This window comes from Phyllobates terribilis, unplaced genomic scaffold (assembly GCF_046119375.1).
Source record: "Phyllobates terribilis strain yellow unplaced genomic scaffold, ASM4611937v1 Scaffold_9__5_contigs__length_417890890, whole genome shotgun sequence".
NCBI classification, from domain to species: Eukaryota; Metazoa; Chordata; class Amphibia; order Anura; family Dendrobatidae; genus Phyllobates; species Phyllobates terribilis.
The window spans coordinates 385,858,987-385,920,663 of NW_027362769.1; the positions used below are offsets into that span (position 1 = coordinate 385,858,987).

At 46.3% G+C, this 61,677-nt stretch overlaps 1 protein-coding gene across 1 annotated transcript; it reads right to left on the minus strand.

Annotated features, from left to right (window-relative positions):
- Positions 1-17,598: 17,598 nt before the first annotated feature.
- On the minus strand, positions 17,599-26,334 carry LOC141161418 (uncharacterized). Its single transcript, XM_073646229.1, has 3 exons — positions 24,742-26,334; positions 22,130-22,218; positions 17,599-19,518 (listed from the first exon to the last, which is right to left on the minus strand). The coding sequence occupies exons 1-3, from the start codon at positions 26,305-26,307 to the stop codon at positions 17,904-17,906; spliced, it is 3,270 nt and encodes a 1,089-aa protein (XP_073502330.1). The 5' UTR covers positions 26,308-26,334; the 3' UTR covers positions 17,599-17,903.
- Positions 26,335-61,677: the final 35,343 nt, after the last annotated feature.

Below are 61,677 nucleotides of genomic sequence, written 5' to 3' on the forward strand. Positions count from 1 at the left end.
TTTTCCAGTCTCCTCTATCTACTGGTCACTGAAGGTCCATTTCTTTTGCTTGTTCTCCAGTCTCCTCTATCTACTGGTCACTGAAGGTCCATTTCTTTTGCTTGTTTTCCAGTCTCCTCTATCTACTGGTCACTGAAGGTCCATTTCTTTTGCTTGTTCTCCAGTCTCCTCTATCTACTGGTCACTGAAGGTCCATTTCTTTTGCTTGTTCTCCAGTCTCCTCTATCTACTGGTCACTGAAGGTCCATTTCTTTTGCTTGTTCTCCAGTCTCCTCTATCTACTGGTCACTGAAGGTTAATTTCTTTTGCTTGTTCTCCAGTCTCCTCTATCTACTGGCCACTGAAGGTCCATTTCTTTTGCTTGTTCTCCAGTCTCCTCTATCTACTGGTCACTGAAGGTCCATTTCTTTTGCTTGTTCTCCAGTCTCCTCCATCTACTGGTCACTGAAGGTCCATTTCTTTTGCTTGTTCTCCAGTCTCCTCCATCTACTGGTCACTGAAGGTCCATTTCTTTTGCTTGTTCTCCAGTCTCCTCCATCTACTGGTCACTGAAGGTCCATTTCTTTTGCTTGTTCTCCAGTCTCCTCTATCTACTGGCCACTGAAGGTCCATTTCTTTTGCTTGTTCTCCAGTCTCCTCTATCTACTGGTTACTGAAGGTCCATTTCTTTTGCTTGTTCTCCAGTCTCCTCTATCTACTGGTCACTGAAGGTCCATTTATTTTGCTTGTTTTCCAGTCTCCTCTATCTACTGGTCACTGAAGGTCCATTTCTTTTGCTTGTTCTCCAGTCTCCTCTATCTACTGGTCACTGAAGGTCCATTTCTTTTGCTTGTTCTCCAGTCTCCTCTATCTACTGGTCACTGAAGGTCCATTTCTTTTGCTTGTTCTCCAGTCTCCTCTATCTACTGGTCACTGAAGGTCCATTTCTTTTGCTTGTTTTCCAGTCTCCTCTATCTACTGGTCACTGAAGGTCCATTTCTTTTGCTTGTTCTCCAGTCTCCTCTATCTACTGGGCACTGAAGGTCCATTTCTTTTGCTTGTTCTCCAGTCTCCTCTATCTACTGGGCACTGAAGGTCCATTTCCTTTGCTTGTTCTCCAGTCTCCTCTATCTACTGGTCACTGAAGGTCCATTTCTTTTGCTTGTTCTCCAGTCTCCTCTATCTACTGGTCACTGAAGGTCCATTTCTTTTGCTTGTTGTCCAGTCTCCTCTATCTACTGGTCACTGAAGGTCCATTTCTTTTACTTGTTTTCCAGTCTCCTCTATCTACTGGTCACTGAAGGTCCATTTCTTTTGCTTGTTTTCCAGTCTCCTCTATCTACTGGTCACTGAAGGTCCATTTCTTTTGCTTGTTGTCCAGTCTCCTCTATCTACTGGTCACTGAAGGTCCATTTCTTTTGCTTGTTTTCCAGTCTCCTCTATCTACTGGTCACTGAAGGTCCATTTCTTTTGCTTGTTCTCCAGTCTCCTCTATCTACTGGTCACTGAAGTCCATTTCTTTTGCTTGTTTTCCAGTCTCCTCTATCTACTGGTCACTGAAGGTCCATTTCTTTTGCTTGTTTTCCAGTCTCCTCTATCTACTGGTCACTGAAGGTCCATTTATTTTGCTTGTTCTCCAGTCTCCTCTATCTACTGGTCACTGAAGGTCCATTTCTTTTGCTTGTTTTCCAGTCTCCTCTATCTACTGGTCACTGAAGGTCCATTTCTTTTGCTTGTTCTCCAGTCTCCTCTATCTACTGGTCACTGAAGGTCCATTTCTTTTGCTTGTTCTCCAGTCTCCTCTATCTACTGGTCACTGAAGGTCCATTTCTTTTGCTTGTTCTCCAGTCTCCTCTATCTACTGGTCACTGAAGGTTAATTTCTTTTGCTTGTTCTCCAGTCTCCTCTATCTACTGGCCACTGAAGGTCCATTTCTTTTGCTTGTTCTCCAGTCTCCTCTATCTACTGGTCACTGAAGGTCCATTTCTTTTGCTTGTTCTCCAGTCTCCTCCATCTACTGGTCACTGAAGGTCCATTTCCTTTGCTTGTTCTCCAGTCTCCTCTATCTACTGGTCACTGAAGGTCCATTTCTTTTGCTTGTTCTCTAGTCTCCTCTATCTACTGGTCACTGAAGGTCCATTTATTTTGCTTGTTCTCCAGTCTCCTCTATCTACTGGTCACTGAAGGTCAATTTCTTTTGCTTGTTTTCCAGTCTCCTCTATCTACTGATCACTGAAGGTTCATTTCTTTTGCTTGTTCTCCAGTCTCCTCTATCTACTGGTCACTGAAGGTCCATTTCTTTTGCTTGTTTTCCAGTCTCCTCTATCTACTGGTCACTGAAGGTCCATTTCTTTTTCTTGTTCTCCAGTCTCCTCTATCTACTGGCCACTGAAGGTCCATTTCTTTTGCTTGTTCTCCAGTCTCCTCCATCTACTGGACACTGAAGGTCCATTTCTTTGGCTTGTTCTCCATTCTCCTCCATCTACTGGACACTGAAGGTCCATTTCTTTGGCTTGTTCTCCATTCTCCTCTATCTACTGGTCACTGAAGGTCCATTTATTTTGCTTGTTTTCCAGTCTCCTCTATCTACTGGTCACTGAAGGTCCATTTATTTTGCTTGTTTTCCAGTCTCCTCTATCTACTGGTCACTTAAGGTCCATTTCTTTTGCTTGTTCTCCAGTCTCCTCTATCTACTGGTCACTGAAGGTCCATTTCTTTTGCTTGTTTTCCAGTCTCATCTATCTACTGGTCACTGAAGGTCCATTTCTTTTGCTTGTTCTCCAGTCTCCTCTATCTACTGGTCACTGAAGGTCCATTTCTGTTGCTTGTTTTCCAGTCTCCTCTATCTACTGGTCACTGAAGGTCCATTTCTTTTGCTTGTTCTCCAGTCTCCTCTATCTACTGGTCACTGAAGGTCCATTTATTTTGCTTGTTCTCCAGTCTCCTCTATCTACTGGTCACTGAAGGTCCATTTATTTTGCTTGTTCTCCAGTCTCCTCTATCTACTGGTCACTGAAGGTCCATTTATTTTGCTTGTTCTCCAGTCTCCTCTATCTACTGGTCACTGAAGGTCCATTTATTTTGCTTGTTTTCCAGTCTCCTCTATCTACTGGTCACTGAAGGTCCATTTCTTTTGCTTGTTTTCCAGTCTCCTCTATCTACTGGTCACTGAAGGTCCATTTCTTTTGCTTGTTCTCCAGTCTCCTCTATCTACTGGTCACTGAAGGTCCATTTCTTTTGCTTGTTCTCTAGTCTCCTCTATCTACTGGTCACTGAAGATCCATTTATTTTGCTTGTTTTCCAGTCTCCTCTATCTACTGGTCACCGAAGGTCCATTTCTTTTGCTTGTTCTCCAGTCTCCTCCATCTACTGGACACTGAAGGTCCATTTCTTTGGCTTGTTCTCCATTCTCCTCCATCTACTGGACACTGAAGGTCCATTTCTTTGGCTTGTTCTCCATTCTCCTCTATCTACTGGTCACTGAAGGTTCATTTATTTTGCTTGTTTTCCAGTCTCCTCTATCTACTGGTCACTGAAGGTCCATTTATTTTGCTTGTTTTCCAGTCTCCTCTATCTACTGGTCACTGAAGGTCCATTTCTTTTGCTTGTTCTCCAGTCTCCTCTATCTACTGGTCACTGAAGGTCCATTTCTTTTGCTTGTTTTCCAGTCTCATCTATCTACTGGTCACTGAAGGTCCATTTCTTTTGCTTGTTCTCCAGTCTCCTCTATCTACTGGTCACTGAAGGTCCATTTCTGTTGCTTGTTTTCCAGTCTCCTCTATCTACTGGTCACTGAAGGTCCATTTCTTTTGCTTGTTCTCCAGTCTCCTCTATCTACTGGTCACTTAAGGTCCATTTCTTTTGCTTGTTCTCCAGTCTCCTCTATCTACTGGTCACTGAAGGTCCATTTCTTTTGCTTGTTTTCCAGTCTCATCTATCTACTGGTCACTGAAGGTCCATTTCTTTTGCTTGTTCTCCAGTCTCCTCTATCTACTGGTCACTGAAGGTCCATTTCTGTTGCTTGTTTTCCAGTCTCCTCTATCTACTGGTCACTGAAGGTCCATTTCTTTTGCTTGTTCTCCAGTCTCCTCTATCTACTGGTCACTGAAGGTCCATTTATTTTGCTTGTTCTCCAGTCTCCTCTATCTACTGGTCACTGAAGGTCCATTTATTTTGCTTGTTCTCCAGTCTCCTCTATCTACTGGTCACTGAAGGTCCATTTATTTTGCTTGTTCTCCAGTCTCCTCTATCTACTGGTCACTGAAGGTCCATTTATTTTGCTTGTTTTCCAGTCTCCTCTATCTACTGGTCACTGAAGGTCCATTTCTTTTGCTTGTTCTCCAGTCTCCTCTATCTACTGGTCACTGAAGGTCCATTTCTTTTGCTTGTTTTCCAGTCTCCTCTATCTACTGGTCACTGAAGGTCCATTTCTTTTGCTTGTTCTCCAGTCTCCTCTATCTACTGGTCACTGAAGGTCCATTTCTTTTGCTTGTTCTCTAGTCTCCTCTATCTACTGGTCACTGAAGATCCATTTATTTTGCTTGTTTTCCAGTCTCCTCTATCTACTGGTCACCGAAGGTCCATTTCTTTTGCTTGTTCTCCAGTCTCCTCCATCTACTGGACACTGAAGGTCCATTTCTTTGGCTTGTTCTCCATTCTCCTCCATCTACTGGACACTGAAGGTCCATTTCTTTGGCTTGTTCTCCATTCTCCTCTATCTACTGGTCACTGAAGGTCCATTTATTTTGCTTGTTTTCCAGTCTCCTCTATCTACTGGTCACTGAAGGTCCATTTATTTTGCTTGTTTTCCAGTCTCCTCTATCTACTGGTCACTGAAGGTCCATTTCTTTTGCTTGTTCTCCAGTCTCCTCTATCTACTGGTCACTGAAGGTCCATTTCTTTTGCTTGTTTTCCAGTCTCATCTATCTACTGGTCACTGAAGGTCCATTTCTTTTGCTTGTTCTCCAGTCTCCTCTATCTACTGGTCACTGAAGGTCCATTTCTGTTGCTTGTTTTCCAGTCTCCTCTATCTACTGGTCACTGAAGGTCCATTTCTTTTGCTTGTTCTCCAGTCTCCTCTATCTACTGGTCACTGAAGGTCCATTTCTTTTGCTTGTTCTCCAGTCTCCTCTATCTACTGGTCACTGAAGGTCCATTTAATTTGCTTGTTCTCCAGTCTCCTCTATCTACTGGTCACTGAAGGTCCATTTATTTTGCTTGTTCTCCAGTCTCCTCTATCTACTGGTCACTGAAGGTCCATTTATTTTGCTTGTTCTCCAGTCTCCTCTATCTACTGGTCACTGAAGGTCCATTTATTTTGCTTGTTTTCCAGTCTCCTCTATCTACTGGTCACTGAAGGTCCATTTCTTTTGCTTGTTCTCCAGTCTCCTCTATCTACTGGTCACTGAAGGTCCATTTCTTTTGCTTGTTTTCCAGTCTCCTCTATCTACTGGTCACTGAAGGTCCATTTCTTTTGCTTGTTCTCCAGTCTCCTCTATCTACTGGTCACTGAAGGTCCATTTCTTTTGCTTGTTCTCTAGTCTCCTCTATCTACTGGTCACTGAAGATCCATTTATTTTGCTTGTTTTCCAGTCTCCTCTATCTACTGGTCACCGAAGGTCCATTTCTTTTGCTTGTTCTCCAGTCTCCTCTATCTACTGGTCACCGAAGGTCCATTTCTTTTGCTTGTTTTCCAGTCTCCTCTATCTACTGGTCACTGAAGGTCCATTTCTTTTGCTTGTTCTCCAGTCTCCTCTATCTACTGGTCACTGAAGGTCCATTTCTTTTGCTTGTTTTCCAGTCTCCTCTATCTACTGGGCACTGAAGGTCCATTTCTTTTGCTTGTTCTCCAGTCTCCTCTATCTACTGGGCACTGAAGGTCCATTTCTTTGGCTTGTTCTCTAGTCTCCTCTATCTACTGGGCACTGAAGGTCCATTTCTTTTGCTTGTTCTCCAGTCTCCTCTCTCTACTGGTCACTGAAGGTCCATTTCTTTTGCTTGTTCTCTAGTCTCCTCTATCTACTGGTCACTGAAGGTCCATTTCTTTTGCTTGTTTTCCAGTCTCTTCTATCTACTGGTCACTGAAGGTCCATTTCTTTTGCTTGTTTTCCAGTCTCCTCTATCTACTGGTCACTGAAGGTCCATTTCTTTTGCTTGTTCTCCAGTCTCCTCTATCTACTGGTCACTGAAGGTCTATTTCTTTTGCTTGTTCTCCAGTCTCCTCTATCTACTGGTCACTGAAGGTCCATTTCTTTTGCTTGTTCTCCAGTCTCCTCTATCTACTGGTCACTGAAGGTCCATTTCTTTTGCTTGTTCTCCAGTCTCCTCTATCTACTGGTCACTGCAGGTCCATTTCTTTTGCTTGTTCTCCAGTCTCCTCTATCTACTGGTCACTGAAGGTCCATTTCTTTTGCTTGTTTTCCAGTCTACTCTATCTACTGGTCACTGAAGGTCCATTTCTTTTGCTTGTTCTCCAGTCTCCTCTATCTACTGGTCAATGAAGGTCCACTTCTTTTGCTTGTTCTCCAGTCTCCTCTATCTACTGGTCACTGAAGGTCAATTTCTTTTGCTTGTTCTCCAGTCTCCTCTATCTACTGGTCACTGAAGGTCCATTTCTTTTGCTTGTTCTCTAGTCTCCTCTATCTACTGGTCACTGAAGGTACATTTCTTTTGCTTGTTCTCCAATCTCCTCTATCTACTGGTCACTGAAGGTCCATTTCTTTTGCTTGTTTCCAGTCTCCTCTATCTACTGGTCACTGAAGGTCCATTTCTTTTGCTTGTTCTCCAGTCTCCTTTATCTACTGGTCACTGAAGGTCCATTTCTTTTGCTTGTTCTCCAGTCTTCTCTATCTACTGGTCACTGAAGGTCCATTTCGTTTGCTTGTTCTCCAGTCTCCTCTATCTACTGGTCACTGAAGGTCCATTTCTTTTGCTTGTTCTCCAGTCTCCTTTATCTACTGGTCACTGAAGGTCCATTTCTTTTGCTTGTTCTCCAGTCTTCTCTATCTACTGGTCACTGAAGGTCCATTTCGTTTGCTTGTTCTCCAGTCTCCTCTATCTACTGGTCACTGAAGGTCCATTTCTTTTGCTTGTTCTCCAGTCTCCTCTATCTACTGGTCACTGAAGGTCCATTTCTTTTGCTTGTTTTCCAGTCTACTCTATCTACTGGTCACTGAAGGTCCATTTCTTTTGCTTGTTCTCCAGTCTCCTCTATCTACTGGTCACTGAAGGTTCACTTCTTTTGCTTGTTCTCCAGTCTCCTCTATCTACTGGTCACTGAAGGTCAATTTCTTTTGCTTGTTCTCCAGTCTCCTCTATCTACTGGTCACTGAAGGTCCATTTCTTTTGCTTGTTCTCCAGTCTTCTCTATCTACTGGTCACTGAAGGTCCATTTCTTTTGCTTGTTTTCCAGTCTACTCTATCTACTGGTCACTGAAGGTCCATTTCTTTTGCTTGTTCTCCAGTCTCCTCTATCTACTGGTCACTGAAGGTCCACTTCTTTTGCTTGTTCTCCAGTCTCCTCTATCTACTGGTCACTGAAGGTCAATTTCTTTTGCTTGTTCTCCAGTCTCCTCTATCTACTGGTCACTGAAGGTCCATTTCTTTTGCATGTTCTCCAGTCTTCTCTATCTACTGGTCACTGAAGGTCCATTTCGTTTGCTTGTTCTCCAGTCTCCTCTATCTACTGGTCACTGAAGGTCCATTTCTTTTGCTTGTTCTCCAGTCTCCTCTATCTACTGGTCACTGAAGGTCCATTTCTTTTGCTTGTTTTCCAGTCTACTCTATCTACTGGTCACTGAAGGTCCATTTCTTTTGCTTGTTCTCCAGTCTCCTCTATCTACTGGTCACTGAAGGTCCACTTCTTTTGCTTGTTCTCCAGTCTCCTCTATCTACTGGTCACTGAAGGTCAATTTCTTTTGCTTGTTCTCCAGTCTCCTCTATCTACTGGTCACTGAAGGTCCATTTCTTTTGCTTGTTCTCCAGTCTCCTCTATCTACTGGTCACTGAAGGTCCATTTCTTTTGCTTGTTCTCCAGTCTCCTCTATCTACTGGTCACTGAAGGTCCATGTCTTTTGCTTGTTCTCCAGTCTCCTCTATCTACTGGTCACTGAAGGTCCATTTCTTTTGCTTGTTCTCCAGTAATCTCTAGATGTTACCGCACTCTTACCATATGTTACTTCTGGAATGAATAGTAGTTTCACATCAGGTCATAAAGTCATTTTAGCGATTGGATCTCATTAATCGTCTCCAGAAACTGTCCCGACAATATCAGCAGGACTATTTTATTTGAAGCGAGCAATAATGTAACAATCCAATAATACAAGATGGATAAAATGAGGATGACGCTCCCCAACCCCCATTGTGATCCATCGGCCGTACATTGACAGTAAACTTTCTTTAATCCTACATCAATGATAATCTCAATTATCACAAAAAAAAAATCCATAAAACTCATCAGTTTTGTAATCAGAGAAAGTTTCTTGCTGGTTTCAGATCTTCCGCTCTACATTTTATTTCAGTTCTGAGTTTGAGCCAAGTGCTGGATTATTAACATTTCTGGGCTTGTAGTGTTTAATATTAAAGCCTATTTCCACCTTTGAAACAAATTTTTTAATTAACCAATTCGTCCAAAAAAAAAAAAAAAGTTTACAATTAGTCTTAATTTACAAAAAAATCCTTTTACGATTTTTTTTTTGTTTTGCGTACAGCTCATATGAGAACCTAAATATCTCCATGGTAACAGACAACTAACCTCGTGTAGTCAGATTCTGCGCTCATCCTCCCATCCGTCTTCTACTTCTTTCTGTTCTTCATGTAGTAAATCAGAAAGAAGAGACAGATCAAAGGAAATGTGACTGCAGAATCAGACTACGCATGCTATGTAGTCTGTTACCATGGAGACACCTAGGTCTGTATAGGAACTGTAAACACAAAAAATGAGTAAATTTTCACTCCAGATTGTTTAAAACCGTGTTTCATTTTTTTTTTAGATGCATTGGGAATAGAAGAAAAAAAAATGGTTGTGGAGATGGACAAATGATTTGGCAATTAAAAGATGTCACCACCCAAAGAATAGTGAAGAGGACAAATTCTGTGCGTATTAAGCTTATAATCTGCAGTATCTATAGCTCTGCTCCTCTGATTACAATACAACAGTCACCTATCAGACATCAATAGGAAATCAGTAGAATACATATGAAGGTGACGTGTACAATAAAGTCCAGTACAATATATCCAGGGGTGTATTCAGATGTCATAGGGCCACAGAGCAAAACTTATTATAGGCCCCCATAAGTATTCTCATATATTAATTTAAAGGGATTTTCACACGAACAAAAGTTACATTTTAATCAATAGATCTTGGAATAATAATAATTTCCACAATTGGATGTGTTTAAATAAAATGTCCCTGTGCGGAGATAATCTTATAAATGTGCCCCTGCTGTGTACTGTGTAATGGCTGTGTCTGACCGTACAGGGACACAGTCTGATCATACCACAGCTCCTGGGCAGGGGAGGAAGCAAAAGAGTATACAGACAATTCAGCATAGGTCACAGCTGATTCTTTCTTTGGAGTAAAACATTGTTTAAAAACAGGCAGTGAAATATTTTAGCTCACAAAAAGAATCAGCTGTGATCCTGTGCTGTAATGTCTGTATACTCTTTTTCTTCCTCCCCTGCCCAGGAGATGTGGTATGATCAGACCATGTCCCTGCACGGTCAGACACGGCCATTACACAGTACACAGCAGGGGCACATTTATAAGATTATCTCCGCACAGGAACATTTTATTTCAACACATCCAATTGTGGAAGTTATTATGATTTCAAGATCTACTCATTAAAATTATTAGTTTTTTTTTTTCATGAGAAAACCCCTTTAATGATGGTGGCTGCAGGTAGCCTGAATATTATCTTTTACCACCTTTAAAGCGGTTCTCAAGAAATAGAAAAAAATAAATAATGAAAGGAAATGTCATTATAAATAAATTCCTAAATTCATTAAATTACCAAATTGCTGGTGTTTTGTCCTGTTGGCTAATCAACATAGAATTAAAATTTCCATAAGGTTGCCATGACAGACACAGACCTAAAATATTAGGACAGGTGCCTATGAGCATGTGCAGTAGGAAGCTTCACCACCCTCCCTTCATGTATAGGAAGCTATGCTCCCAGTGGATTTACTGTTCTATTACTGGAGGTAACAGGGGTGCAGAGGTAATAAGAGGCTGCTCACACTGCTGTACACCCTGTCTATCTAATCTATTACTGGAGATACGAGGGGTGCAGATGTAAGAGGCTGCTCACACTGCTGTACACCCTGTCTATCTAATCTATTACTGGAGATACGAGGGGTGCAGAGGTAAGAGGCTGCTCACACTGCTGTACACCCTGTCTATCTAATCTATTACTGGAGATACGAGGGGTGCAGAGGTAAGAGGCTGCTCACACTGCTGTACACCCTGTCTATCTAATCTATTACTGGAGATACGAGGGGTGCAGATGTAAGAGGCTGCTCACACTGCTGTACACCCTGTCTATCTAATCTATTACTGGAGATACGAGGGGTGCAGAGGTAAGAGGCTGCTCACACTGCTGTACACCTTGTCTATCTAATCTATTACTGGAGATACGAGGGGTGCAGAGGTAAGAGGCTGCTCACACTGCTGTACACCCTGTCTATCTAATCTATTACTGGAGATACGAGGGGTGCAGATGTAAGAGGCTGCTCACACTGCTGTACACCCTGTCTATCTAATCTATTACTGGAGATACGAGGGGTGCAGAGGAAAGAGGTTCTCACACTGCTGTACACCCTGTCTATCTAATCTATTACTGGAGATACGAGGGGTGCAGAGGTAAGAGGCTGCTCACACTGCTGTACACCCTGTCTATCTAATCTATTACTGGAGATACGAGGGGTGCAGAGGTAAGAGGCTGCTCACACTGCTGTACACCCTGTCTATCTAATCTATTACTGGAGATACGAGGGGTGCAGAGGTAAGAGGCTGCTCACACTGCTGTACACCCTGTCTATCTAATCTATTACTGGAGATACGAGGGGTGCAGATGTAAGAGGCTGCTCACACTGCTGTACACCCTGTCTATCTAATCTATTACTGGAGATACGAGGGGTGCAGAGGTAAGAGGCTGCTCACACTGCTGTACACCCTGTCTATCTAATCTATTACTGGAGATACGAGGGGTGCAGAGGTAAGAGGCTGCTCACACTGCTGTACACCCTGTCTATCTAATCTATTACTGGAGATACGAGGGGTGCAGATGTAAGAGGCTGCTCACACTGCTGTACACCCTGTCTATCTAATCTATTACTGGAGATACGAGGGGTGCAGAGGTAAGAGGTTCTCACACTGCTGTACACCCTGTCTATCTAATCTATTACTGGAGATACGAGGGGTGCAGAGGTAAGAGGCTGCTCACACTGCTGTACACCCTGTCTATCTAATCTATTACTGGAGATACGAGGGGTGCAGAGGTAAGAGGCTGCTCACACTGCTGTACACCCTGTCTATCTAATCTATTACTGGAGATACGAGGGGTGCAGAGGTAAGAGGCTGCTCACACTGCTGTACACCCTGTCTATCTAATCTATTACTGGAGATACGAGGGGTGCAGATGTAAGAGGCTGCTCACACTGCTGTACACCCTGTCTATCTAATCTATTACTGGAGATACAAGGGGTGCAGAGGTAAGAGGCTGCTCACACTGCTGTACACCCTGTCTATCTAATCTATTACTGGAGATACGAGGGGTGCAGAGGTAAGAGGCTGCTCACACTGCTGTACACCCTGTCTATCTAATCTATTACTGGAGATACGAGGGGTGCAGATGTAAGAGGCTGCTCACACTGCTGTACACCCTGTCTATCTAATCTATTACTGGAGATACGAGGGGTGCAGAGGTAAGAGGCTGCTCACACTGCTGTACACCCTGTCTATCTAATCTATTACTGGAGATACGAGGGGTGCAGAGGTAAGAGGCTGCTCACACTGCTGTACACCCTGTCTATCTAATCTATTACTGGAGATACGAGGGGTGCAGAGGTAAGAGGCTGCTCACACTGCTGTACACCCTGTCTATCTAATCTATTACTGGAGATACGAGGGGTGCAGATGTAAGAGGCTGCTCACACTGCTGTACACCCTGTCTATCTAATCTATTACTGGAGATACGAGGGGTGCAGAGGTAAGAGGCTGCTCACACTGCTGTACACCCTGTCTATCTAATCTATTACTGGAGATACGAGGGGTGCAGAGGTAAGAGGCTGCTCACACTGCTGTACACCCTGTCTATCTAATCTATTACTGGAGATACGAGGGGTGCAGAGGTAAGAGGCTGCTCACACTGCTGTACACCCTGTCTATCTAATCTATTACTGGAGATACGAGGGGTGCAGATGTAAGAGGCTGCTCACACTGCTGTACACCCTGTCTATCTAATCTATTACTGGAGATACGAGGGGTGCAGAGGTAAGAGGTTCTCACACTGCTGTACACCCTGTCTATCTAATCTATTACTGGAGATACGAGGGGTGCAGAGGTAAGAGGCTGCTCACACTGCTGTACACCCTGTCTATCTAATCTATTACCGGAGATACGAGGGGTGCAGAGGTAAGAGGCTGCTCACACTGCTGTACACCCTACCTATCTAATGTATTACTGGAGATACGAGGGGTGCAGAGGTAAGAGGCTGCTCACACTGCTGTACACCCTGTCTATCTAATCTATTACTGGAGATACGAGGGGTGCAGAGGTAAGAGGCTGCTCACACTGCTGTACACCCTGTCTATCTAATCTATTACTGGAGATACGAGGGGTGCAGAGGTAAGAGGTTCTCACACTGCTGTACACCCTGTCTATCTAATCTATTACTGGAGATACGAGGGGTGCAGAGGTAAGAGGCTGCTCACACTGCTGTACACCCTGTCTATCTAATCTATTACTGGAGATACGAGGGGTGCAGAGGTAAGAGGCTGCTCACACTGCTGTACACCCTGTCTATCTAATCTATTACTGGAGATACGAGGGGTGCAGAGGTAAGAGGCTGCTCACACTGCTGTACACCCTGTCTATCTAATCTATTACTGGAGATACGAGGGGTGCAGAGGTAAGAGGCTGCTCACACTGCTGTACACCCTGTCTATCTAATCTATTACTGGAGATACGAGGGGTGCAGAGGTAAGAGGCTGCTCACACTGCTGTACACCCTGTCTATCTAATCTATTACTGGAGATACGAGGGGTGCAGATGTAAGAGGCTGCTCACACTGCTGTACACCCTGTCTATCTAATCTATTACTGGAGATACGAGGGGTGCAGAGGTAAGAGGCTGCTCACACTGCTGTACACCCTGTCTATCTAATCTATTACTGGAGATACGAGAGGTGCAGAGGTAAGAGGTTCTCACACTGCTGTACACCCTGTCTATCTAATCTATTACTGGAGATACGAGGGGTGCAGAGGTAAGAGGCTGCTCACACTGCTGTACACCCTATCTAATCTATTACTGGAGATACGAGGGGTGCAGAGGTAAGAGGCTGCTCACACTGCTGTACACCCTGTCTATCTAATCTATTACTGGAGATACGAGGGGTGCAGAGGTAAGAGGCTGCTCACACTGCTGTACACCCTGTCTATCTAATCTATTACTGGAGATACGAGGGGTGCAGAGGTAAGAGGCTGCTCACACTGCTGTACACCCTGTCTATCTAATCTATTACTGGAGATACGAGGGGTGCAGAGGTAAGAGGCTGCTCACACTGCTGTACACCCTGTCTATCTAATCTATTACTGGAGATATGAGGGGTGCAGAGGTAAGAGGCTGCTCACACTGCTGTACACCCTGTCTATCTAATCTATTACTGGATATACGAGGGGTGCAGAGGTAAGAGGCTGCTCACACTGCTGTACACCCTGTCTATCTAATCTATTACTGGATATACGAGGGGTGCAGAGGTAAGAGGTTGCTCACACTGCTGTACACCCTGTCTATCTAATCTATTACTGGATATACGAGGGGTGCAGAGGTAAGAGGCTGCTCACACTGCTGTACACCCTGTCTATCTAATCTATTACTGGATATACGAGGGGTGCAGAGGTAAGAGGCTGCTCACACTGCTGTACACCCTGTCTATCTAATCAATTACTGGAGATACGAGGGGTGCAGAGGTAAGAGGCTGCTCACACTGCTGTACACCCTGTCTATCTAATCTATTACTGGAGATAGGAGGGGTGCAGAGGTAAGAAGCTGCTCACACTGCTGTACACCCTGTCTATCTAATCTATTACTGGAGATACGAGGGGTGCAGAGGTAAGAGGCTGCTCACACTGCTGTACACCCTGTCTATCTAATCTATTACTGAAGATAGGAGGGGTGCAGAGGTAAGAAGCTGCTCACACTGCTGTACACCCTGTCTATCTAATCTATTACTGGAGATACGAGGGGTGCAGAGGTAAGAGGCTGCTCACACTGCTGTACACCCTGTCTATCTAATCTATTACTGGAGATACAAGGGGTGCAGAGGTAAGAGGCTGCTCACACTACTGTACACCCTGTCTATCTAATCTATTACTGGACATACGAGGGGTGCAGAGGTAAGAGGCTGCTCACACTGCTGTACACCCTGTCTATCTAATCTATTACTGGAGATACGAGGGGTGCAGAGGTAAGAGGCTGCTCACACTGCTGTACACCCTGTCTATCTAATCTATTACTGGAGATACGAGGGGTGCAGAGGTAAGAGGCTGCTCACACTGCTGTACACCCTGTCTATCTAATCTATTACTGGAGATACGAGGGGTGCAGAGGTAAGAGGTTCTCACACTGCTGTACACCCTGTCTATCTAATCTATTACTGGAGATACGAGGGGTGCAGAGGTAAGAGGCTGCTCACACTGCTGTACACCCTGTCTATCTAATCTATTACTGGAGATACGAGGGGTGCAGAGGTAAGAAGCTGCTCACAGTGTTGTACACCCTGTCTATCTAATCTATTACTGGAGATACGAGGGGTGCAGAGGTAAGAGGCTGCTCACATTGCTGTACACCCTGTCTATCTAATCTATTACTGGAGATACGAGGGGTGCAGAGGTAAGAGGCTGCGCAACACTGCTGTACACCCTGTCTATCTAATCTATTACTGGAGATACGAGGGGGCAGAGGTAAGAAGCTGCTCACACTGCTGTACACCCTGTCTATCTAATCTATTACTGGAGATACGAGGGGTGCAGAGGTAAGAGGCTGCTCACACTGCTGTACACCCTGTCTATCTAATCTATTACTGGAGATACGAGGGGTGCAGAGGTAAGAGGCTGCTCACACTGCTGTACACCCTGTCTATCTAATCTATTACTGGAGATACGAGGGGTGCAGAGGTAAGAGGTTCTCACACTGCTGTACACCCTGTCTATCTAATCTATTACTGGAGATACGAGGGGTGCAGAGGTAAGAGGCTGCTCACACTGCTGTACACCCTGTCTATCTAATCTATTACTGGAGATACGAGGGGTGCAGAGGTAAGAAGCTGCTCACAGTGTTGTACACCCTGTCTATCTAATCTATTACTGGAGATACGAGGGGTGCAGAGGTAAGAGGCTGCTCACATTGCTGTACACCCTGTCTATCTAATCTATTACTGGAGATACGAGGGGTGCAGAGGTAAGAGGCTGCGCAACACTGCTGTACACCCTGTCTATCTAATCTATTACTGGAGATACGAGGGGGCAGAGGTAAGAAGCTGCTCACACTGCTGTACACCCTGTCTATCTAATCTATTACTGGAGATACGAGGGGTGCAGAGGTAAGAGGCTGCTCACACTGCTGTACACCCTGTCTATCTAATCTATTACTGGAGATACGAGGGGTGCAGAGGTAAGAGGCTGCTCACACTGCTGTACACCCTGTCTATCTAATCTATTACTGGATATACGAGGGGTGCAGAGGTAAGAGGCTGCTCACACTGCTGTACACCCTGTCTATCTAATCTATTACTGGAGATACGAGGGGTGCAGAGGTAAGAGGTTCTCACACTGCTGTACACCCTGTCTATCTAATCTATTACTGGAGATACGAGGGGTGCAGAGGTAAGAGGCTGCTCACACTGCTGTACACCCTGTCTATCTAATCTATTACCGGAGATACGAGGGGTGCAGAGGTAAGAGGCTGCTCACACTGCTGTACACCCTGTCTATCTAATCTATTACTGGAGATACGAGGGGTGCAGAGGTAAGAGGCTGCTCACACTGCTGTACACCCTGTCTATCTAATCTATTACTGGAGATACGAGGGGTGCAGAGGTAAGAGGCTGCTCACACTGCTGTACACCCTGTCTATCTAATCTATTACTGGAGATACGAGGGGTGCAGAGGTAAGAGGCTGCTCACACTGCAGTACACCCTGTCTATCTAATCTATTACTGGAGATACGAGGGATGCAGAGGTAAGATGCTGCTCACACTGCAGTACACCCTGTCTATCTAATCTATTACTGGAGATACGAGGGATGCAGAGGTAAGAGGCTACTCACACTGCTGTACACCCTATGTATCTTATCTAATACTGGAGATACAAAGGATGCAAAGGTAAGAAGAGGCTGCTCACACTGCAGTCTGTCATGTCTATCTTATCTCATACTGGAGATACTTGAGGTGCTGATGTAAGAGAAGGCCGCTCACACTGCTGTTCATCCTGCCTATCTGATCTAATACTGGACATACAAGGTTGCTCACATTGCTGTTCACCCTGTCTATCTTATCTAATACTAGAGATACAAGTAGTACTAAGATAAAAAGAGGTTGCTCACACTGCTGTCCACCCTGTCTATCTGATCTAATATTGAAGAAACAAGGGGTGCGGAGGTAAGAAGAGGCTGCTCAGACTGCTGTCCCCCATGTCTATCTGATCTAATACTGGAGATGCAAGGCTGCTCACATTGCTGTGCACCCTGTCTATCTTATCTAATACTGGAGATACAAGTAGTACTGAGGTAAGAAGATGCTGCTCACACTGCTGTCCATCTGATTTAATACAGGGGGTGCAGAGGTAAGAATAGTCTGCTCACACTGCTGTACATCCTGTCTATCATATCTAATATTGGATATACCAGGAGTGCAGAGTTAAGAAGAGGCTGTTCATACTGCTGTCCACCATGTCTATCTGATCTAATACTTGTGATATCAGGAATGTTGAGGTAAGAAGAAGCTGCTGTTGACCCTGTCTTTCTGAATGACAATACATGGTATATGTATCTCCAGCTCACAGCTGTGGAGCTCTTTACTTCTCATGCTGCACCTGTTTTAATACTCTAGGACAAGTTTCAATGTAGCAAGACAGTGGCCATTTTTATTCTATAGTGAATACGAAACTATGGTGATTTGCTCATTAGAGTATTTACAAAAATTTGCAAACTTATTTATATTTCCTTTACTTCTATATTTTTTTCTATTTACAGAGAACCCCCTTAAATACTAAATCACGTTTTAGACTTAAAAGCATCACATTTTTGTTGTAATTTTTATTGTTAGTTCTCTACTTGAAGTCGATATGAATTTCCAATCATATTTAATCTACTTTTTAAAGAGACAGAATGGACAAAAACACACATTTTGATTAAACAATATGTATATTTTATCGTATGGTTTGTTATGGATATTGTAATACCAATTATGTTTCTTTTTTCCTGTTTGCATTATATACAATAAAGGGTTTTATACAGTAAAAATATGATTTTTGCTTTTATTTGTCAAAAAAAAAAAAAATCACCTTCAATTATTCTTTTTTTGTCTCAGTGGGGCACTTGAAGATCCTCTGATCACTGACATAATAGCACAGAAGGTTGGATCTAAAAATGGAAGTCTGACAGGAGGTGAAGGTTGACTTTGTGCGTTACATTTGCCATTTAGTTGTAATTATTTTATGATTCTGATGGCGCAATTATCATACAGATGTAAAGCGGCATAGAGCGGCTCGGAGAAGGAGGCGGTGAAGGTGTGCAAGTGATGGATAGGGTCACACAGCTCATAGAAGGACAGACGCCCGGCCTCATAATCCAGATAGATCCCCACAGCCCGCACAGGAGACAATAATACCAGTTGATTATGGATATTGTTATGACTTGCAAATAGGTTTTTCTCACACTTGATGGCCCAGGATTTCTCATTAAAACCAATATAAGATTCATTGATCTTCCTTTCCAGACTTTCCCCGGCCACCCCTATCATCCAGCTCCTCGCCTGACTCACGTCCACCTCCCAGTAATGTCTCCCGGAGGAGAAGCTGCAGGAACTTAATACCTGACGGGACTTGAACCTCTTGGGCCCATCGGGTCTGTTCTGTGATGTAGCAGTATGAGAAGCAGATCTGAGATCCTGAGATATACTAATGTTATTATTAGCCGTGTCTATATCCAGTAATATGTCCGATTTCTCCATCACTGAGAAATTTCTCTTTATCTTCATATCAATCAGATCATCGGCAAAGTGTAAGAATTCTCTGTGTAATTCCAGCGAAATTATGTCTTTATCAAAACAATAAGCACTTCTTACATCAGTGAGGAAATCACAGCTCCATTCTCTTATGTCAACACTTTTTAAATCTTGGTGCAGGACGGTCAGTGGATCAGAGTTATCACATAATCTCTCCAGTTGATTAATGTTCTTGGTCAGCTCGTCTAAGTGAAGATCCACCATTCCGATCAGGAAAGAAACTGAGAATGACACCAGATTCTGCTGTCTGGAGATCGCTCCCCTGATTCTGTTTTCTAGATGATCCAGCTTCTTCCTGAGATCAGTAAACAGACCAGAGACTCTATCAGCGAGTCCGGCTGACTTCTCTTCCTCTTTTGTCTCATGATTCATTAGATTTTGGATTCTCTTTTTGACTTCTTTTCTTTCGGATTTCAGTTTGTCAAAGACAAATCTTATTTTCTCCTTCTTCTTCTCAGAGGCCACATCCAGTAGCTCCACGTCATGTCCCTTGTGGTCTCCGGCCACCCAGCAGGACACACAGATACAGGCCTCGTCCTCAGGACAGTAGTATTTCAGCATCTCCTTGTGTGTGGAGCATTTTCTTTCCTCCAGAGTAACAGTGGGGTCAACTAAGGTATGTTCTGATGACTTACTGTGTCTGGTCAGGTGCTTTTCACAAAAAGACGCCTCACAATGAAGACATGTCCTTACAGCCGGTACAGGAGAATCACAGTAAGTACAGAAGATTCTGTACTCCTCCATATCAGGCTGAGTAGATGAGAAACGCTCCACTATGTTCCTCAGCTTCCGGTTCTTCTCCAGGGCCGGACGCCCCGGATATTCTGCTCTGCAGTCAGGACAGGAATACCCTCCAGCCGCCTCCTGGGCATCCAGCACACTCACAATACACGAGCGGCAGAAGTTGTGTCCACATCTCAGGGATACGGGATCTGTATAGAGGCTCAGGCAGATGGAGCAGTTCAGCTCGTCCCTCAGCTCAGCAGACGCCATTGTAGAAAGCTGAAATGCTTCTTCACGCGAGCAGGGCGGAGAGTTTCTTTAACCCTTGGAGTTCTGGAAGCCATAGTCACACTATGTGTTCAGTGATATTTCTCAGTTGCTGCAGAACCTCAGAAGGGATGTGCCCAGCCTGCAGCCTCGTAATTTTATACAATCATGGAGTTTCTTGGTTACTTATAATATTTTATTATTATATTAAGAATAAGGAGGCATCACTAGCGGGGACAATAACATCGTACAAACAACAAACCAGAAGAACAACCAGTGAACTCGTCACACCATTTTCTTCTCCTTGTAAAGAAACATTCAAATCATTGAGAAATTGCCAATATTGTTATAATTTACATAGGCTTGTGAGTGACATATTGTTATTATGGAGGACAAGCCTAAGTTGTACCCATTATTTAGCACATTTCCCCAAAAAATATGAAGAATTCCTTTGCAAATAAATCCTTTTTCGTTTTCCTATAAAAATGGGTGACAACCTATATGACCAGAGTTTGTTTTCATGCTGCTTGCCAACTCAAACATACAACCGTTTACATACTGCAGTGAGCTGACACTTTGCTTGTACTTTTGACGGTCTGCTGGCAAACACTTCAGCAGCACCTCCATCACTCGCAGTCTTTTTGTTCTGTCACAATACACAACAGCACACATCTACAGTGCTAGTCACAGCCTTCCTCAAAGTCACTTCTCATGTCCACTAGTGCACTGCAGTAGCTCTTCTCTGCATTTTGCGTGCAGCTTACTTTGTAGTTACTATGTATCAGCCCCTTAAACATAGGCAGCAGTATGCAGTAATCTCTGGAATTGCAATTGTCTTCACACTCAAACATCAGTATTCAGAATTTTATGGTGTAACAGTTCTCACAGTCAGGAATAAAATTATATACTCCATTAGCAAATTCTCGAATTTATGGCAGCTAAGCTTCGCCATCCATGTCAATAGATACTGTACTTTATTAACTCACAGGAATAATCCTCTATTCTCCACTTTATTGTGGCAATCTTTGCAATCTCTCATAAATGGCAGCACTCTCATGCATGTGGACTGGTCCAAATGGTTGTCACACATAAATATGTTTGTACTACATTATGGTTTTAGAATGATATGCTGTTGTATATTCTGCATATACTGGAATGAGAGAATGAAATGTGAACAAAAATCTCAGATGAACATCATACAGTACTGTGCCTCAGAAGCTGTAAAACCTCAGAATGCCGACTTTAGCTGCTGCAGATGTGTGTTGTATAACTAGAGCAAACCACACTGCCTGCAGTACAGGCTGAAGCTTTTTCTGTGTTCACCTTTGGCCCTAATTAGTTCTCTGGGTTGACTGATCAATTGGTAAGTGTTACAGTAAGGGTGAGTTGCCTGCATGTTGGTAAGATGTATGGGCCCTTGTAGCATTCTAGATCCTATAATGACATGCGTGTCTGCCCCATCTAATAATGTCCCCCATCCTGGCTGTTTCCTGTAATAACTTCCCCCATTGTAGTCCCCATCCTGTAATAAAGTCTCTCATCCTATGCCCCTTCCAGGTATAATGTCCCCCATCCTGTGCCCCTTCCTGTTATAATATTTCCAGTCCTGGGCCTCTTCCTGGTATAATGTCCCCCCATCCTGAGCCCCTTCCAGTAATAATGTCCCCTGTCCTTGGTCCCTTACTGTAATAATGTGCCCCATCCTGGCCCCTTCCTGTAACAATGCTTCCCATCCTGGAATAATATCCTCCATCATTGGTCCCTTTCTGGTATAACGTCCCCATCTTATAACAATGTCCCCTGTCCTGGTCCCCTTCCTGGTATAATGTCCACCATCATTTAACAATGACCTCCATCCTGGTATACTGTGCCCCATCCAGGGCCCCTGCCTGATATACTGTCCCCCATCCTGGGCCCCTTCCTGGTATAATGTCCCCCCATCCTGAGCCCCTTCCAGTAATAATGTTCCCTGTCCAGGGCCCCTAACTGTAATAATGTCCCCCATCCTGGAATAATATCCCCCATCATTGGCTCCTTTCTGGTATAACGTCCTCATCTTATAACAATGTCCCCTTACTGGTATATTGTCCCCCATCATTTAACAATGACCTCCATCCTGGTATACTGCACCACATCCTGGTCCCCTGCCTGATATACTGTCCCCCATCCTGGGCCCCTTCCCGGTATAATGCTCCCCATCCTGGGCCCATTCCTTGTATAATGCTCCCCATCCTGGGTCCATTCCTTGTATAATGCCCCCCATCCTGGGCCCCTTCCCGGTATAATGATCCCTATCCTGGGCCCCTTCCCGGTATAATGATCCCTATCCTGGGCCCCTTCCTGGTATAATGACCCCCCATCCTGGACCCCTTCCTTGTATAATGCCACCATTCTGAGCCTCTTCCTGGTATAATGCTCCCCATCCTGGGCCCATTCCTTGTATAATGCTCCCCATCCTGGGTCCATTCCTTGTATAATGCCCCCTATCCTGGGCCCATTCCTGTTATAAGGCTCCGCAATCCTGGACCTATCCCTTGTATAATGCTCCCCATCCTGGCCCCTCCCTTGTATTATGCTCCCCTTCTTGGGCCCTTCCCTGGTATAATGTTCTGCCGTTCTTTTCCAATACAATAAATAAAAAAATAAACTATTCTTCTTACCTTCCTTTGCTCCCACGACGTGCGGCCTCCTCTTCTGTAACTGATTTCAGTGTGCTCGTGACTGACGGTGTGACGTCAGCTGCCGGCCTCTAATTGACCAAAAGCGTATATTGCAGTGAAGGGACTCGCTAGGTCCCTGCACAGCAATACAATTCAGCTGCATATGCTTCCTCGGATGCACATTCACCTAAAATAGGCATCGGCGGACCCCACTCCCGAATTGGCCCCGTCGCGGTCGCAACCTCTGTGACCGCGATTGTTACACCCCTTCTGGTCGCTATTAAATAAGAATATCCAGGGAGTCCAGAGTATTTTTAGATTATTTGCAGTTTTATTCTCAGCGCATTTCAAAGTATCTATAACTTCTTCATCAGGACAAACCGCAGAAAAGTTTCTACTTTTCTGTAGTTTCTCATGATAAAAAAGTTATAGATACTTTGAAACGCGCTGAGAATAAAATCCCAAATAATCTGAAAATACTCTGGACAGTCTTATTTAATACCGACCAGCAGCGCAGCTTTCCCGCACCTCCTATATTTGATTTCTACGTTGGTTTCTCCAACCTGCGGAGCAGCAGCAGCTGGATTTCTGTATTGAGCCCTCTCAGTTGCTGTGCTTTCTCACAACACCACAAGGTGACCATAGCCGCATCACCCGATAACGCTATTGTCTGGATAATGCACTATTGTGCTGGTTTGTCTCCCCACCTCTCCCTCAATTAATAGACCTTGGCACATGGTGACCCCTGCACCCACCCTCTGTTACCCATCCAGGGAGCCCCTGATACTCTCCATCCAGTAGGAGAATGTGGCATGTGAGCATACAGTTCTCCATGGTAATATTGGGGAGTGGGCGATGAGACCCTCACTGATCCTATATAAGGGACAAAGGTGGTACTGTCTGAGCGTACGGTAACTCATGTTTTACATCAGATCAGGTTCCGCTTCCCCCTGGACCCTGGCTCCCCTCTTCTGGTAGAGCAGCACCTTGGCTCCCCTTTTCCGGGAGGAGAGCTCAGTCTAAGGCTCCCAGTTCTCGCTTGGTTGGGAAGTCAGACAGATGCTGGGAGTAGGATTGGGTCTCCTTTGGTTTTGGCTAGAAGAGGCTATTTGTCCCTGACCCTCGCTGTGGCCTTTTGGCTCGGAGGGACCGGTAATGGGTTGGGAGACCCTTCTCTTTTTGGAGAGGGTTTCAAGATACCAGCAGCCTAGTTCACTTTTTTTTTGAGGCACTTAGTCACTTTTTTAAGCGCACTCGGGTAGAGAGAACGAATTCGGGCTTTCAAAAAAAAAAAAAATCAGATCATAAAGTAATTTCAGCGATTGGATCTCATTGATCGTCTCCAGAAAATGTCCGACAATATCAGTATGATCATTTTATTAGAAGTAAAGTGAACAAGAAAGTGACAATCGAATAATACAAAATTGATATTTGTAAAATTGGGATGAAGCCCCCACCTGTAATACAGCAGCCTGACACAGACAGTAGCATACATATAATTCAGCATCAGATATGATCATGAATTCTGAATTATCAGAAATCTATAAAATGTTTCTGGATTATTTTTTTTCTTTATCCGCGAAAGCTCTGCATTGTATCTGCTTCTTATTTTGTGATTTTATTTTCGTTTTATGCCTGAAACAAGTGCCGGAGTATCATATTATCTCGATATTAAATATTAAACCCTATTTCCAAATTCACAAGAAAACTGATGTTATTAACTGAATGCATGTAAAGTAAGAAATGAAGCAACTTTACAATACGCTTTAATTAAAAATGTATTATTTTTTTCATATACAGCTATATATTTTCATGGTAACAGGCAACAAACCTTGGGTGGTCGGGTCCTGCTCTCCTATTTCCTTCTGCTTTCTATCCTCATGGGAAAATTCACCGAGAATGAAATATAAAAGATGTGAGTGCAGGATCTGACTACACTGGGGGAATTTGTTGTCTGTTACCATGGAGACACATAGGTCTATACAAAGACTGTATGCATGAAACAATAGTATTTTTTTTAAATCAGTATCTTTTTAGATATTTATAGACAATAATGGCTGTGAAGATGGACATGTTTTTAGAATTAATTGATCTAACCATATATTGAATAGCTAGGATGACAAATTAGGTGCGTATTAGACTCATAATCGATCTGTAGAAAAGATTTATAGCATTTCAATAGGAAATCAACGAAAAAAGGGAAATATGACGTATACAATAGAGTGCAGTATATTATTTTGGATAATTCTGGATAAACCTATTGGGAGGAGACAAAGGTCAGATCATGTCTGGATCATGAATACATCAATTACTTGGACGCTCGTTATGTGCAGCCACCACTTGGGGGAGCTCACTGGATACAGTGTATACAATGAGGCTCATGAGCTCCCTCAACTGGTGGCCACAGGTAGTACAGTATGTGATCTCTTAAAACTATGTCTATAGAGATGATTTGTAGAATTGTATAATTAAAACAAAAAAAGATTGAACCATTATCAAAAAAAAAAAAAAATTAAGTAGCACAGAGTTTTGAACCTGAAAATGTAAGGATGATAGAAGGTGGAGATGAATTTTATGGCTTTACAGAGGCCAACTTTTTGTAATTATTCCATTATTTTGATGGTGGAACCTTCATATAAATATAAAGCGGCATAGAGCGGCTCAGAGAAGGAGGCAGTGAAGGTGTATAAGTGTCTGATGGGCCCACACACCTGATAGAAAGACAGATGCCCGGCCTCATAATCCAGATAGATCCCCACAACCCGCACAGGAGAATCTGATGCCAGTGTTGTATAGATATTGTTATGAATGAATCCAAAAGTTTCAATGATCTTCAAAGCCCAGGATTTGTCATTATAACCAATATAAGATTCATTTCCGTTCACCTTCCTCTCCAGACTTTCCTCCACCACTCCAATAATCCATTTCTTTGCCTGACTCACGTCCACCTCCCAGTAATGTCTCCCAGAGGAGAAGCTGCAGGAACTTAATACCTGACGGGATTTGAACCTCTTGGGCCCATCGGGTCTGTTCTGTGATGTAGCGGAATAAGAAGCAGATCTGAGATCCTGAGATATAATGATGTTATTCTGAGCCGTGTCTATATCCAGTAATAAGTCAGATTTCTCCATCACTGGGAACTGTCTCTTCTTCTTCATATCAATCAGATCATTGGTAAAGTTCCCCAGTCCTCTGTGTAATATCTGTGAGACTAGGCCCTCATCCATACACGGAGCATCTCTTACATCACCGATGACATCACTGCTCCCGTCACTGATGTCACCAGTGTTTACGTCTTGTAGAAAGGTCAGTGGATCAGTGATAGTACATAATCCTTCAAGATGATTAATGTCCTTGGTCAGCTTGTTCACGTGAAGCTCCATTGTTTTGACCAGTTCAGTGACTGACAGTGACATCTGATCCTTCTGCCTGGAAATCTCTCCCTGGATTTTCTTTTCTAGATCATCCAGCTTCTTCCTGAGATCAGTAAACAGCAGAGTGACTCTGTCGGCGAGTCCGGCTGATTTCTTTTCCTGTTCTGTCCGATGATCCTTCAGATTCTGAATTCTTTTTTCAGCTTCTTTTCTTTTGGATTTAATATTCTCAAAGACAGGTTTAATTTCCCTTTTCTTCTTCTCGTAGGCCATGTTCAGTGGCTCCAAATCATGTCCCTTGTGGTCTCCGGCCCCCCAGCAGGACACACAGAGACAGGCGCCCTCTATAGGACAGTAATATTTCAGCACCTCCTTGTGTGTGGAGCATTTTCTTTCGTCCAGGGTAACAGTGGGGTCAACTAAGGTATGTTCTGGTGACTTACTGTGTCTGGTCAGGTGCTTTTCACAAAAAGACGCCTCACAATGAAGACATGTCCTTACTGCCGGTACAGGAGACTTTGTACAGTAAGTGCAGAAGATTCTGGTCTCCTCCATATCAGGCTGAGTAGATGAGAAACGCTCCACTATGTTCCTCAGCTTCCGGTTCTTCTCCAGGGCCGGACGCTCCGGATATTCTGCTCTGCAGTCAGGACAGGAATACCCTCCAGCCGCCTCCTGGGCATCCAGCACACTCACAATACACGAGCGGCAGAAGTTGTGTCCACATCTCAGGGATACGGGATCTGTATAGAGGCTCAGGCAGATGGAGCAGTTCAGCTCGTCCCTCAGCTCAGCAGACGCCATTGTGGTGGGAAAGAGCAGGAACCGAAAGTGAAAAAGTTTCTTCACACAAGTGGTGGAGGAGAGTTTCTCCGGAGCAATTAACCCCTGCAGCTCTGGAAGCCATAGTCTATGTGTACAGTCGGTAGTCTCAGGAGCTGCAGAACCTTCGCTGCTGCTTGTAGTATACCGAATCCTGGTAAATGATGAGAATATTACAAATCACCAGCAAGGTGTATGATCTGTATGGATGCAGTCTCGTACTTTTATATATTGTTATCATTTACATTGGGGGGAAGGTGGGATTACACAAACAACCCACCAGAAGGATAAACGTGGAGCTCCTCACAACTATTTTTCTCCTCAGAGAGACATTCACATCATAAAAAAAGTTTCATTCCTTGTTGTCGTTCAGCAGCAACAATGGTAGAAATCACAGGACAGGTGATAGCAATTCATGAGCTGACCTGTCAGCCTATATGGCCGACCACTGAGTTCTTTTCTGTCCGTACTCAAGGGCAGATGATCTGTTGGTGAAATAGATTGTCTGTGTTACTTTTTCTGGTTTCTTCCCTGCTCTCTCTGTCGGTGAGGGTCTATGTAGACAGGAGTTTTCATTTCTTATTTATTATGCATTAACCCTTTCAGTAGCGTACCGCCAATGGTGACAGGTCACGAGAATGCTATGGGACCCGTGAGCCGGGGGGGGGGGCGGTGTCAGTGCCTGCATCGAGCCCCTCCCACATCGGGCTCCCCCTCCAACCTGCATTCAATTGTATCGACCGGTGCCGATACAGTTGAAAGCAATGATGGAGAAGGGAGCGTCATGTGATAAGAGTGTATTTATTTTGTTTAAATCGGTGAGTATGTGGTAGCCATAATACTGGAGGACTGTGGCTGCACTATGCCCTATGGGGGCTGCATTATATTCTATGGGGGCTGCATTGTATTGTGTGGAGGACCATGGTGGTGCATTATATTATATGGAGGACCATGGTGGTGCATTATATTATATGGAGGACCACGGTGGTGCATTATATTATATGGAGGACCACGGTGGTGCATTATATTATATGGAGGACCACGGTGGTGCATTATATTATATGGAGGACCATGATGGTGCATTATATTATATGGAGGACCGCGGTGGTGCATTATGTTATATGGAGGACCATGGTGGTACATTATATTATATGGAGGACCATGGTGGTGCATTATATTATATGGAGGACCATGGTGGTGCATTATATTATATGGAGGACCATGGTGGTGCATTATATTATATGGAGGACCATGGTGGTGCATTATATTATATGGAGGACCATGGTGGTGCATTATATTCTATGGAGGACCATGGTGGTGCATTAAATTGTATGGAGGACCATGTGGGATGCATTATATTGTATACAGGACCATGGGGAGTTTATTATTTTGCATGGAGGACCATGGGGGTGCATTATACTATATGAAAGGCTATATGGAACTATTATAATATTTGGTGGGTTATGTGGGGCCATTATACTGTATGCAAGCAATTATACAGTGTGAAGGTTTATGTGGGGTCCATACTGTTTGGAGGGCTGTGTGGGGCAATTACACAGTGTGGGGCCATCATACTGCATTGAGAGCTGTGTGGGGATCATACTGTGTTGGGGTCACCATACTTTGCCCTGGGAGTTGAGGTGGGGTACAGTAGGGTCATTATACTGTGCATGTGGAGGAATTCACCTGGGGGGTATCATACTGTGTTTGGGGTGCACTTTTGTGGGCATCATACTTTATGGGGCAATGAAAGAGGAATTTAGGACTTCAAATGGAGGAAAATTAATATGTAAAGGCTGCAAAGTAGTAAGATATGCTCTTCTGTGACCCCGACAATTATTTAATTTTTTGTTTTTCTTTTTTTTGGGAAAATTGTTGGTACCCCTTGATTAATTAAAGAAAAACCCACAATGGTCACATAAATAACTTGAACCTGACAAAAGTAATAATAAATTAAAAATCTATGAAAATTAACAAATGAAAGTCAGACATTGCTTTTCTGTTTCCACAGAATTATTAAAAAAAATAAACTCATGAAATAGGCCTGGACAGAAATGCTGGTACCCCTGAAAATAATGTGACAAAAGGGACATGTTTAATCAAGTTGTGTATTAGCATCACAGGTGTCTACAATCTTGTAATCAGTCAGTGGGCCTGTATATAGGGCTACAGATACTCACTGTGCTGTTTGGTGACATGGTGTGTACCACACTCAACATGGACCAGAGGAAGCATAGGAAAGAGTTGTCTCAGGAGATTAGAAAGAAAATTATAGACAAGCATGTTAAAGGTAAAGGTTATAAGACCATCTCCAAGCATCTTGATGTTCCTGTGACTACAGTGGCACATATTATTGAGAAATTTAAGATCCATGGGACTGTAGCCAACCTCCCTGGACGTGGCCGCAGGAGGAAAATTGATGACAAATAAAAGAGACTGATAATACGAATGGTAACAAAAGAGCCCAAGAAAACTTCTAAAGAGATTAAAGGTGAACTTCAAGCTCAAGGAACATCAGTGTCAGATCACAGCATCCGTCGTTGTTTCATCCAAAGTAGACTTCATGGGAAATGACCAAGGAGAACACCATTGTTGTAAAAAAATAATAAAAAAGCCAGACTGGAATTTGTCAAACTACATGTTGACAAGCCACAAAGTTTCTGGGAGAATGTCCTATGGACAGATGAGACAAAAATGGAAGCTTTTGGCAAGGTACATCAGCTCTATGTTCACAGACGGAAAAATTAAGCATATCAAGAAAAGAACACTGTCCCTACTGTGAAACATGGAGGAGGCTCTTTTATGTTCTGGGGCTGCTTTGCTGCATCTGGCACAGGGTGTCTTGAATCTGTGCAGGGTGCAATGAAATCTCAAGACTATCAAGGGATTCTAGAGAGAAATGTGCTACCCAGTGTCAGAAAGCTTGGTCTCAGTCGCAGGACATGGGTCTTGCAACAGGATAATGACCCAAAACACAGCTAAAAACACCCAAGAATGGCTAAGAAGAAAACATTGGACTAATCTGAAGGGACCTTCTATGAGACCTGACCTAAATCCTATTGAGCATCTTTGGAAAGAGCTGAAACATGATTTCTGGAAAAGGCAACCTTCAAACACGAGACAACTGGAGCAGTTTGCTCATGAGGAGTCGCCAAAATATCTGTCGAGAGGTGCAGAAGTCTCATTGACAGTTACAGGAATCGGCTGATTGCAGTGATTGCCTCAAAAGGTTGTTCAACAAAATATTAAGTTAAGAAGAACCATCATTTCTGTCCAGGCCGATTTCATGAGTTTCATTTTTTTTTAAATTCCGTGGAAGCAGAAAAGCAATGTCTGACTTTCATTTGTTCATTTTCATAGATTTTTAATTTATTGTTATTTTTGTCAGATTCAAGTTATTTCTGTGACCATTGTGGGTTTTTCTTTCATTAAATGAGGGGTACTAACAATTCTTACCACGTGTGTAAAAAACTCGGACAAAGTTGCGGGCCAACCAGTATACAGCATAATGGGCCCCACACAGTCCTCCATACAAAATAATGGGCCCCATATAGTGCTCCATACAGTATAATGGGTCTCACGGAGTCCTCCATACAGTATAATGGGTCCCACAAAGTCCTCCATACAGTACAATGGGCCCTACATAGTCCTCCATACAGTAGAATGGGTCCTACATAGGGGTGGTGGTTCTGGTGTTATGGGCGAAATATAATAACCCTTCAGGCCAGAGTTTGACACATGTGCTGTAGATCAAACAATGGGAGGGCAGATGTCTACTCAAAAGAAGAAGAAAACATTTCTACACAGACCGAGGTTTTTAAAAAAATAATAATCTTCCTCCCGAAGAAGGAAGTTGGGTTTCTCAGAGATCATCTGCTTTGAGTCATAAAGGCCGTGGTCGAGAATTTCTACCACCAACTGGATTTTTGATATAATGGGTTTGTCGATGGGTAGATAACTCACATTTCTTTCTTCAATTGCAAAAATTAATTAAAAATCTCTTGGTACTTAAAGTGGTTTTCCACTACTAGGACAACCCCTTCGTAATCTAAATGTTTGGCCCCGATAAAAAAAAAACTATACTCACATCCCATGCCAGTGCCGTTCCAGCGGTGTCGGCACTCGTGGTCCCGGGGGTCTCGTGCGGTTGTTATAACACTTGAGCCCGGCGCCTAATCAGCGCTGGCGTCACTGTCTCCGCCTTCGGACATTTTTGAACATGATGAGGAGGAAGTCAGAGATCAACTGCAGCCCAGACTTCATACTATGTTCAAAACGTCTGAAGGCAGAGACAGTGACGCCAGCGCTAATTGGCCGCCGGGCACCATGTGTCATAACAACCACACGAGAGGCCCGGGACCGTGAGTGCTGACACAGCTAACCAGTAATGGAGTTGAGTATATGTTTTTTTATTTTAACGGGGCCAAACAGGAAGAATGAGAAGGAGTTGTCTAAGTAGTGGACAGCCCTTTTAAATCCTAAAATAAAGTAAGTTATCAAATGTAATCAATTTCTAAAAGTGCTCGCTGATCCAGACATCACCCCTTGAAAACCACCATGTCAGAGACTTTTGCCTACCTGGTTGCCCATGGATACGTCCTGTGGTTCCTTCATGACAGGTCGCACGTGCTCAGCACATACAGTATAGACCAAAAGTTTGGACACACCTTCTCATTTAACCCCTTACTTACCGGGGACGTATTAGTATGCATATTTGCGTACTGCCCGTTCAGTGAGGGCTGCTGCGCTGAGCCCTCACTGAACGGAGCACATGTCAGCTGATTCTTTTTTTTTTTAAACCAATTATTTTTATTTAGGTTTCAAAAATTTTAACAGCAAACAGTTATCAATATACATATAACAATTCACATAACGTGTAATAATACAGTCAAAACCCTCTCCCCCCTCCCCCCTCCCGCCAATACTCCTTATGCCGGGCATACCTGGGAACATTGACAATCATATTACCGCCATCCATGCCGACCATATTTTCCCAAAAGTTCTCTCTCCATGCCTCCGCCTATAAATGCTTTCCTCTAAATGCATCACCGTACGTGTCTGAGCAATAAATTCCCTCCTAGTGGGGGGTTCCGAATCTGTCCATTTTCGTGCTATTAGTTTGCGTGCCACATATAGCAATCGCGCTATCGCCACTTTGTAATGTTCTGAGACAGGTATTCCATCCACCTCCCCCAAAACACACAGCACCGGGTTTCTGTCAATTGTACATGTATAAGCCCTCTCAATTTTGCTGACAACGAACAACCAATAAGCCACCAACCGTGGGCATGACCATAGCATGTGTAGCAGTCCGGCCTGGTCCGTGCCACATCTAGGGCAATTGGAATCTCCCCTCAAGCCCGCCTTGTACAGGCGCAGCGGTGTTTTGTATGTCCTATGTATTATGTATAATTGGGAAATCCGTGCCTGCTCGCTTAAAGAGATCTTCGGGACATATTCTAGAATCGCCTCCCATTGTTCTGTTGTGAGGGTACCCACCTCCCTTTCCCATTTACTCTTTGCAATGAGGTGATTCCCCCCCAGATAGGAGTGCAGTAGGTCATGATATAAGCTCGATATGACTCCCCTCGTCCCTCCCTTCATACACACAAAGTCTAGTACAATGTCACCCTGAACCGTCATGTCTCCCAATCCACACTGTGCCCTCCAAGCATGTCGAAGCCTATAGTATTGAAATCCCCATACCAAAGGCAAATCAAATTCTTCTCTCAATTTCTCAAAGGTCTTCAGGTCCGTTCCACTCTGCAGCTGGCACACATATCTCACTCCTTGCGCCTTCCAATTGCCCATTTGACACAGCTTATTAAGTTCCGGCAGATGTTCATTGCCCAACACCGGTGAGTACTTAGTCAGCCCGTCCACCCCCCTGATCTTTTTAATAGTGTCCCATACCTTCTGAGTCAAGCCTAAGGTAGGATATATTGCTCCCAATTTCTTAAAGGTACCATCCTCTAACGCCTGGACCAGTGGGCGTCTCCCCGACACATGTACCAGCACCCGGCAAGCTGCCCCTCCACAATCGGGCTCTCTCCATCCCCTGACATGCTGGCCTTGTACTGCCAAGAAATAGACCCAGGGATTGGGAGCGGCCAATCCTCCCTCCTCCTTCCCATTTTGTCAGCTGATTCTTACAGCTGACATGTGCCCGCAACAGCCGCGGGTGGAATCGCGATCCACCCGCGGCTGTTAACATGTTAAATGCCGCTGTCAATCTCCGACAGCAGCATTTAACGCGCGCTTCCGGGTAGCGCGTCATAAGCCCCGCCCACCGGCGACCCCGTCACGTGATCGCGGGTCGCCGATGGGCGTGCATGACAACCCAGGGTCTGCAGCAGACGCCTGTGGTTGTCATGATCTTGTTGCTATGAGCGCCACCTAGTGGTCGGCGCTCATAGCACAGGACCATTTCTGCTGCATGCAGGGGACCTGCTCGTCCCCTGTATGCAGCAGAGGCGATCGGATAGTTGCTGCTTCTAGTCTCCTATGGAGACTATAGAAGCATGCAAAAAGTAAAAAAAAAAAGTTTTTAAAAATATAAAAAAAAATAAAAAAATATAAAAGTTTAAATCACCCCCCTTTCGCCCCATTCAAAATATAAAAAAAAAAACCACATACACATATTTGGTATCGCCGCGTTCAGAATCGCCCGATCTATCAATATAAAAAAAGAATTAATCCGATCGGTAAACGGCGTGACGAGAAAAAAATTCTAAACGCCAGAATTACGTTTTTTGGTTGCCGCAAAATTTCAATAAAATGCAATAACGGGCGATCAAAACATCGGATCTACCCCAAATGTTATCAATAAAAACATCAGCCCGGCGCGCAAAAAATAAGCCATCAACCAGCCCCAGATCACGAAAAATGGAGACGCTACGGGTCTTAGAAAATGGCGCTATTTTTTATTTTTTTTTTTACCAAATTTTGGAATTTTTTTTCACCACTTAAATATAAAAGAACCTATACATGTTTGGTGTCTATGAACTCGTAATGACCTGTAGAATGAGAAGGGCAGGTCAGTTTTAGCATTCAGTGAAAAAATGGTAAAAAAAATAAATAAAAAACAACTGTGGTATTGCACTTTTTTTGCAATTTTACCACACTTGGAATTTTTTTCCCGTTTTCCCGTACAGGATATGGTAAAACTAGTAATGGCGTTGAAAAGTACAACTCGTCCCGCAAAAAATAAGCCCTCACATGGCCATATTGACCAAAAAATAAAAACGCTATGGCTCTGGGAACAAGGGGAGCAAAAACGAAAATGCAAAAACGAAAAATGCTCCGGGGCTTAAGGGGTTAAAGATTTTTCAGTATTTTCATGACTATGAAAATTGTACATTCACACTGAAGGCATCAAAACTATGAATTACCACATGTGGAATTATATACTTAACAAAAAAGTGTGAAACAACTGAAAATATGTCTTATATTCATCATTGGCCCCAATCTCCTCCATCTCATGTCCCGACTCTGCATTGAAGCATTATAACAAAATAATGCTATGCGCCCTGGATGAAGCCGCACCTCCTACACAAAGAAAAATTCGGCATAGACGGCGACAACCCTGGCACACGCCTCAAACACGTCTTCTCCAGAGGTACTCCAGGTGCGCTGAACGGCTGTGGAGAAAATCAAATCGGCCCGAAGATTTCCTCCACTATAAATTTATGCTGAAAACATATAACTCTGCCCTTCACCTCTCCAAACAAACCTACTTTAACAACCTCATCATCTCACTTTCCAATAATCCTAACCGACTCTTTGACACGTTTCATTCTCTCCTCAATCAAACAACACAGGCCCCGACCACCGACCTCAGCGCTGACGATATGACCAATTATTTCAAAGAAAAAATTGACCATATCCGACAGGAAATTTTCTCCCAATCCCCAAATGTTATGCATGCTCTCCCCCGCCACATTGTATCTTGCTCATTTTCTGACTTCGAACCAGTCACGGAAGATGAAGTGATCAGGCTCCTTGCATCTTCTCGCCCTACCACCTGCACCAGTGACCCTATTCCCTCACATCTCCTTCAGTCCCTTGCTCCAGCTGTCACCACTCACCTAACTAAAATTTTCAACCTTTCCCTCTCATCTGGTATCTTTCCCTCTTCTTTTAAACACGCCAGCATACAACCATTACTTAAAAAACCATCCCATGACCAGAACTGCACGGCCAACTACAGACCTGTTTCCAATCTTCCCTTTATCTCTAAACTCCTGGAACGCCTGGTCCATTCCCATCTAATCCGCTATCTCTCAGACAACTCTCTTCTTGACCCTTTACAATCTGGTTTCCGCTCTTTACATTCTACTGAAACTGCCCTCACTAAAGTCTCTAATGATCTACTAACAGCTAAATCTAATGGTCACTACTCCCTGCTGATTCTCCTGGATCTCTCTGCAGCATTCGACACTGTGGATCACCAGCTCCTCCTCTCTATGCTCCGCACTATTGGCCTCAAGGACACGGTTCTCTCCTGGTTCTCCTCTTATCTCTCTGACCGCTCCTTCTCTGTGTCTTTTGCTGGCTCCTCCTCCTCCCTACTTCCTCTTACTGTCGGGGTTCCTCAAGGATCAGTCCTAGGCCCCCTTCTTTTCTCCTTATACACCGCTCCTATTGGACAAACAATCAGTAGATTCGGTTTGCAGTACCATCTCTATGCTGATGACACCCAATTATACACCTCTGCTCCGGACATCACCCCTGCATTACTACAAAAGACCAGTGATTGTCTTTCTGCTGTGTCTAACATCATGTCCTCCCTCTGCCTAAAACTGAATCTGTCAAAAACTGAACTACTCGTATTTCCTCCCTCCATTAACCTACCTGTGCCCAATATTGCCATTTCCGTTTGTGGCTCAACCATTACTCCCTAGCAACAAGCCCGCTGTCTTGGGGTCATTTTTGATTCAGATCTTTCTTTCACTCCTCACATCAAATCACTCGCTCGTTCATGTCATCTACACCTCAAAAACATCTCAAGAATCAGGACTTTTCTCACCTTTGACTCAGCAAAAACTCTTACTGTAGCTCTTGTTCATTCTCGTCTTGACTATTGCAACTCTCTACTAATCGGTCTCCCTCTTACTAAACTCTCCCCTCTCCAATCCGTCCTGAACGCAGCAGCCAGGATCATATTCCTCGCCAACCGCTACTCCGATGCCTCTTCCCTGTGCCAGTCATTGCATTGGTTACCCATCCAATATAGAATTCAATTTAAACTTATCACGCTTACCCACAAAGCGCTCCATGCTTCAGCACCCCCCTACATCTCCTCCCTTGTCTCAGTCTACCACCCTACACGTGCCCTCCGTTCTGCAAATGACTTAAAACTAAAACCCTCCATAATCCGAACTTCCCACTCCCGTCTCCAAGATTTCTTGCGTGCTGCGCCAATTCTTTGGAATGCACTACCCAGGACAGTTCGATTAATTCCCAATACCCACAGTTTCAAGCGAACCCTAAAAACACATTTCTTTAGACTGGCGTATCGCCTAAACACACTCTGTCCGTCCCAGTTTTCCCCCCATATTAAAATCTTCTTCAACTTCGGGTTCATACCAACCATGCACTTAATAGCCTCTGTCAGGACTGTACACATACTGGCTGGCGACCAGTCCATGTATTATTATTTATCCTATTCAGTATATCAAGGCTGCATTATACAATATATGTACTTTTTACCTTTTGTGTCTCCCCCATTTCCTCATAAACTGTAAGCTTGCGAGCAAGGCCCTCACTCCTTTCAATATGAGATATGCTTATTCTGTATTGTCTGTATATGTCCCCCCTAAAATTTGTAAAGTGCTGTGGAATATGTTGGCGCTATAAAAATAAAAACTATTATTATTATTATTATATTCTAGGTTCTTCAAAGTAGCCACCTTTTGCTTTGATGACTGCTTTGCACACTCTTGGCATTCTCTTGATGAGTTTCAAGTGGTAGTTGTACGCCCTGCAGTCTCGGCCGTCTGCTGAATTTCCCTCACTACCAGCGCCCCTCTGACAACTCCTCCTGCCAGGGGAGAAAGATAATGGTAAATGGGCGTGAACTGGGGTGTGACCAAAATTTGCACCAATGAGATCTATACTTCATGTGTCCTCCCAGCACAACCATATTGAACAGCGTAGCAAGAGGTATCTACACAAAATGGCTCACCTTATCCCTCCTTCTCACAGTCACCATTACATGGACTCCCAAAGAAGCTGTACACATCACATGTAGAATATACGGTAATACCATTACTGTGTGTGGTGTCGGCCATGTCTGCAGTGTGTACACAGGAGCAGTGACTGAAGTAGATACATGAGGTAAATGGCAGGACATACAAAATGTCTGAGGTAAAACTTTCCTCTTTCTGTGAGGTAGAAGACGCTGCACCAATACTTGGTGAGTGAAGTGAATTTTGCCGTTGTTTTGGGAGGTGATCGCCCCAGTATTATACTCCATGAGGCTGTAGACATGTCTTCTAGTGAGAGAAATATCACAAATGGTTGTCCTTATACTGCTCCTCCTATAACAAACTCCCCACAGTCACCATCACACCAGGATTCACAAGGAAGCTGCAGCCATCACATGTAGAATAAAATGACAATACTGTATGAGGTGTCAGCCATGTCTGCATTCTTAATACAAGAGCAGTAAGGCAGATACATGAGGTGAATGGAGGAGCATAAAATGTCTGAGGTAAAACTTTCCTCTTTACATGAGGCAGAGAAAAGACAACACCAATACATGGTGCGTGAAGTGAATTTTACCCAGTTGTGTGAGATGATAACTCATAAATTATACTCTCTGAGGCTGGAGACATGTTTCTGCCATTTCCACTAGTGAAAGAAAATACACAAAATGGCTGTCCTTATCCTGCTCCTTCTGTAACACACTCCCCACAGTCATTATCACATCGGGGTTCATGAGAAAGCTGCAGACATCACATGTGGAGTATAATACCATTACTGGATGAGGTGTCGGCCATGTCTGCATTCAGAATACAGGAGCAGCGGGTGAGGCAGATACATGAGGTGAATGGCGGAAGAAGCACAAATGTCTGAGGTAAAACTTTAGTCTTTGCGCTAGTTAGAATTCACTAAACCAATACATGTTGTGTGAAGCAAATTTTGCCCAGTTCTGTGAGATAATAAACCCGGTATTAGGCTATGTTCACACGCTGCATTTTTGCTGCATTTTTTTATGCAAATTAAAAGCTGCGTTTTACAGTACCAGAGGATTTCAGAAATCTCAGGCGCACACATTGTTTGTTTTTTTTTCCTGACTGATTTGGAAAATGGCTGCGTTTCTGCAGACTGCAGCATGTCACTTCTTTCAGCGTTTTTTCACCCATAGAAAGCTACGAGTAAGTGCAAAAAACGCAGCAAAAAAGCACCAAAAACCGCAGGCATCAGGGTTTGGTGCAAAATCCTAAAGAAGATGCATCATCTTTTTGGGGGACACTAAAAACTTTATCAGCATGCACAGGAGACAATAAAAACGCAGGAAAACCGGCTTTTTGTAAGCAGCTTCTTTACTGCCAAGAGAGCAGGTTTTGCCTGCAGAAAAAAAAATGCAGCAAAAACGCAACGTGTGAACATAGCCTTATACTCCCTGAGGCTGTAGAAATTTTTCAGCAATTTCTGCTGATAGAAAGAGGGAGAGACAGTGAGACGGTAAGTTACATCTCTTCATAAACTGCACCCTCCCAACAGTAACAACACCAGGCACACAGACAGTGAGACAGTAAGTTACATCTCTTCATAAACTGCACCCTCCCAACAGTAACATACTAGGCACACAGACAGTGAGACAGTAAGTTACATCTCTTCATAAACCGCACCCTCCCAACAGTAACACACCAGGCACACAGACAGTGAGACGGTAAGTTACATCTCTTCATAAACCGCACCCTCCCAACAGTAACAACACCAGGTACACAGACAGTGAGACGGTAAGTTACATCTCTTCATAAACCGCACCCTCCCAACAGTAACATACTAGGCACACAGACAGTGAGACAGTAAGTTACATCTCTTCATAAACCGCACCCTCCCAACAGTAACACACAAGGCACACAGACAGTGAGACGGTAAGTTACATCTCTTCATAAACCGCACCCTCCCAACAGTAACAACACCAGGTACACAGACAGTGAGACGGTAAGTTACATCTCTTCATAAACCGCACCCTCCCAACAGTAACATACTAGGCACACAGACCGTGAGACAGGAAGTTACATCTCTTCATAAACCGCACCCTCCCAACAGTAACATACTAGGCACACAGACAGTGAGACAGTAAGTTACATCTCTTCATAAACCGCACCCTCCCAACAGTAACACACAAGGCACACAGACAGTGAGACGGTAAGTTACATCTCTTCATAAACCACACCCTCCCAACAGTAACATATTAGACACACAGACAGTGAGACAGGAAGTTACATCTCTTTATAAACCGCACCCTCCCAACAGCAACACAACAGGCACACAGACAGTGAGACGGTAAGTTACATCTCTTCATAAACCGCACCCTTCCAACAGTAACAACACCAGGTACACAGACAGTGAGACAGTAAGTTACATCTCTTCATAAACCGCACCCTCCCAACAGTAACATACTAGGCACACAGTCAGTGAGACAGTAAGTTACATCTCTTCATAAACCGCACCCTCCCAACAGTAACACACCAGGCACACAGACAGTGAGACGGTAAGTTACATCTCTTCATAAACCGCACTCTTCCTAACACACCAGGCACGCAGACAGTGAGACGGTAAGTTACATCTCTTCATAAACCACACCCTCCCAACAGTAACACACCAGGCACACAGACACTGAGACGGTAAGTTACATCTCTTCATAAACCGCACCCTTCCAACAGTAACATACTAGGCACACAGACAGTGAGACGGTAAGTTACATCTCTTCATAAACCGCACCCTCCCAACAGCAACACACCAGGCACACAGACAGTGAGACGGTAAGTTACATCTCTTCATAAACCGCACCCTTCCAACAGTAACAACACCAGGTACACAGACAGTGAGACGGTAAGTTACATCTCTTCATAAACCGCACCCTCCCAACAGTAACATACTAGGCACAGAGACAGTGAGACAGTAAGTTACATCTCTTCATAAACCGCACCCTCCCAACAGTAACATACTAGGCACACTGACAGTGAGACGGTAAGTTACATCTCTTCATAAACCGCACTCTTCCATCAGTAACACACCAGGCACGCAGACAGTGAGACGGTAAGTTACATCTCTTCAAAAACCGCACCCTCCCAACAGTTACACACCAGGTACACAGACAGTGAGACGGTAAGTTACAACTCTTCATAAACCGCACCCTCCCAACAGTAACAACACCAGGTACACAGACAGTGAGACGGTAAGTTACATCTCTTCATAAACCGCACCCTCCCAACAATAATATACTAGGCATACAGTGAGACAGGAAGTTGCATCTCTTCATACACTGCACCCTCCCAACAGTAACAACACCAGGTACACAGACAGTGAGACGGTAAGTTACATCTCTTCATAAACCGCACCCTCCCAACAGTAACATACTAGGCACACAGACAGTGAGACAGGAAGTTGCATCTCTTCATAAACTGCATCCTCCCAACAGTAACATACTAGGCACACAGACAGTGAGACAGGAAGTTGCATCTCCTCATAAACTGCACCCTCCCAACAGTAACAAACTAGGCACACAGACAGTGAGACAGGAAGTTGCATCTCCTCATAAACTGCACCCTCCCAACAGTAACAAACTAGGCACACAGACAGTGAGACAGGAAGTTGCATCTCTTCATAAACCGCACCCTCCCAACAGTAGCATACTAGGCACACAGACAGTGAGACGGTAAGTTACATCTCTTCATAAACCGCACCCTCCCAACAGTAACAACACCAGGTACACAGACAGTGAGACGGTAAGTTACATCTCTTCATAAACTGCACCCTCCCAACAGTAACATACTAGGCACACAGACAGTGAGACAGGAAGGTGCATCTCTTCATAAACCGCATCCTCCCAACTAGTGATGAGCAGTCCAGCTCTTTTTGGTGATCTGGCTCCGCTCACCAAAAAGAGCCAGCTCTTTTGCATCCTACATGGATCCCTATTAAATATGTGTTCACCACATATTTAAAATGACATAGATACCGCCAAAACTCCGCCCACCAAGGCTGAAACTCAATTAAATTTCAGGGTGGGCAGAGTTTGATGTAGGTGGGCAGAGTTATGACCGCCAAACACTGCAATTTTACGCCAAGTGAAAGCCAGGCAGAGAAGCTAGCGGTTCTCACTGGGGTGACGGCTCCCATCATCCACAGCAGGGAGCCGGCTCTTTGTGTCGAATCGTTTGCAACCGACACATCACTACTCCCAATCAGGGGTGGATTAAGAGTAGCAAGGGCCCCGGGCAGTTTAGAAGGCGCGGCCCACCCCCCCACATACCTGATGTATCACATGTCACATGATCCCCTGTGATAGATCATGTGATAGTTCAAGTGAAATTAATTTGGCACAATATTAATTATAATAATTTTTTTTAGGCTGTGTGCCCACTATGTGTTTTTAAGCGTTTCCGCAGCGGCAATTCCGCTGCAGAAATGCTTAAAAAACGCTTAGTACAAGGCCTGCCATGTTTCCCAATGATAATCCGCATGTGCTGTGCACATGCTGCGGAAATTTCCGCTGCGGATTATCATTGCGGAAAAATCCGCAGCACAACCAATTGTTTTGCGGAAGCGCGACGTTTTTGCCGCCATTGACTTGCATTGGAATGCATGGATTACGCATCACTGCAGCTGTACATGCGGATTGCATGCGGTTCAATGTGCGGATGGTACCCGGGTCTTGAGAAGAGGAGACTCTCCTCCGGACCCGGGTACCATAGAACCTGTAAAAAAATAAAAAAATAAAAAATAAATATTATACTTACCTTCTGATGGCCCCCGGTTTCTTTATCCAATGCGTCCTGGCTTGCCGGCAGCTCGCGATGGTCTGAAAAGGACCTGCCGTGACGTCATTTAGTCATGTGACGGGTCACGCGACCGCTGACATCGGCAGGCCATCAGGAGGTAATTATATATTTATTTTTTATTTTTTACCATTCTTTTACGGTCACACTATATAAATCCATGCTGGTTGCATGAATTTATATAGTGTGACCAAGTTGTCAAGCACTTTCCAAGTGAAGCTAAAACCGCTTGGAAAGCGCTTGTCAACCCGCATGCGGAAATGCATGTGAAGAATGCCATCTATACACAGCGGGAGGCCGCACGTAGCCATCTATACACAGCGGGAGGTCGCACGTAGCCATCTATACACAGCGGGAGGCCGCACGTACCCATCTATACACAGCAGGAGGCCGCACGTACCCATCTATACACATCAGGAGGCCGCACGGCGCCATATATACACAGCAGGAGGCCGCATGTACCCATCTATACACATCAGGAGGCCGCACGGCGCCATCTATACACAGCAGGAGGCCGCACGTAGCCATCTATACACAGCAGGAGGCCGTACGTAGCCATCTATACACAGCGGGAGGCCGCACATAGCCATCTATACACAGCAGGACGCCGCACGAAGCCATCTATACACAGCGGGAGGCCGCACGTAGACATCTATACACAGCGGGAGACTGCACGGCGCCATCTATACACAGCGGGAGGCCGCACGTAGCCATCTATAAACAGCGGGAGGCCGCATGTAGCCATCTATACACAGCAGGAGGCCGCACGTAGCCATCTATACACATCAGGAGGCTGCACGGCACCATCTATACACAGTGGGAGGCCGCACGTAGCCATCTATACACAGTGGGAGGCCGCACGTAGCCATCTATATACAGCAGGAGGCCGCACGTAACCATCTATACACAGCAGGAGGCCGCACGGCGCCATCTACACACTGCAGGAGGCCACATGTAGCCATCTATACACAGCAGGAGGCCGCACGATGCCATCTATACACAGCAGGAGACCACACGTAGCCATCTATACACAGCAGAAGGCCGCACGTAGCCATCTATACACAGCAGGAGGCCGCACGTAGCCATCTATACACAGGAGCAGCACGGCGCCATCTATACACAGCGGGAGGCCGCACGTAGCCATCTATAAACAGCGGGAGGCCGCACGTAGCCATCTACACACAGCAGGAGGCCGCACGTAGCCATCTATACACAGCAGGAGGCCGTACGTAGCCATCTATACACAGCGGGAGACCGCACATAGCCATCTATACACAGCAGGACGCCGCACGAAGCCATCTATACACAGCGGGAGGCCGCACGTAGCCATCTATACACAGCGGGAGACTGCACGGCGCCATCTATACACAGTGGGAGGCCGCACGTAGCCATCTATAAACAGTGGGAGGCCGCACGTAGCCATCTATACACAGCAGGAGGCCGCACGTAGCCATCTATACACATCAGGAGGCTGCACGGCACCATCTATGCACAGTGGGAGGCCGCATGTAGCCATCTATATACAGCAGGAGGCCGCACGTAGCCATCTATACACAGCAGAAGGCCGCACGGCGCCATCTACACACTGCAGGAGACCACACGTAGCCATCTATACACAGCAGGAGGCCGCACGTAGCCATCTATACACAGCAGGAGGCCGCACGTAGCCATCTATACACAGCAGGAGCAGCACGGCGCCATCTATACACAGCGGGAGGCCACACGTAGCCATCTATAAACAGCGGGAGGCCACACGTAGCCATCTATACACAGCGGGAGGCCGCACATAGCCAGCTATACACAGCAGGACGCCGCACGAAGCCATCTATACACAGCGGGAGGCCGCACGTAGCCATCTATACACAGCGGGAGACTGCACGGCGCCATCTATACACAGTGGGAGGCCGCACGTAGCCATCTATAAACAGCGGGAGGCCGCACGTAGCCATCTATACACAGCAGGAGGCCGCACGTAGCCATCTATACACATCAGGAGGCTGCACGGCACCATCTATACACAGTGGGAGGCCGCACGTAGCCATCTATATACAGCAGGAGGCCGCACGTAGCCATCTATACACAGCAGGAGGCCGCACGGCGCCATCTACACACTGCAGGAGGCCACATGTAGCCATCTATACACAGCAGGAGGCCGCACGATGCCATCTATACACAGCAGGAGACCACACGTAGCCATCTATACACAGCAGGAGGCCGCACGTAGCCATCTATACACAGCAGGAGGCCGCACGTAGCCATCTATACACAGGAGCAGCACGGCGCCATCTATACACAGCGGGAGGCCGCACGTAGCCATCTACACACAGCAGGAGGCCGCACGTAGCCATCTATACACAGCAGGAGGCCGTACGTAGCCATCTATACACAGCGGGAGGCCGCACATAGCCATCTATACACAGCAGGACGCCGCACGAAGCCATCTATACACAGCGGGAGGCCGCACGTAGCCATCTATACACAGCGGGAGACTGCACGGCGCCATCTATACACAGCGGGAGGCCGCACGTAGCCATCTATAAGCAGTGGGAGGCCGCACGTAGCCATCTATACACAGCAGGAGGCCGCACGTAGCCATCTATACACATCAGGAGGCTGCACGGCACCATCTATACACAGTGGGAGGCCGCACGTAGCCATCTATATACAGCAGGAGGCCGCACGTAGCCATCTATACACAGCAGGAGGCCGCACGGCGCCATCTACACACTGCAGGAGGCCACATGTAGCCATCTATACACAGCAGGAGGCCGCACAATGCCATCTATACACAGCAGGAGACCACACGTAGCCATCTATACACAGCAGGAGGCCGCACATAGCCATCTATACACAGCAGGAGGCCGCACGTAGCCATCCATACACAGCAGGAGCAGCACGGCGCCATCTATACACAGCGGGAGGCCGCACGTAGCCATCTATAAACAGCGGGAGGCCGCACGTAGCCATCTATACACAGCAGGAGGCCGCACGTAGCCATCTATAAACAGCGGGAGGCCGCACGTAGCCATCTATACACAGCAGGAGGCCGCACGTAGCCATCTATACACATCAGGAGGCTGCACGGCGCCATCTATACACAGTGGGAGGCCGCACATAGCCATCTATATACAGCAGGAGGCTGCAAGTAGCCATCTATGCACAGCAGGAGGCCGCACGGCGCCATCTACACACAGCAGGAGGCTACATGTAGCCATCTATACACAGCAGGAGGCCGCACGATGCCATCTATACACAGCAGGAGACCACACGTAGCCATCTATACACAGCAGGAGGCCGCACGTAGCCATCTATACACAGCAGGAGCAGCACGGCGCCATCTATACACAGTGGGAGGCCGCACGTAGCCATCTATATACAGCAGGAGGCTGCAAGTAGCCATCTATGCACAGCAGGAGGCCGCACGGCGCCATCTACACACAGCAGGAGGCCGCACGTAGCCATCTATACACAGCAAGAGGCCACACGTAGCCATCTATACACATCAGGAGGCTGCACGGCGCCATCTATACACAGCGGGAGGCCGCACGTAGCCATCTATATACAGAAGGAGGCCGCACGTAGCCATATATACACAGCGGGAGGCCGCACGGCGCCATCTACACATAGCAGGAGGCCACATGTAGCCATCTATACACAGCAGGAGGCCGCACGGCGCCAACTACACACAGCAGGAGGCCACATGTAGCCATCTATGCACAGCAGGAGGCCGCACGATGCCATCTATACACAGCAGGAGGCCACACGTAGCCATCTATACACAGCAGGAGGCCGCACGTAGCCATCTATACACAGTGGGATGCCGCACGTAACCATCTATATACAGCAGGAGGCCGCACGTAGCCATCTATACACAGCGGGAGGCCGCACGTAGCCATCTATACACAGCGGGAGGCCGCACGGCACCATCTACACACAGCAGGAGGCCACATGTAGCCATCTATACACAGCAGGAGGCCGCACGACGCCATCTATACAAAGTAGGAGGCCACACGTAGCCATCTATACACAGCAGGAGGCTGAACGTAGCCATCTATACACAGCTGGAGGCCGCACGTAGCCATCTATACACAGCAGGAGCAGCACGGCGCCATCTATACACAGCGGGAGGCCGCACATAGCCATCTATAAACAGTGGGAGGCCGCACGTAGCCATCTATACACAGCAGGAGGCCGCACGTAGCCATCTATACACATCAGGAGGCTGCACAGCGCCATCTATACACAGCAGGAGCTGCAATGTGCCATCTATACACAGCGGGAGGCTACACGTTGCCATCTATACACAGAGGGAGGCCGCATGTAGCCATCTATACACAGCAGGAGGCCGCACGGCGCCAACTACACACAGCAGGAGGCCACATGTAGCCATCTATGCACAGCAGGAGGCCGCACGATGCCATCTATACACAGCAGGAGGCCACACGTAGCCATCTATACACAGCAGGAGGCCGCACGTAGCCATCTATACACAGTGGGATGCCGCACGTAACCATCTATATACAGCAGGAGGCCGCACGTAGCCATCTATACACAGCGGGAGGCCGCACGGCACCATCTACACACAGCAGGAGGCCACATGTAGCCATCTATACACAGCAGGAGGCCGCACGATGCCATCTATACAAAGTAGGAGGCCACACGTAGCCATCTATACACAGCAGGAGGCTGCACGTAGCCATCTATACACAGCTGGAGGCCGCACGTAGCCATCTATACACAGCAGGAGCAGCACGGCGCCATCTATACACAGCGGGAGGCCGCACATAGCCATCTATAAACAGTGGGAGGCCGCACGTAGCCATCTATACACAGCAGGAGGCCGCACGTAGCCATCTATACACATCAGGAGGCTGCACAGCGCCATCTATACACAGCAGGAGCTGCAATGTGCCATCTATACACAGCGGGAGGCTACACGTTGCCATCTATACACAGAGGGAGGCCGCATGTAGCCATCTATACACAGCAGGAGGCTGCACGGCGCTATCTATATACAGCGGGAGGCCGCACGTAGGTATCTATATACAGTGGGTGGCCGCACGTAGCCATCTGTACACAGCGGGAGGCCGCATGGCGCCATCTACACACAGCAGGAGGCCGCACGTAGCCATCTATACACAGCAGGAGACCGCACGGTGCCATCTATACACAGCAGGAGGCCGCACGGCGCCATCTATACACAGCAGGAGGCCGCACGTAGCCATCTATACACAGCGGGAGGCCGGATGGTGCCATCTATACACAGCAGGAGGCCACACGGCGCCATCTATACACAGCACGAGGCCGCACGGCGCCCCCCCAGAGACAGCGGGGGGCTGCACGCAGTCACGCACACACAAACATATACAGACATATACATACACGAATAAACACATTTGAAACACAAAAATACATATAAACAGACATCACACAATGATATCTGCCTGCACACACACACACACACTCTCACACACTCTCACACACTCACCATCCCCCGGCTCCAGTCCTCCTGCTCTTCTCCGGTGCAGCAGTGAAGGCCGGGCGCGCACTGCGTGACGTCACACATAGGAGACACGGCCGCGCACAGGGCCATTGTCTCCTAGCAGTGACGCGGCCGGGCCAGCACGCAGGGAAGTTAACAGCTGCAGCGCTGGCCCGGCCGAAGAAGAAGTAGCGGCTGTGCTCCGCTGCTGGGGGAGCGGTCCGGGGGCCCCCCGCTACGGTCTGCCGGTATGTGCCGCGGCGCCGCACATATAATGAGGGCAATCTGGCCATAGACACCCAGGAGCCCCGGGCCCCCTGGAGGGCCGAGGCCCTGGGCAGTAGCCCAGATTGACCTCATTATAATCCGCCTAAGCTCCCAACAGTAACACACCAGGAACACAGACAAACTCCTATTTTAAAAGAGGAACCACTAGGAGGTGCTGGAATGCTGTGCTGCTGGTCGGCAGTGGCATAACTAGAATTTAATGGGCCCCAGTGCAAAATTTGCTTGTTGATAACATGTATGGGCCCTTGTAGCATTCTAGATCCTATAATTACATGCATGTTAGCCTCCATCTAATAATGTCCCCCATCCTGGCTGTTTCCTGTAATAACTTCCCCCATTGTGGTCCCATTCCTGTAATAATGTCTCTCATCCTTGGCCACTTCCAGGTATAATGTCCCCCATCCTGTGCCCCTTCCTGTTGTAATATCTTCAGTCCTGGGCCTCTTACTGTAATAATGTCCCTCATCTTGGCTCCTTCCTGTAACAATGCCTCCCATCCTGGAATAATATCCCCCATCATGGGCCCCTTTCTAGTATAACGTCCTCATCTTATAACAATGTCCCCTATCCTGGTATACTGTCCCCCATCCTGGGCACCTTTCTGGTATAATGCTTCCCATCCTGGGCCCCTTCCTGGTATAATGCCCCCCATCCTGGGCCACTTTCTGGTATAATGCCCCTCATCCAGGGCCCCTTCCTTGTATAATGCTCCCCATCCTGGGACCCTTTCTGGTATAATGCTTCCCATCCTGGGCCCCTTCCTGATATAATGCCCCCCCATCCTGGACCTCTTCCTTGTATCATGTCTCCCATCCTGGGCCCTTCCTTGTATAATGCTCCCCATCCTGGACCCTTCCTTGTATCATGTCTCCCATCCTGGGCCCATCCTTGTATAATGCTCCCAATCCTGGGCCCTTCCTTGTATCATGTCTCCCATCCTGGGCCCATCCTTGTATAATGCTCCCAATCCTGGGCCCTTCCTTGTATCATGTCTCCCATCCTGGGCCCATCCTTGTATAATGCTCCCCATCCTGGACCCTTCCTTGTATCATGTCTCCCATCCTGGACCTCTTCCTGATATAATGCCCCCCATCCTGGACCTCTTCCTTGTATCATGTCTCCCATCCTAGGCCCATCCTTGTATAATGCTCCCCATCCTGGACCCTTCCTTGTATCATGTCTCCCATCCTGGACCTCTTCCTTGTGTCATGTCTCCCATCCTGGGCCCATCCTTGTATAATGCTCCCAATCCTGGGCCCTTCCTTGTATCATGTCTCCCATCCTGGGCCCATCCTTGTATAATGCTCCCCATCCTGGACCTCTTCCTTGTATCATGTCTCCCATCCTGGACCTCTTCTTTGTATCATGTCACCCATCCTGGGCCCATCCTTGTATAATGCTCCCCATCCTGGACCCTTCCTTGTATCATGTCTCCCATCCTGGACCTCTTCCTTGTATAATGCTCCCAATCCTGGGCCCTTCCATGTATCATGTCACCCATTTTGGACCTCTTCCTTGTATAATGCTCTGCATCTTGGACTCCTTCCTTGCATAATGTTCTGGTATAAAGTTCTGACGCTCTTTTCCAATACAATAAATAAAAAAAGTAAACTCTTCTTCTTACCTTTGTTCGCTTCCATGACGTGTTCGTGACTGTCAGTGTGACATCAGCTGCCGGCCTCTGATTGGCCGATACTGTGTATTGCAGTGCAGGGACCCGGCGGGCCATATATTTCAGCTGAATGTGCATCCGTGGACGCACATTCAACTAAAATAAGCATCGGCGGGCCCCACTCCCACACGGGTCATGTAGCGGTTGCAACCTCTGTGACAGCGATTGTTACCCCCCTGATGGGGTCGGAACAAGGGGTACATATGCAGGGGTGGATTAAGAGTAGCAAGGGCCCCGGGCAGTTTAGAAGGCGCCCCCCCCCCCACATACCTGATGTATCACATGTCACATGATCCCCTGTGATAGATCATGTGATAGTTCACGTGAAATTAATTTGGCACAATATTAATTATAATAATTTTTTTTAGGCTGTGTGCCCACTATGCGTTTTTAAGCAATTCCGCTGCAGAAACGCTTAAAAAACGCTTGGTAGAAGGTCTGCCATGTTCCCCAATGATAATCCACATGTGCTGCACACATGCTGCGGAAATTTCCGCTGCGGATTATACCCAGCAGGAGGCCGCACGTAGCCATCTATACACAGCGGGAGGCCGCACATAGCCATCTATACACAGCAGGAGGCCGCACGTAGCCATCTATACACAGCGGGAGGCCGCACGTACCCATCTATACACAGCGGGAGGCCGCACGGCACCATCTATACACAGCGGAAGGCCGCACGGTGCCATCAATACACAGCAGGAGGCTGCACGTAGCCATCTATAGACAGCAGGAGGCCGCATGTAGCCATCTATACACAGCGGGAGGCCACACGTAGCCATCAATACACAGCGGGAGGCCGCACGTAGCCATCTATACACAGCGGGAGGTCGCACGTAGCCATCTATACACAGCAGGAGGCCGCACGTAGCCATCTATACACACCGGGAGGCCGCACGTACCCATCTATACACAGCAGGAGGCCGCACATAGCCATCTAAACACAGCAGGAGGCCGCACGGCGCCATCTATACACAGCAGGAGGCCGCATGTAGCTATCTATACACAGCGGGAGGCCGCACGTAGCCATCTATACACAGCGGGAGATTGCACGGTGCCATCTATACACAGCGGGAGGCCACACGTAGCCATCTATAAACAGCGGGAGGCCACACGTAGCCTTCTATACACAGAAGGAGGCCGCACGTAGCCATCTATACACATCAGGAGGCTGCACGGCGCCATCTATACACAGCAGGAGGCCGCACGTAGCCATCTATATACAGCAGGAGGCCGCACGTAGCCATCTATACACAGCGGGAGGCCGCACGGCGCCATCTACACACAGCAAGAGACCACATGTAGCCATCTATACACAGCAGTAGGCCGCACGTAGCCATCTATACACAGCAGGAGGCCGCACAGTGCCATCTACATACAGCAGGATGCCATATGTAGCCATCTATACACAGCAGAAGGCCGCACGGCACCATCTATACACAGCAGGAGGCCGCACGTAGCCATCTATACACAGCAGGAGGCTGCACGTAGCCATCTATACACAGCAGGAGGCCGCACGTAGTCATCTATCATCTATACACTGCAGGAGGCTGCACAGCGCTATCTATACACAGCGGGAGGCCGCACGTAGCCATCTATATACAGCGGGAGGCCACACGTAGCCATCTATACACAGCGGGAGGCCGCACGGCGCCATCTACACACAGTAAGAGGCCGCACGGCGCCATCTACACACAGTAGGAGGCCGCACGTAGCCATCTATACACAGCGGGAGGCCGCACGTAGCCATCTATACACAGCGGGAGGCTGCACGTCGCCATCTATACACAGCAGGAGGCCATATGTAGCCATCTATACACACCAGGAGGCCGCACGGCGCCATCTATACACAGCAGGAGGCCGCACGTAGCCATCTATACACAGCAGGAGGCCGCACGTAGCCATCCATACACAGCAGGAGGCTGCACGGCGCCATCTATACACAGCGGTAGGCCGCACGTAGCCATCTATACACAGCAGGAGGCTGCACGTAGCCATCTATACACAGCAGGAGGCCGCACGTAGTCATCTATCATCTATACACTGCAGGAGGCTGCACGGCGCTATCTATACACAGCGGGAGGCCGCACGTAGCCATCTATATACAGCGGGAGGCCACACGTAGCCATCTATACACAGCGGGAGGCCACACGGCGCCATCTACACACAGTAGGAGGCCGAACGGCGCCATCTACACACAGTAGGAGGCCGCACGTAGCCATCTATACACAGCGGGAGGCCGCACGTAGCCATCTATACACAGCGGGAGGCTGCACGTCGCCATCTATACACAGCAGGAGGCCATATGTAGCCATCTATACACACCAGGAGGCCGCACGGCGCCATCTATACACAGCAGGAGGCTGCACGTAGCCATCTATACACAACAGGAGGCCGCACGTAGCCATCCATACACAGCAGGAGGCTGCACGGCGCCATCTATACACAGCGGGAGGCCGCACGTAGCCATCTATACACAGCGGGAGGCTGCACGTAGCCATCTATACACAGCAGGAGGCCGCATGTAGTCATCTATCATCTATACACAGCAGGAGGCTGCATGGCGCTATCTATACACAGCGGGAGGCCGCACGTAGCCATCTATATACAGCGGGAGGCCGCACATAGTCATCTATACACAGCGGGAGACCTCCCTAAAACAATTTTTTTTTCATAAACAGTTGATATTTCCTAAATGCAATACACCACTCGTCAAGGAACACCTGAAATTGCAGGGGTGTCATCGATGATCATATAATACCACCATATAGTAACCAAATCCCATCATACGGTGAACATATAATACACCTGTAACACGGGTACTTTAGATGCAGTGACACAGAAACACAGAGCAGCCAATACAGGGTGAATAAACAGGAGAGGTTTATGATAACAGGGTCAATCTCCACGCAAGGAGTAACAGGGGAAAATATGGGGAAAAACAAGGGAAATAGAGGTAAAAGTCTATAACTGACAGTTCACAGTTTAACTAGATGTAGCAGAGTCGAACCGGTTATAATCGACAGTTTTTACGCTTAGCTGACTCTTATCCTCCACGAGGCAGTTGCCAGCTGATGCCGGTGTTGCTTTCTTCAGGCTTCCCCGCCCAAACAATGCTGCGTCTTCTGGCGGTAGCGGGCGGTCTCCAGTTTTACCCGCTGAGCCCCTAGTCCATAACACGGCACCTCACATGCATGACTCCACAGACCCTGCGTCTCTTCTCCCTCTAGTCGGCTTGACTCCTCCGGTCCACTGCACTTGGATCTTGCTCCAAGTACAGGAGCCTGGACCCTCTCACACTGCTCTCCTGAGCGAGACTCTCCTGCCGCTTTCCCGCGCAAAAGTCCTCGTCTCCCCCTCTCTCTAGCCACGCCACCAGTTTTCCGGTCACCTGACCTCCCAGCTCTCTCTCTCTGGACACGCCCCCAGCTTCCCAGTCACCTGACTCCTGTGCTCGCAGTCTGTCTTCCCCCTGCAACTAGAGGTCTGGCCCCGGCAGTTCCGGATCCCTTGTTCTGAAAGTACTTACACCCCGGTCTTCCCCCTTACACACCCATACAGTAAACAAATCCCACCATACAGTGGCCATATTCCTTCATCTAGTAACTGAGTCAAATCATGGAGACCCTATAGCACCATGTAGTAACCAAACCCCACCATTCAGTGACAATATAATACCACCATATAGCAATTTGATTGGGATCAGATACTACAACATCTTCAGAGATCATTTTTTTCTTTTCGTGTCAGTGCTTTTTTTTTTTTTTAGGGTCAAAGTATCTATTGTGGCCTTGGCATCAATACGAGTCATTAAGTTTACAACATTTCTAGAAAGTTATGAGCGATAGTGTTATTGCACTCTTTTAGAAAGCACTTGCATTCCCCGCTGATAACTGCACGAGATGTCTGCACAGCACTGTCTTCAATACCAAATATATTATCATCAAGATATAGGCAGAGAGTAAACATAAAAATATTAATGAAATCCTCCATACCCAGCTCAGAGATTGTTGCTTTACCCCTTCAGTGCTACTTTCGCATTTTCAAGAGGATCTTTCACCAGTTTGACCTTGTTAAACTGGCCACTTCATCGAATAGTGACTACAGAGCTGAATAAACACTTTTTTTTATTTCTCCTCTCCGTTCCAGTTCCAAGGGGGCGTTACCAGAGATTGTTCCTTGGGGGTGTGTGCTTCTTATGCACTAAACCTTAACTCTACAAGTCAATATCCCCAAAAAAGCAAAGGAAAAATTAAGCCAAAAACGTTATACTCAGCTGTGTAGCAACTATTCAATGTAGTTGCCAATTTAAAATGCTAACCAGATCCTCGGCTCTCTTATAGGAGTATTACAATCCACAAGCACCATTTCATCAATGTATTGGTGGTGTTAAGAAGAAGACGACAATTAATTCCATCTGTTATGTTTGAAACACAAAATTAAATAAAAAGGAGGGCACCAACTTGCCCCAGCAAACAAATGTAAACCTCAGAAGAAAATTGAATCAAGAGGACAAAAGGCCATTCCTGGTGTTGAGACTCTTGGTGAAAAAAGTGGTGGAAGATGGCTGTAAAATGTCTAAATCTGCATCTCACACCTTGGAGTTTCCAGTTGAGATGGAAGCCAGGTTTGACCAAAGCATATTGAATTTGCCTTTCTTAGAAAATATGTCAAGCGGGTGGAAAAGATGATCACTCGGAGGTAACCCAACAGAGAGATCTTGGAAAATGATAAACTTTTTCTTTTGACAAGGTTCCGATCCTGTGAGTCGGTTGAGTGGGGCTCAAATCTCGTTTCTACTTAGGGTGTGACGCACCCCCTAGGACCGTGGATTACTCGCAACCAGGTCGGTCGGTTCCTTGGGATAGTCACGGGGGCGTCACCCAGTCCGAGGCCCTGGGCGGTCAATAAAAAGGACAGTTTATTTAGGGGAAAAGTTTTGTGATGCCACCAGTGGTATGCGGCTATAGATGGCTTCCGCTGCTGAAAGAGAGATGCTGGGGCCATTGGTCACGCAGCTGGGATGGGTTTGCTCCCTACGGGTAGAGCGGGGCACCAAGGCTACCAGTACGGTTTATGTAGGGGATTGTGGATGTCAGGGTGCAGGACTGAGGCTGCAGATAATGACCACACGACACAGGAATGGTGGTTTCCTCTACCTTTACTTGATGTTTGATGGTGCAGACCGGGGCACTGGTAACAGAAGCTAAAGGAGATCCGGGCAGCCTAGAAGCAATTTGGGATCTACCCCGCCAGGTGGGGTTGTAGGCCTTCCTTCTGCGCTGTCCTTTTTGTCCCTGCTGCCTAAAGCTATGCTGCGGCCCTCTTTCCTGAGTGATCATTAAATCCTAGCCCGTATGGCAGGCAGCTCAAGCCTTTTACAGGTGTCGCTCCTTCGTGGCGGCTCCGGGCTCTAGTATGCTGCTGAGTCGCCGGGTGTTTGCTGGGGCCAGGAGACCTGCAATCTCCTGTCCTCCAGATTTAGCTGCTGGGACTTCAGTACCTGAGCAACCACGGACTCCGATGTCCGGTTTCTGGCACTTTTCTCTGGTGCGAGCTTGGTCACAGCTCCCCTCCCCAGGTTCTCCCTCGTCTTTCACTCACTCTCCTCCGTCCCCTACTGACTCTCCTCCATCTCCAACTGACTCTCCTAACCCCCGCCTCTGGGCCCCAATTTAAAGTGGATGCTCCCCTGAAACTGGGTTAGAGCTCCCCCTTCTGGTCTTGAGCCAGGAAAAGTGTTGGATGCTGGTGTTACCTGATTAGGGGACCTCTCCTTGCTTCCAGGCATGGCCTCACCCCCTGTGAGGGAGGCAATGCCAATGTGGCAACCGGACTCCTGGGGTGCCACAGGTGCCAACCTCCACTGTTAGGCAGGGTGCTGCCAACAGAAATAAGGGCCTGCTAGGCACCCCTTTTCACCTCTTATACCAACTGTCCTCCCCTGTGCATCCATCTCCTCATGTTTCCCCATCCTACTCCCTGCCTGCCATTCTTTTCAAATTTTATCATTTTGTGTCAATGTCTTTGAAAAAGGTTACCAATAATGCCATTCTTGGCGTACCTCCTTCAGAAAACTCTTTTGAAGTCATAGGATTACTATGTATGTGAAGTTGGAATAATACATGTTCACTTTCCTTCTCTTTATTGACTAATAGGATTTGTAGGTGATTGGGTGTATTTATACATTTTTTCTTAGGAATGTTACCCGTCCCTTCCTCCTAATTTGCATATGGATGACAATGCTTTTTGGGGCTATTAATTACCTGAACACATGACTCATGCGTTCCACTAGTGCCGCCCATCGCTGGACGCAGACTAGTGACGTACGCGGTACAAACTGCGCTCCATGGGGGGATTGTAACCGGATATGACGATCCTCCTTTTGGAGAACGCACCGGAAGTGACGAATGCGTGTCATTCGTGCGTTCCAAGACAGAGCACACCGGAAGTGATGCATGCATTTCACAGTTGCCCTCCAAGACCAGGCACACAGGAAGTGATTGTTATGTTCTGCTACCAAAGCTAAGGAAAGAGAGGAGATCTGTCCCTACTATAGGACTCAGCTGAATCCCTACGATGTAACAGGGAACCTGATCCTGCGATCAGACCTGCTAAAGTCCTAATCTAGTCTGTACGGAGACCTATAGATGTGGGGAGGGAATCCCTACAAGTACTAAGGACTGGGAGGAATATGGGACACCTCCTAACAGAAATAGTAACAGACAGACGAACAAACAAAATAGATAGAACATAGAGGTCCATAGACCAAGCAAACTAACAGAGTTAGATACAGAGCACAGGCTAGCTAGAAAGTAGATATACAATGAAGTCCAGCAAAGCCAGAAGGGCGGAGCAGGACTAAATAGGCCAACAAGGTCATGTGACCAGCAAAGGAAAAAAAACCTAACAGCAAGGTTCTAACAGTACCCCCCCTTCTAAGAGGATCCTCCGGATCCCCTAGGACCAGGCTTATCAGGAAATCTCCTGTGAAACGCTCTGATAAGTCTGGACGCGGAAACATCATCTGACCTCACCCAAGAGTTATCCTCGGGTCCGAAACCTTTCCAGGCCACAAGATACTGCAAACTACCTCTATACTGTCTAGAGTCAAGGATGCGAGAAATTTCATATTCCCCGTCCTCCACCACCGGAGGAACAGAGGCAGAGGCGTCACCATCCGACACAACAGCTTTTTTTAACAGAGAGACATGAAAGACCGGATTAATTCTCCAGGAGGTAGGAACCTCCAACCTAACAGCAGATTGGTTGACAACCTGAAGCACCTTAAAGGGCCCTACAAACTTGGGACCCAATTTCTTAGATGGAATCCTCAACCGCAGATTCCTAGAGGACAACCAAACCATGTCACCAACAGCGAACAAAACCTCCTGTCGTTTCCTATCAAAGTAGTCTTTAGATTTTCTGTTGGCCTCCTGAAGATTACCACGCACATCCGTCCAAACTCTTTCCAAATCACCGGAAAAATTCTCCTCCTCAGGCACGGCAGATCCCAACTTGGAGAACGACCCAAACGACGGATGTCTCCCAGAACAACAAAAAAAAGGCGAACAACCAGCAGAAGAAGATGTATGATTGTTCAGAGCAAATTCGGCAAGTGGCAGAAACTCAGACCACCCCTCTTGATTATCTGCCACAAAACAACGCAAGAACTGCTCAACATCCTGGTTTTTCCTTTCTGCCTGGCCATTAGATTCAGGATGATATCCGGACAAAAACGACAAATGAATTCCCAACCTGTCACAAAAGGCACGCCAAAAACGAGCCACGAACTGAGGACCCCTATCAGAAACAATGTCAGTAGGAACGCCATGAAGTCTGACAATTTCCTTGACAAAGGCCTTAGCGAGAGTTTTAGCGCAGGGCAGTTTGACGAAGGGAACCAAGTGACACATCTTGCTAAAACGGTCCACGACCACCCAGATGACAGTAAAACCCTCAGAGGGGGGAAGGTCAGTTATAAAGTCCATAGCCAAATGTGTCCAAGGAGCACTGGGGACCTCCAAAGGACAAAGCAACCCCGCAGCAGGAGTATGTGAGGACTTAGATCTAGCACATATAGTACATTGGCGCACCCACTTAATGACTTCCTTCTGCCATCCAGGCCACCAAAAACTGCGACCCACCAGTCTCTTGGTCTCAGAGATTCCGGGATGACCTGCCAACCGAGATTCGTGACACTCAACAAACAAATCTCTCCTAAAGGTCCCAGGCACAAACAACCTCCCATGAGGAGTGTTAGATGGGGCATTCTCCTGAGCTTTAAGAATCTCATCTTCCAAAACGGAGTCTAAAGCAGCTATCACAACACCTTCTTGTAAAATGTTTTCCTCTTTCTCAGCACCGACTATGGGAGAAAAACTGCGAGACAAGGCATCCGCCTTAACATTCTTAGTACCAGGGATGTAAGTAACGGAGAAATTAAACCGCGAGAAAAACAGTGCCCACCTAGCCTGACGGGCATTCAGGCGCTTGGCAGCATCAAGATATATCAGATTTTTATGATCCGTAAGAACCTGAACGGGAAATTCCGCACCTTCCAAGAAGTGGCGCCAGTGTTCAAATGCGAGTTTAATAGCCAATAATTCCCGATTACCAATATCGTAATTCAATTCAGTCTCCGAAAATTTTTTTGAAAAAAAGGCACAGGGATGTAATCCATCCCCGTTATCCTGAGACAATACTGCGCCAACCCCCACAGAGGAAGCATCAACCTCAACCAAAAACGGCCTAGTAACATCTGGCTGCATAAGGATGGGAGCAGAGGTGAACCTCTCCTTGAGATACACAAAAGCTTCAATGGCCTCAGAAGACCACTGAACCGCATCAGCACCTTTCCTGGTGAGATCAGTCAGAGGTTTGACAATACTAGAAAAATTTTTTATGAACTTTCTATAGTAATTGGCGAAACCCAAAAACCTCTGTATCGATTTCAAACCAATAGGCCTAGGCCATTCCTGCACAGCCTGAACCTTAACCGGATCCATCTTAAAACCTTTGCTGGAGATAATGTAGCCCAAAAAACTAATTCTCTGTACAGCGAACTCACATTTCTCCAGCTTAGCAAAAAGCGAATTGTCCATTAATAACTGTAATACCTCACGCACGCTCCGCCAATGAGACTCCAGATCTGGCGAATAAATCAAAATGTCATCCAAATACACAACCACATTTTTACCGATCAAAGGTCTAAGGATGTCATTAATCAGATTCTGAAAAAATGCAGGAGCATTAGTAAGACCAAAAGGCATAACCAGATTCTCAAAATGACCCACAGGAGTGTTAAAAGCAGTCTTCCATTCATCACCCTCCTTCATGCGCAACAGATTGTATGCCCCCTTAAGGTCAATTTTAGAGAACCACTTGGCCCCCAATAACTGGTTAAACAGATCAGGAATCAATGGCAGTGGGTAAGGATTGCGTACCGTAATTTTGTTAATCTCACGAAAATCCAGACAAGGACGTAAACCGCCGTCCTTTTTTTTTACAAAAAAAAATCCAACCGCCACAGGAGACTTAGAGGGCCTAATGTGACCGGCGGCCAAGCTTGTCTGTATGTATTCATCCAAAGCCTTCCTCTCAGGAATAGTAAGGTTAAATAAACGACTTTTAGGAAGAGTCGCTCCAGGGACAAATTCAATAGAACAATCATAGTCTCTATGGGGAGGCAAAACCTGCGATTCTTTCTCAGAAAAAACTCTCCAAAAATCCTGAATAGGAACAGGCAATTCTCCCCTATCCAAAGCTGCAATACGCCCGTTACAACACTTGTCATAACATTTATGGCTCCAGGATTTAATTTCACTGGTAGACCAATCCAGTACAGGATTGTGAAATTTTAACCAGGGCAAACCCAATATTACTGGAGAAGGCAAGTTATTCAACACTACCAAATCCAATTTCTCATGGTGAACACCATTAATAGTGAGAGAAAATTCACTGACCTTGAGAGTAATATTCTTCAAAGGGGAGCCATCCACAGAAACCACAGCAATGGGGGATGATAAAGGTTCAGGTTTTAAATTGAGTTTTTCCACGAATCCCCCATCAATTACATTCAGTGTAGACCCGCAATCAACAAACACCCGAAATTCCATCAATTTTTCCTGAGCAATCGTGGAAGCAGCTAAAAATACACCCTTGGAATTTAAACAGGCAATACGGGCGTGACTGACCATTTTTTTTTCTTTCTTCATACGAAGCTCACAGCCTTTAATCAAATGACCAGATTTTCCGCAATAGAAACACAAGCCTTCCGAAAAACGACGGTCTTTTTCTTGAGAGCGAGGTGCCACCGATCCAATCTCCATCGGTTCACCACTGTTAATACACACATTATCATAACCAGAAACTGACATAGCAGACGATTTGCTCTCATTAACCCTAGCACGCAGTCTTCTATCCACCCGTATAGCTAATTGCATAGCCTGTTGCAAATCCTCAGGTGTAGGATAAGCAATTAGCAGGTCTTTAACCCTTTCACTGAGCCCAGCAAGAAATAGACTTTTCAGAGCAGAATCGTTCCACCCTGTTTGAGTGGACCAACGACGAAAATGTGTACAATATTTTTCCACATTACCCGATCCTTGTTTTAAACGTCTCAACTCAGTCTCAGCTGATGCGACACGGTCAGGATCATCATATAATAGTCCCAAAGCAGAAAAAAAACTATCCACTGATCTGAAGCATGAATCACTAGGTTGCAAAGAAAAGGCCCACTCCTGAGGCTCTTTGCGCAAAAGTGACATTATGAACCCTACGCGCTGGGATTCATCCCCAGAGGACTTAGGTCTCAAACGAAAATACAATAAGCAAGCATTTTTAAATGAAAAAAATTCTCGGTGTTCACCAAAAAATAAATCCGGCAAACATACCTTAGGCTCCAAGAAATGTGCTCCAGGACAGTTACTCACGTGCTGACGGAGCTCGGCCACCTCCAGAGAGAGTCCCTGCAGGCGATGAGCCAAATCCTGAACCGACACCATGATGGAACAGAAAAATCTTTCCTTAGAGAATTTGCTGGCTGGACTTACTGTTATGTTCTGCTACCAAAGCTAAGGAAAGAGAGGAGATCTGTCCCTACTATAGGACTCAGCTGAATCCCTACGATGTAACAGGGAACCTGATCCTGCGATCAGACCTGCTAAAGTCCTAATCTAGTCTGTACGGAGACCTATAGATGTGGGGAGGGAATCCCTACAAGTACTAAGGACTGGGAAGAATATGGGACACCTCCTAACAGAAATAGTAACAGACAGACGAACAAACAAAATAGATAGAACATAGAGGTCCATAGACCAAGCAAACTAACAGAGTTAGATACAGAGCACAGGCTAGCTAGAAAGTAGATATACAATGAAGTCCAGCAAAGCCAGAAGGGCGGAGCAGGACTAAATAGGCCAACAAGGTCATGTGACCAGCAAAGGAAAAAAAACCTAACAGCAAGGTTCTAACAGTGATGCTCCTGGTCTTGACGGTAATGCTCAATGAACTGGGACGCTGCGTCTGTAGTACTTGTGGAGGTGATAGTCTACCCCTGATACTAGAAAGGGTTAAAAGCACTTTCCTGTAATTAGAACCCTCTGTTACTGCAGTTTTGTCAAGGTGGGTAGAGGGAGGGGGCACTCAGTGCTAGTGTCTAGTGCAGGAAGTGAGCACAGTCAGTAGTGTGCAGTACTGCAGAGAGCTGACTGGCTCTATAAAGGTTGCTAGGGTAGACGTGGGCCTAGTATCCCAGGCAGTGGATCACCATGGAATCTTTCCACAAGAGTCCCTTTAACCAGCCTGGGAACCTCAAGGAAGTTGTCCCAGGCCTGGGGGCACATTCTGTCTGCGAGGCTGCAGAAGAAGTCAGGACTCAAGTACTCAGAGGTGAAGAGAAATGGGATCCAGATATACTGTCATTGGTGAGGAAGGGTCTCTAGGGCTAGAGAAGAAAGTAACAGAGATGCTTCACCTAGATTGGGAACCAGGTCTGAAGGCATACCCGGTACCTGTGGGAAAGATGACAACCCGTTGGGCCTTATCATTTTTACCTGCCTGTAAATACTGCCAGTTACCAAATAAAGTTCTAGTTGTTGTTATGATCTCTGTATCCTCTGAATTGATTGCTGCCCTGGTTCTAGAAGAGGAATTCCTGGAGTCAGAAGAGACCGGTTGGCCAGAAGTAAGTGGGAGACCCCACATACACAGCAGCACAACAGAAGGAGGACACACTTTGTCTGTAGGGTGCCAAAGCAAGCATGGACTACAGCTCACCCATTACTGCCTCGTTTGGGAACCTTACACGTCCACGTTATAGGTACTTTCTCATACCACCTTTAGAGTGGAGATTTTGAATCCCCAGCCTAATGGCGGCAATGCTACTTACCCTGTCTCCCCTGATGAGCATATGACGAAATGTGACGGGAGTCATAAGGGGCACTTCGTTTTCCAGGCTTCCTGTGGAATTTTTGGGAAATGTGTGGTATGCTTGTGATAATGCCCCCCCTTTCCTATCCAAACAAGGCATCTGATTTAACTGCCTTACCTGGACTCTACCTGGATTTACCTGCACAGGACGTCCACTTGGTGAGACTGTTCCATTTTGTATTTCCTTACATGATTGTTTATTGGTGGACCAAGTAGGTCACTGTTTTTATATTGTTTGTCTTTATATGTTTTTCCAGGAGCCTTATTTTATTGATTAGAAATAAAAGTTATGTCACTGGCATCAAGTCAACAGGTATAGAACATAAAGTGGCAGCATATGCAGATGATCTACTAATTATGACCTCTAATCCTAAAATTTCTATCCCGGCTATCTTGACATTACTCAATGAATACGGTGCACTATCTAATTTCAAAGTGAACTTAATCAAGTCTCAAAT

Bases quoted from the DNA above. Each gene is read 5' to 3' on its own strand.
- LOC141161418 (XM_073646229.1), bottom strand. From the start codon at position 26,307: ATGGCGTCTGCTGAGCTGAGGGACGAGCTGAACTGCTCCATCTGCCTG. The intron at 22,219-24,741 runs ATGGAATAATTA...TTGGTCAATTAG, and splicing joins AAGGTTCCACCATCAAAATA to AGGCCGGCAGCTGACGTCAC. The intron at 19,519-22,129 runs GTAAGAAGAATA...CAAGGGTTAAAG, and splicing joins CGTCGTGGGAGCAAAGGAAG to AAACTCTCCGCCCTGCTCGC.